The sequence below is a fragment of the Papaver somniferum genome, chromosome 1 (genome assembly GCF_003573695.1).
Source record: "Papaver somniferum cultivar HN1 chromosome 1, ASM357369v1, whole genome shotgun sequence".
NCBI lineage: Eukaryota > Viridiplantae > Streptophyta > Magnoliopsida > Ranunculales > Papaveraceae > Papaver > Papaver somniferum.
Genome location: NC_039358.1, coordinates 148,568,595 through 148,640,506, shown reverse-complemented (window position 1 = coordinate 148,640,506; position 71,912 = coordinate 148,568,595). Strand labels below are relative to the sequence as shown.

The 71,912-nt window shown below is 37.8% G+C and overlaps 4 protein-coding genes, 1 long non-coding RNA gene, 1 other non-coding gene and 1 pseudogene across 11 annotated transcripts; 4 read left to right on the top strand and 3 right to left on the bottom strand.

The window, feature by feature from the left end:
• The first annotated feature begins 7,968 nt into the window (after positions 1 to 7,968).
• LOC113352020 (basic 7S globulin 2-like) lies at positions 7,969 to 9,228 on the top strand. The gene has a single exon (XM_026595905.1). The coding sequence runs from the start codon at positions 7,969 to 7,971 to the stop codon at positions 9,226 to 9,228; it is 1,260 nt and encodes a 419-aa protein (XP_026451690.1).
• A 25,805-nt stretch (positions 9,229 to 35,033) lies between these two features.
• Positions 35,034 to 37,929, bottom strand: LOC113333327 (putative zinc finger protein CONSTANS-LIKE 11). 2 transcript variants are annotated; one of them, XM_026579842.1, is made up of 5 exons: positions 37,305 to 37,929; positions 36,914 to 37,126; positions 36,007 to 36,344; positions 35,707 to 35,763; positions 35,496 to 35,623 (listed from the first exon to the last, which is right to left on the bottom strand). In XM_026579842.1, exons 1-4 carry the CDS (start codon positions 37,896 to 37,898, stop codon positions 35,745 to 35,747), a joined length of 1,164 nt encoding a protein of 387 aa, XP_026435627.1. In that variant the 5' UTR covers positions 37,899 to 37,929; the 3' UTR covers positions 35,496 to 35,623; positions 35,707 to 35,744. The 2 variants fall into 2 exon arrangements, with proteins under 2 accessions (XP_026435622.1, XP_026435627.1); XM_026579837.1 differs by lacking the exon at positions 35,707 to 35,763 and having other exon boundaries at positions 35,034 to 35,623.
• Positions 37,930 to 40,091: 2,162 nt separating this feature from the next.
• On the bottom strand, positions 40,092 to 43,704 carry LOC113304067 (probable galacturonosyltransferase 12). The gene is made up of 6 exons (XM_026553165.1): positions 43,313 to 43,704; positions 42,414 to 42,469; positions 42,141 to 42,305; positions 41,183 to 41,776; positions 40,796 to 41,098; positions 40,092 to 40,703 (listed from the first exon to the last, which is right to left on the bottom strand). Exons 1-6 carry the CDS (start codon positions 43,521 to 43,523, stop codon positions 40,419 to 40,421), a joined length of 1,614 nt encoding a protein of 537 aa, XP_026408950.1. The 5' UTR covers positions 43,524 to 43,704; the 3' UTR covers positions 40,092 to 40,418.
• Positions 43,705 to 44,937: 1,233 nt separating this feature from the next.
• On the top strand, positions 44,938 to 50,308 carry LOC113304056 (annotated as a pseudogene).
• Positions 50,309 to 50,353: 45 nt separating this feature from the next.
• Positions 50,354 to 53,771, bottom strand: LOC113304045 (peroxisome biogenesis protein 22-like). Its single transcript, XM_026553156.1, has 9 exons — positions 53,383 to 53,771; positions 52,833 to 53,054; positions 52,689 to 52,736; positions 51,903 to 51,959; positions 51,713 to 51,814; positions 51,404 to 51,469; positions 51,071 to 51,172; positions 50,805 to 50,922; positions 50,354 to 50,720 (listed from the first exon to the last, which is right to left on the bottom strand). The coding sequence occupies exons 1-8, from the start codon at positions 53,494 to 53,496 to the stop codon at positions 50,809 to 50,811; spliced, it is 825 nt and encodes a 274-aa protein (XP_026408941.1). The 5' UTR covers positions 53,497 to 53,771; the 3' UTR covers positions 50,354 to 50,720; positions 50,805 to 50,808.
• A 3,256-nt stretch (positions 53,772 to 57,027) lies between these two features.
• Positions 57,028 to 67,290, top strand: LOC113304033. Of its 5 annotated transcripts, XR_003337999.1 has the most exons (14): positions 57,028 to 57,156; positions 57,444 to 58,378; positions 58,625 to 58,749; positions 59,868 to 60,093; positions 60,328 to 60,433; positions 61,344 to 61,398; positions 61,705 to 61,778; positions 61,884 to 62,048; positions 62,907 to 63,020; positions 63,182 to 63,349; positions 64,038 to 64,105; positions 64,310 to 64,368; positions 65,415 to 65,711; positions 65,942 to 67,290. It is a non-coding gene; the product is annotated as an uncharacterized LOC113304033 (long non-coding RNA). The 5 variants fall into 5 exon arrangements; XR_003338002.1 differs by having other exon boundaries at positions 64,038 to 64,100; positions 65,415 to 67,290; XR_003337990.1 differs by having other exon boundaries at positions 65,415 to 67,290.
• On the top strand, positions 66,413 to 66,484 carry TRNAW-CCA. The gene has a single exon. It is a non-coding gene; the product is annotated as a tRNA-Trp (tRNA).
• Positions 67,291 to 71,912: the final 4,622 nt, after the last annotated feature.

Sequence of the window (71,912 nt, the reverse complement as noted above, 5' to 3'; positions counted from 1 at the left end):
CACTCAAGCATACTAAAATTCATATAAAGTGACAGAGCTCTACTAAGATAGTTGCACTATGGACATCATATTCGGAGTCAAACTAATCATATGGATAGAAAAAGGATATGGAAATAGAAAAATGTAGATGGTTTTGATGTTAACCAAATGATCGATGTTTCACATATCTGTCTGAAGGCCACTGCCAGAATGAACATATCCTAATGGACTAAGATACCGGTCTGACTAATATCAACACAACTGGCATATACAAGGGAACCGGTGGTCAATAACTTAAATCTAGATCAACAAACTGGCAAATACAAGGGAACCAGCAGTTGACTACACAGAACAATAACCTTTTTTTTTTTTTTTTTAACTTAACGTCATGAATAGATCTTTTTGATCCAAGCGCATGCTTCTTGTCAGCAGTTTACACGATAGTTCCCACGGGTCCAGCATTCCACGCTTGCTTAGGCGACGGAAACAGGGAGAACACACGCATATTGCTATCCAAATGTTAATACTTATTCCGATTGGTCTAACTGGTCCGGTCTCTTTTTTTTTTTTTTTTCGTGGGGGTTGTATAATGAGGTAAAACTCTCGGACTTGTGAAGATTAAATTTAAAGATTTGATAAAATTATATACAAAAATATTAACAAAGTGGGCGAGAGGTAACCAAGACACTAGATTCCACTATTATGCAAAATTGAATGATAAATATTTCAAAACTCTATTCAATTCTTAAGTCCTCTTTTATCTTTAATTCACTATCAATCATACAGATTCTCAAACATTATTTGTAAACCTTAAGCATAGATTATCAAGAGATTAAACCAAGCATAACCTATCAAACTGAATAGCAAATAATTAAGACAATCATTCAAATAATTTAAAACTCTGCAAAAGCAGCGATTAGGTGAATTATATAATTAAATGAAATAGTTACCCATTTATGTTGCGTGAATAGCTTCCTCCATTGCCTTGGTTACGAGGGATTTAGCTCATCATAGTAAAAATGCTCTCAAAATAATTTATTATGGCTCAAAAATGGTTTACAAATGATGAGAATATGAGAAATACAATAAAACCAGAGAACTACGACCCTCAGTGACAAAATAAGATTGTTGAAGCCCTGTCGCAAACGCTGTGGAAAATAAGACTGCCTGATTACGACCCACAGGTGTTAGTCGTTACTACTGTAGAAAAACGACTGTTGTTGCAGGTCCGTTCTTCGCGTTCTTCATGTTCATCAGCAGCAGCAGAAACCGAGTTTGGGAAAACTCGAATTTCTTCTTCTCTGGCTCTCCTCAGCCCCCCAGACTCTCGACCACCTTTCTCTGACCTCCAAGGACTCTATTTAAACTCGAAGCATGCATTGAATCTCCTCCATAACTCCACAAATCCTCGGCAGTGAAAGAAAATATTTTCGGATATTTTCTTTCCTGTTTTAGCTTTTCACGCGTTTTCTCTGGTCCAGCACGCTCCAATTCGACTTATTCACGCCTCAACACTCTTCCAACGCCAGCAGAACTCCCCCATGCACACAAGAAATTCAATTTTGCTCGTGTTACAGTCCACGTGCTCTGTTTTGGGTGTGTGAATCATACCGAAAATTCCAGCCAAATTTGATCGATCATGTCACCCATACTATGTTCCTTAACCTATATCACATCTCTATACCAAATTTCAGCCATTGAATCGACCCATAACCCCTTCATTTTGACGATCGAAATTCTGCCAGAACTGTTTAGAAATTTCCCGCCAAAATCGTTTCAAATGGGGAAGAAACTGGTATCCCCCTATCCAGAGTAGGGGTGCGAATAGCAGCTGCCTTGGGGGTGACCTGGGGGTCCCCTTAGTAATTAGGTTACCCCTTATTCAAAAGCGAGAGTCCGAATAACACTTGTCCTTCGGGTGCCAAAATCAACTTTTCGAGCCGAATTTTCCAAAAATGTTTATTTCCTAAAAATACATAAAAACACAATATTAGTACAAAAATAGAGTTCCAACAATACGAACATTGAGGACAAATTAGACACAAAAATGTGTCTATCAGCGGTCCAACACCAATTTATGCTCATCAAACGATGCTCCAATAATGACATTGAAGCCTTCATCAAGTCGTGGTTTGATCGTGCTCTCTAAATCCGGTAACGTATCAACTTATGACTAAGTTCAATTACTGGTATTATTATTTATGGCCGGAAAATCACCATTTAATGCTGACTGAGGAACACAGCTTTCCTCAATAAGCAGGGGACTTAATGTAGATGGTGGATTTTCGACAAAGGCTAAATTCGTAAACTCATAATTATACGAAACTCCGATTCAGCAATCGGACGTGAGTATCGAGACACGAGTCTCTCATCGAATTCTCAACAGAAAGTACTTTCTCTCAGAGTACATGTAGATATGCTGTCTCACGACCGGACAACGACATATCTCATGAATACTTAATACTTTCAGTGATTATTTCTATATAGCATCACGTGATGGACGGCTCCTAGACAGCTTGCTCTGCTAGTATAGAGCGATAACGTCTTCAGGAACAAACAACGAGTTTACCCTGACTATATAAAAGATATGACTTACCGACAAGCTCATATCGGGATAATTAATGCTCTTAGAAAGCTTGCTCTGCAGTATGGAGCCACAAAGTTAATTATTCCTAATTGCTCCTATTCCATGGTTGAATCCACGACTGGTCCCATGGAATGGCGATAACAATTGTTCTGATTCTATGATCGAATCCACGGCTTGATCTCATAGAATAGCAATAACTATATTATCTCATTACTCTGGTTTCATGATCGAATCCACAACTGGTCTCATAAATGGTAATAGATAAATCTTAATTACTCCGATTCTATGGTCGAATCTACAATCCCATGGAATGGTAATGCTCACTTTATTATTCTGAATTCGTAGTCGAATCCTCAGCTGATCCTATGAATTAATAATAAACACCTTATTGCTCAGTTTTGTGAATTATTCTCCATCGAATTCCACATTTGGTAATAAATAATGAACAACCGGGCGTCTGAGCTACCTCTAAGTAAGCCCCGATTCAAATGGTAAAAAGTGTATTCAACGATGATACACTAACAGTCACCGCACGAACGAGTATTTCAAAAATACAACGAAACGATGAACCTATGCAAAATAGAGAAGAAAATAACAAATAATTAAAATATTGACCAGGGTGCTGGGAGCACACGACCAACCGACCGTGTCGTGGTCAATCCCACGCCAGTTTTTATATTTTAATGCATTTTTATTATTTTTCATGATTTGATGATTTATCAAATTTCCTTCGTCTCGAGGAAACTCCTCGGTTTCATGGTACTTCCATAAAAAATAATATAAAATTAAGGAAAGGAGTGTGGGGCGTGACCATTGGCCAACCGGCCATGCCTTGGTCCCAACCGGCCCCACACCCACGGTTCCTTATTATTTTATTATTATTATTTCTCTAATTTCATGAAAAAATTCCTTGATTTCATGGTATTTTTGCACAAATCATCAAACAATTATAAAATAATATAAATTATGAAAACTTGTGGGACCGGGCCTTGGCCGGCCGGCTATGCCCTAGCCGGTCCCACACGCCCCTTTGTTTTATTATTTTATTAGTTTTCCTTGAATTCATTAAATTCCTTGATTTCATGGTATTTCTCTCAAATTAGGAAAAATTCCCTCAAATCATCAAAATACCTAAAAAATATATTAAAAAATTATGAAAACTCGTGGGACCGGGCCGAAGCCGGCCGGCCATGCCTCCATGGTCCCACACGCCCTTGCTTTTATTATTTTAATATTTTTTTCTTCCTTGAACTCATGAAAACTCCTTCAGTTCATGGAAACTCCCTAAATTCATCAAACTTCTCAAAATTCATGAATTTTCATAAAATCATTATAAAATTAGGGAAACTCGTGGGACCGGGCCCTAGCCGGCCGGCCATGCCTTCCACGGTCCCACACGCCCTTGTTTTATTATTTTAATATCTTTTGCTTCCTTGAACTCATGAAAACTCCTAAAATTCATCAAATTTTCTCAAAATTCATGAATTTTTCATAAAATCATCAAAATATTATAAAATTAAGAAAAAGGCACCACGGGACCGTGGTCACGACCGGCCGAGTTGACCACGGCGGTCCCACGCCTCCTCATTCCTTATTTTATAATTATTTTTCATCATCTCATGGTGTTTTCCGCAGTTTCGTCGAAACCCTAATTTTGGCATATTTTCTCGAATGGATGCTCAATTGCACGCCAGAAAATATCAAAATTCTCAGGACTGAGACGCGGACGCCTTGGGGACACGAGCACGCTATCTTGACCGACCAAGATTGGCTCTTTGACTCACGGAAACCGGTCCCATCAATTTTCACAGTTTTGACCTAATTTGCACAATTGCTCGTATTAGGTCCAAAACTCTCCCAAACACTTTGGATTTTCATGAAGTGATCATCAGGCGGTCACGGGTCAACCCAGGGCCGGTTTCATGACTCCATGGTCGGTCCCTCGCCTCGTCATAATTAATTAGGTTTTCTCACCTAAGGCTCAGACGAGCATTTTCGAATAAATGATTAAACCATCATTTAATCATTCTTTCATCAACAAATCGTCAACTCTTCAGGAGTTCTTTGTATTTGCTCACATGAGCATATAGACACTACATGGTTGATCCACGGTCCCATGTAGCCTCTCCCTCCTTCGTCCCATGGTTAAACTTCTAACGAACCATGAATTGATCATCAATTGATCAAATTAGGGTTTCTGAATCCAAGGATCATCATTCCAGATTCCAACCTTAATAATTTTACGACGACCTCATGGTCATTAATCTTATTAATTATGCTCGGTTCAATAACCAGTACTTTAATTAATATTCTTGGTACGTTGCCAAATAATCCATCAGATGAACAACACATGCCGATCAAATATTCAACAATTCATCACATGAGCAGCATTTGCTCAGATGAGGAATATTTGCTCCAACCAAGGAATATTGGTTCAAGAATCGATATTCAACGATCCATCGAATGAGCGATACTTGCTCACTTCATCGTAAGAACTATACCTCTGTCTCATGACATGTTCAATTCATGAGTTTCAGAACATCATGCTCAACTCAACGACTACATGGACTCATCGTCCCATCAAACCACGAAGTCATCAATTTACTAACAAACCACGAGACGTCAATCGTGTCACTTGGGGGGATATCACTTAGGGTTTCGGTTTGGCGGTCTATGACACGTGTGTTCAAACACACGATGGAATGTGAGCAAGTCGTGCAATCAGTTGAAGGAATTCACGAGGTAGTGGGTGGATAATCGACCAAGTCTCCACACGTTGAGCAACTGGTTTCAAACATGATCTCCACTTCCCCACTCCTTGATTCCATCAACTGTCATACTTCATGGAATCATGGTGTCTACAATTCCAGCAATATAAATAAGTCTCTGAATCATGATTGAATCATCATCAGTATCACCAATCTCACGTCTCATCGACAACACGAGATCATCAACTCATCAATTGAGCAACTACTCTCAATTGAGCAATTTAAATCATTCAGAGCTTATCATATTCAGAATTCACACACCCACAATCTTTGATTAACATTGATTCCACACATTTCTCAGCTTCCCTCCTACAGATCAACCCATCCTCTCTTGTTACCAAATTTACTCTGGAACGGTCATTGTCTTGATTTAGGCCGGAGTACTACAGATTGATCTCTTGAATCTAAAGCACCCCCTTTGCAGCGGTGCATCTGTGTGAGGTTTAACATTTCGCTCGGTTCAAGGAGTCTCCTCCGTACGGTCGTCTCCTCAATTCCTTAAAAACCAGCAAATCGTTTTTCCCCATCTACAGTGATATAACGACCCTTACATTTTTTTGGTCAGAGAAGTAGTTTTTGGTCGTATAGAGTCGTTAGTGTATAAAAAGGGATCGTCATCGTAAGATCGTCAATTAGTTCTATAACATATTGACGACTCTATTCTGGGGAAAAGAAATCTTAAACCCAGAAAAATGGTCGTTCTCTCTTACACCTTTGACATCAACGATTTTTCATACAAATAACATGTCGATGAAAAATCGTTAGGGTATATAACTATCGAGATTGACGACCCTTATTCTGTAACTGCTATTTTTCAGTTAAAAACCGAATTTTGCAAACAAAACATCAAATAAAACGCAAATAGGAAGTAGATTCGTAAGTTTTAGTTCACTTACTTTTTAATTGGGGCTATATCTTCTTCCGATTCGACCTAAGTCGTTAATGGAGTTGTGACGGAGAGTCGAGAGAGAGGGGAGGAGAGGACTGATGATTTTTTTGGGTTTAAAAATGAAAATGAGTTTAAAGTTAAGGTTGATAGAATTTTAAGTTTTAGGTTTAGTGAAGGGTAAAACAGAATTTTCACTAGATTCTAAGGTGGGAATAAATTATTTGGAGTGGGAATAAAATGGTTGAGGTCCCTAATTATTTTTTTGGGGCCCAATTAAACGGTGAAAAACATGACTCCGTGAACTTTAATAATAATTTGTGTTTAATTTCTTATTATAGTACATGCGATTTAACCAAAGTAGACAACAAATCACTTAATAAATTACAATAAAACTTCAGATACCACCACGGGACCAGATTTTCATCAGAGACATGCTCATTTCTTGAGTCACTTTCTTAACTTTTGTTAAGAGTCTACGGGCTACGGTTACTAGGCAACACCAACAAATAACTAGCTAAATCTGTGTTCTCTCGAGTAAACCTTACTTTTATTTTAGGATTGATATTAGTATTATTTGTTTATTGATAAATTAGAACATTCATACCGCAAATAAATAGTTCAACAAATGCGAAAGATGTTGATGCAATCGAGGAGGCCTAAAATAGTATACAATTATCTGGAGTGAACTAAATCCACAATTCTAAATGGGCTAAATACAAAATATAGGATAAATACAAGGATATTTCGATGGTTTTCACTTGTCATGATTCTACGGAGGCTACAACCAGAATTAGTGAACCTTTCGCTTCGTTACTGAGCAAGCTATAACCTATTTGGAGACAAAACACCGACTGTTGAAAACATTCCAACTGAAATCAATGTAGTTGATCTCAGCCGAGATGGTCGAAATACCGCCGATAATATCGGTTTCGGTGTTTCACCGAGATGCCGGTATTTCGCCGATATTGGTCGGTATTCACCGAAATATCGTGTCTCGGTACTTGACCGATATTCACCGAAATCCGATATTGATTACATTGACTGAGATCTATTTTGGTGGGACACGATTATCGGTTGTCGTCGTGGTACATCTTTGTGGTTGTAGGGATCTAATACTCTTATGATATTAGCATAAAGTATCATACTCTTTGAGGACATTATTTCAATTTGTCATCCTTAATCTACCAACCTTTAATACTATTGTACACTTTAAGATCGCACAGCTGTGTTCCCTATCAAGGAGGGCAGAATTAATCCAAAAATCCAAATTTTGTCTACTTATAATGCGTTTGGATATATATCCAGAAGTGAGAAGTTAAAAACAAATAAATAGTAATAGTTTGGGTGTAAAATTTCAGAATGATTTCTAGAAACGAAATAGTCGACTTTTTATGAAACAAAATATCTTTGTTTCTGGCTTCTGCTTCTGGTATCCAAACGCGCTATTAGTGAGAATCATGTACATTGCAGGCTAAAATATTCACGAAGTCAATGACGCTAATATTGCGGCACACTCGTGGAGCCAAGCAAATCTATTGTGCAGTTGCCTTGATGAATGCAGCTATACTATTCCTCGAAATTTCTCAACATACAAATATTATAAGGCCAATTCATGATCCTGATCTAGTCTAGCAAAGGAAAAATCAAACCAATCGACTAAAAAAAGTCAAAATCTTTCCCTTTATAAGTGAACCCCCACTTCCCTAAGTAATTCATATCAATCTTTCAAAAACCTACAGGGAGAAATGTCTCATAAGCAAAATATTCATCTCGTTCTTTTTACAATATTATCGTCAATCGTATTCATATTTTCATCTTCAAATTGTGTATCAGGTTTAGCTCAACCATACCATGCCTTGGTAGCACCAATCACTAAAGATCTCAAAACTTCTCTCTTCTCAATCACTCTAAACATCCATGAAAAGTATGTTATAGATCTTGGTGGTCCATTTTTATGGTATCGTTGCCCTAAGAAATACCCAACTGTTCCTTGTGCTTCTCCTGCATGTTCAAGTGTGAAATCTTATTTCTCCCCTTTATGTCCTTCCTTGAAGGGTGAAAGTAGAGCTCATTGTAAATGTGTTGTCACCCCAGTTAACCCTGTCACTAACAAATGTTCTTTAGCTCATTTAACCAATAAGGATTTGAGTATTTCTTGGACTAATGGTTCAACCCCAGCGACATCTGTTGCCAAATTCAAAAAGCAGTATGTTTCTTGTGCACCACAAAGCCTTCTGAACTCCCTTCCTGTTGGTGTTTCTGGAATGGCAGGTCTTTCTCGATCTTTAATATCAGTTTCTTCTCAGTTTATGTCACCAAAGTTGAAAATCAAAAAACAGTTTTCGGTTTGTCTCCCTAGTACGGATTCAGCTCCGGGAGTGATGTTCTTTGGCGATGGGCCATTCCGTATGGTTCCACCAACTCCAGCTGATATACTGAGCTTTTTAGCATACACCCCTTTAGTAAAAAAACCGAAAAGCGCGGATTATTACATTAATCTAAAGGGTATAAACGTTAACAATAACAAGGTCGTTAGTTTGGGTGTTGAAGGTAATGGAGGAGTGAAACTTAGTACCGTAGTTCCTTACACTACACTAAGTTCTCCCATTTACAAACCAGTTTTTAAAGCTTTTGTTAAAGCTACTAATGGAATTCCTAGAGCTCCGAGAGTGAAACCATTCAAGTACTGTCTGAATACTACTAATCTTGGTTCCACAAGGGTTGGGTATCCTGTTGCCCCTATTGATCTGGTTCTTGCAAATGGAGGGAATTGGACTATATTCGGAGCGAATTCGATGAAACAAGTTAGTGATGATGTGGCGTGCCTTGCATTCGTTGATGGGGGGCCAAAAGCTAAACAACCCGTAGTGCTCGGTTCATTTCAAATTGAAAATAACTTTTTGTCGTTTGATCTTGAGAAATCAAGATTAGGCTTTAGTTCATCATTGTTCTTCATAAGAACTACGTGTGGTAACTTCAACTTCAAAGGAGAAATGTGGGGTTGATTTGAGTTGTAGTTGACTTGCTATCTAATGTACACCTATGCTATGTGATGTTATTATCTTCAAAATATGATTTTGATTAAGTTTGTTAATTTGGTTTGACTCAGTTCATTCAAACTTCTTCTCTGTAATCTTTATTACTTTATGTGGAAATAAGAATCCCTTTTCATTAACTCGGTAGGATATACTTAATTTATCAATTAATTGATGACTTAATCAATGACGTTATCTGTTAATGATCTTGTCAAGAAGATATGTAGCTATGATGAGGTGCGATTCCAATGTACGGATCTCAGTAAGAGTAAAGTCCAAGTTATGAATTCAACAGATTTATAAAGAGTTAAAAATCAAGTTAGAGAAAACTCTCCGGCGTTTATTAATAATCAACTCAACCAAGAAAGATTTGGATTTCATTACAAGGCGGGACTGATTCATATTGAAAAAATGAAAAAAAGAAAAGAAAATGCATACAAGATACATGCATTGAATCACCTTCCAGACATTTGTGAATTTCAATACCTTGTTTCTTTGGATCAGATCATTTTTTTTTCTTTTTTCTTTTCAATGTTCGATTCGAGGTCCGACTCAGAAGATATATGAGTCAGGTACACAATCTATAAAAGAAAATAGATTCAGGTAAGAAAATAAATAAATAACCCGCAGTCTAACTTGATTGGAACTTAGCTAAAGTTATGAAACTTAAGGAAAGCTGACTTCTTATGCTTATTTCGTTATCTTATCTGATGGGATGATGTTGATTTTCATAAACAAATCTATAAAAGTACGAAAATGATGTTGATAGTCATAAAGACGCTCAATGTTTACCAATTAAAAAAAGAAAATTGGTAAACACTGTGCATTGTAAAGTTTTGGCAGAAACGATCAACAAGGTAAACACTAAAACTCCATAAACATCGGAAAACATTATGCAGGAAGCCACCACGATATTGGGGAAATTACTCCAACTCAAGTTAAGTACGTAAGTAGAAAACATTACTCAGATGCGGACATCGCAAAGAAAGTAAGGATAAAAAGTTCATGTCATTTATTTTGCATCAAAGAGTTCTAAAATCAAGTGTCCTTTCCGATGTTTTTGATAAAAAATGAAATTATAAACTTATTGTACTACATTATTCAGTTAACGAAGTTTAACCTTTCCATACTGTTGACGGTGGTTTTAGTTCAGGGCTAAAATTGTAAAACTCTGTATTTAATGTGCCGTCGTTCTGTTAAGAAATAGAGTCATTTAAAAGTGATGAGTGTCTATGCCTCTTTACTTACATATGTATTGAGCAAAAGAGTATACTTATATGTGAAGTTTATTCAGAATAGTGTTGGTCGCAAAAAATGAACGCGCGATTGGGGATACTTGAACTAATTGGGGGATATAAATTACTTCCCCCAACCAATAGTGTCTGCTAAGGGGTGTTTTTGGGGGCAAAAATACTAAAATAACCTTCCCTCAAAATAAAAATCAAAAAACTTAAAATCAAAAAACAAAAACATATCCCCATTTCCATCTTCACCTCTTATTAATCTCTTTTAGGGTTACGGCTTTGAAACCTAAATATTCCCCACTCCCTTTCAAATTCTAAATTTTTCCCACTCCCTTTCAAATTTTCTTCTCCTTCTCTGCCGGCTCCTCACTTTGAAAACAATTTTATTTTTTTTTACATTCGGAAGTGATGAAGACCATGCCGGAAGTGATGAAGACATGCCGGAAGTGATGAAGACCATGCCGGTAGTGATGAAGACTATGCCGGAAGTGATAAAGACCATGCCGGTAGTGATGAAGACCATGTCGGAAATATTTTTTTTACATCGCCGGAATTGATGAAGACCATGCCGAAAAATGGTACCGGCATGCTTGGTAACTAACATTCAATGCCGTAATTAAATGTCGGCATGCTCGATGGAAATCTATCAATGTCGGTAGTCAAGTGAAAAAAATCAATTTTCTGGATACTTTACATCATGTGCCGACAAAAAAATTTAAGAAACATACTATGTCGTTAGCAGTACCGGCATGCTCGAGAATTAACTAACTGTGCCGGAAGGTCGAACACGGCCGGGAGGCGCTACGCCCCCCCAGATAGTGGCAAACATTTATGAAAATTCTCAACAAATGCCGGCATGATTTTTTCGGTTGAATACAATGCCGGCTTGCCTTTCAAAATGGGGGATATTGTTGGCATGCATGGACGTAGTATGAATACAATGTCGGGAATGCTGCTGCCGGCATTGTATTCATACTACGTCCATGCCGGCACCGAGCTATTTCAGCTGTAACAATGGTGGATTCAAAAAAAAAATCAAATTTTCAACACATTTGCACCTTTACCTGAGTATTGGGAGTGCTTGTACAATCATCCTCAATTTTTACCAAAAAAAGTTCCCTCTCAATTTTTTCCCTCCTTACTCTCACCTCACTCACCCAAATACAAATAAAAATACACACAAATCATTTATCATATAATCTTATGAATTTACTAATTATAATTAAGCACTAAGCATGATTAGTGAGGGGTAGATTAGGTATTAGGTAAAATACTTAGATAAGGGGTGACCCTGATTTGATATTTAAATCCGGTTTTTGTCCTTTTCCTCTATCCCCCAATCGCGCATTCCAAAAAAATCCCATATATTCTGTAAATTTTATTCGAACTCCCACCTGCATTATTCACTAATGTATGGCTTGCTGAGTATTTATTCTATGCTATGTTCCCAAGCTGAATTCTTGATATTGACATGACATTATAATTAATGTTTGCTCGCAGCTGAGTAGCATGAATTTCCCGAACTGTCAGGATTAAGATTGGCATGGAAGTACTCAATCGGAGGCACGCAAGTTACGCTGCCCTCTGAAATAAAATTAGTGATTTTTTGTGCCAACGCATAAAATTCACCAAATTTGATTAATTTTGTGTCAGCTCGCAAATTTCAACTTTTTAACCTAATTTTACCAATTTACAAAAATTATGTTTTTGCGGGCTGCGCAATATCTCGATCCCTATTGGTCGAGACTAAACCTAGGTGTTTATGGGTGAATCGTTTCTGTCGATTTTGGTAATTTCGGTAGGTGAGTGAGAAACAAATCTAAACCCTAAACAAATGTACTGCACGGGAGTACTTTAGATTCGAGAGATCAATCTATACAAATCTTGCCTAAACCAAGAAATGGTCGTTCCAGACTAGCTTCGGTCACAAAGAGGAGGAGAAGGGCTGGTTTAGGGAGGGAAGCGAAGAGAGTGTTGAGACCAGAACAGTTCTGGAAGAGTAGCACTTGACTTGTATCAGAAGGTGAAAGCTTTTAGAAAGCTAGCAAAGTTTCCTTTCTGAGTGTTGTATTTCTCCATGACCAAAAACTTGTGTCTTGGTGGAAATAGGTAAGACCTATTTATACAAGTCTAAGTGAAACGTACTCTGGCCTCGTAAGAAAAAGAAACGGATGAGTTAAATGGGAAGAGGTGGTAACGCCTGGTATTGATGGAATTGATGTTCCATAGTGAAAGAGCGTTTCACCATTACTTCCTGCATTTACTAACTGTTTTATTCTTAATACACTGTCTTGAAATGGGCATCTGTGTATGCCACACGCTCTAAACCTCCAAACCAAAACCCTAAAGAGCATCCCCCAGTTTGTGACATGTATTGATGTCTCGAGTGTTTTCGTGAAAAACGTGTAGCATGTCGCCGGTGTTTGATAAGTTGATCTTGAGAGACGTGCCGTCTCAGTGGCGACCTTCGACGGTCGAGATTCTGCATCTTAAGAGGAATCGTGGCCTTCGATGTAGGCGCGGCATACCAAAGTGCAAGGGTTTCACGACATGTGCCAATGGCTTGTGTGGAATTCCTTGGTTGTAGGTTGCACATCGGGTGCAAGTGGTAATGCCAAAATGCAAGTGTTGCATGGCATGTGCCGATGGCGCGCGTAGTGGCTTTTGGCCCTAGATTTGCACGGCTTGGCATGCTAGGTTGCAAGGGTCGCTTGGCATGTGCTAATGGCGCGTGTGGCGGCTTGGCCCTAGGTTTGCACGGCTTAACATGCTAGGTTGCAAGCGTTGCTTGGCATGTGCCAATGGCGCGTGTGGCGGCTTGGCCCTAGGTTTGCACGGCTTGGCATGCTAGGTTGCAAGCGTTGCTTGGCATGTGCCAACGGCGTGTGTGGCGGCTTGGCCCCTAGGTTTGCACGGCTTGGCATGCTAGGTTGCAAGCGTTGCTTGGCGTATGCCAATGGCGCGTGTGGCGGCTTGGCCCCTAGGTTTGCACGACTTGGCATGCTAGGTTGCAAGCGTTGCTTGGCATGTGCTAATGGCGCGTGTGGCGGCTTGGAAGGGAAGCGCTTTGGAAGAGAAACGCTTGCAAGGGAAGCGCTTGCGGTTTAGGGTTTGACACGCCGAAACCCTAATTAGCGCCCTTTACTAGAATCGCTGTAGAATCCGCGTACGGACTCGGATTTTTCCGGTCCGCCCCTTTATCGGACACGAAACAAAATTCTCCATCTCCGGACGCTAAAATATTAAGGTTTTGAGCTTGTTTAGAGGGCTAAAACGGCCCGACAGTAAAACCAGGAAGAATTCGGAAGGGGTGGCAGTATGGCCAAGGTTAGATTTTGGTTGTACGGCTTGCATGGTTTGCATTTGGCGTGCAAAGAGTGCGTGGTATGTGAGTTTGACACATGCGGCATGGTTGGCATGCCTTGGCGCGCGAAGATTGCGCGGTATGTGCGTTTGGCACATGTGGCATGGTTGGCATGCCTTGGTGTGGAGACGTGGATGGCATGTCTGGCATGCTGCTGGCACGGTGGTGCGGCTGGCATGTCTGGGATGCTGCTGGCACAGTGGTAAGGGAATTAGGGTTTAGTGTATCGAAACCCTAATTTAGCATTAAAAAAGGTACCCCGGTAATTTTTGTGTAAGCGCGTTAAATGCTCTAATAAAAGTGTTAGTGTCACCGGTGACGTCATGCTATACATGAGGTTTTACGGTTTTACCCCTGGTCCTAAAAGCACCATCAACATTAAGTCCCCTGCTTAGCTTGTAACATGGGCCTTGTTGCGAGGTAAGCATAAGATGGTGACAGACAAAGATAGAACTGAGACAGTAAGTTATGAAAGAGGGTCGAGGATATTTGTCTGACCTTTTTCGAGATGTGAGTAGAATCCGCAATCCTTGCATTTGGTAGCTTTGCACGAATCCCAGTATGACTAGGTGTTTTTGAGGACAGGCTTTGGGACGCGAGGCGGAGCTGCTAGCATAGACTTGGCATGAAAGGGATTTGTCAGCACCAATGGGCTAAGAATGGGCGTGGGCCGCTTGGCAAAGCATGGCGTCGGCGAGGGCAGCGCGGCAAGGGGAAACGGAGGTTGCCAGCAAGGCTCTGACATGGTCCGCTGGTAAGGCGTTGGCATGGAAAGTACGGATTGTCCTGGCTGGCGCGGAGCGTTAGTATTGGATGGGATTAGCATGAAAGGCGCGGGGTGTTGCAAAAGCTGACGTGGATCGTTGGCAAGACTGGCACTGGAAAGGAAAGCGCGGATGTCTTGAGAGTGGCAAGGCTTGCTCTTGTGGCCCGATCGCCTTTCTTCATGCGCGGCTTTAACATGGAATTCTTTCCTTATTCAAAAATATTTTTTGACAGGTAGGTAGCATCCGCAATCCTTTCATCTGGTAGCTTTGCGCAAATCCCGGTATGATTGGGTGTCTTCAGGGCTAGGCTTTGGAACGCGAGATGGAGCTGCTAGCATGGACTTGGCATGAAGAGGACCCATTAGCACTGACGGGCATGGAACGGGTGTGGGACTCTCTGTAAAGCGCTTGGCAAGGCATGGCGCTGGTAAGGGAAGCGCTTTGGAAGGAAACACTTGCAAGGGAAGCGCTTGGGGTTTAGGGTTTGACACGCCGCAACCCTGGTTGCTCCCTTTGCTAGAATCGTTGTAGAATCCGCGTACGGACTCGTATTTTGACGGTCCGCCCCTTTATCGGGCACGAAACAGAATTCTCTATCTTCCCGCTCGGGAATATTTAGGTTTTGAGCTCTATTAGGAGGTGAAAACGGCCCGACAGTGAAAATCAGGAAGAAGTCAAGAGGGATGTTGCGGGCCCGGGGTGGCATAGTCGCGCACCAGTCACCTATTCCCGTTCATGGAGCAGGAAGGAATCTTCATTCTGTTCAATCTCTAAAAAATCTGTTTAAATGGAAAGAGGTATCGACCCTCTTCTGTTTTTTGTTGCTCGTCCGAGTCCGTGCTTTGTTCGCAGTGTCTCTCCAGTGGATTCCAAAATTTAGCAAACTCCATTGCATTCTTGGGATGGATGGATGAAACATACGCTCGGCAGCGATCATGTCAGGGCTAACCTTGGAGGTTGTGGTTGCGTTGTCGGTTCATCCTTGACTTTAGGTTGTTCAGTGTCTGGACCTTCCGATCAGGACGATGATATGCCGTGGATGATTGTATGGTAGAAATCTCTCGAAGCCACAATATGAAATAGATGAGTTGGGAGACATTCTGTTGCCGATGTGCTGCTATCAAGTCTTCAAGTACTTTGTACCAAGAGACATCCTTTGAACCAGCTTCTGAATCTTGTATTGTCATATGGAATAGGATGCGGTGAGCAGTCCCCAGTTATCTTCTTGTTAAATCCGATGACATGGCCGAATATGTGAATGTATCCTTGTGGTGTGCTTTTGGAGTCTTCAATGCACATGTACGGCTTCATGTTGAGAAATTCTTGCGGATCGTAAAACTTCGGCAGCGATGATGTTGAAATCAGACATAACCAGGTTGAGGGGAGTGAAAGCGTCCCATGCTGGTAGTCCCCATGTGTAGCTTACTTTCATTGCATCGACTTGAATCCACGTCCACGGGATTTGATGCAAGCTTATTGTACTCTTCTAGATGTGATGCCGGGATGCTCTGAATATCACATGGATGAAATATTCTTTGATGGTCATCGGGATGGACTGCGATGATCAGTACCTAGTCGCGCTATTCTTTAGTTTCTGAAGTTGTTTCCTCTGGGCAGGCTTGGGATCCGTCGCGACCTCGTAGAGTGTCGAAGGCGTCTTCTATACAGAGAGGTGATGATATTCTTGCGCTGCACCCTTGAAGAGTAGATGACCTTGTTGTGGATATGGCCTTTTTGGTTGACTGTGTCTTCCGATCTTTGACAGTGAAGGGATTCCCTATATATTCTCAGTCCCCAAGTATGGTTTACATGTTTCCATCTTTGTAGTGATTGCTGCTGTGGTGAAGCTCTGGATGATATCAACAAATGAGCGGCAACAGTTCTTGGTAGCAGATGTAGTCAGAGGAGACTGCATTATCGTGGTAACAAGGTAGGTTGGATGGAATTGTACGGGCATCCATGGAAGTAAAAGGATTGGATGGATGTGTTAACGAGCAAACTGTCCATGATCACGAGTTTTGGCGGGATGGATTAAAAGGCGGCCATGACTACGAATAATGGCTGGATGTGATCATAATCCTTGACATGGGGATAGCGGTGGTACGATCCTTTGCAGGAAGAAACGACGTTGAAGCAACTTTGGTTCTTGGAGAGGATGTTGAAACTTAGGAAGCCGAACGCTGAAGTTTCGGCTTCGGATCCTAGAGCAGTTTATGGAAAGAACGCTGAAGCGGAGCGGCTGTTGGAGCGAATGTTAAAGCGGAGCGGCTGCTGAAGCGAACATTGAAACGGAGCCGCTGGAGAGGCTGCGTCAATCAGTGTGTTGTAAGGCTACACGTACTTCAAGCGGACAGTGGTTAGGAGTCCCCAGTTCCATCTATCAATCGTGCTCTCCAAGGGAGGTTGGGATTTGGGGACGATTTCTCTGGTTGAAAAAGGTTGCTTCCCTGATGCGGTACGGTCGAGGGCTGCAAATATGTCTTGACGTAGTTCCTTGGGTAAACATAGAATATCATATAAATGTTTCATCACGGACTGTACAGTTTTGTGGTCGAAGTCCCCAGAAATCATGCGTCTCTTGACAAGAAGAGAGTCTTCGTGAACTCAGGGGGTTTGATGATTTTCTTTGCTTCGATTTTTGAGAAGTCGTTCCTGATCTTTACGTGTAATGAAATCAGATTTCTGATTCCCTACGGGGAGTTCAAGTGCAACGCTAGAAGGATGTAAGCTGCTAGCGCTGGGAAGATGTAAGCTGCTAGCGCTGGGAAGATGTAAGCTACTGTACAGATCCAAGCTGCTGTAAAGATGCAAGCTGGAAGTGCAAGTGTGACGCTGGAAGGACGCAATCTGTCAGCGCGCTGGAAAAGATGAAGCTGTCGGCGCTGGAAAGTTGTAAATTACCGGTGTCGGAAGGACGCAAGCTGTCAGCGCTGGAAGACGCAAGTTGTCGGTGCCGAAAGGACGCACGTTGTGCGTCAGTTTCCAGTACCGGAAGGACGCAAGCTGTCAGCGCGCTGGAAAAGATGCAAGTTGCTGGCCCTGGAAAGATGCAAGTTGTTAGCGCTGCATCTTGTTGGAACGAACGATGGATTGACATAGACGTTGGCTTGGCATGGCGCTGGCTTGGCGTGGGCGCTGGTTCGGCGTGGGCACTGTCTTGGCATGGCGCGGTAGAAATAAAGCGGGCGATCATATTCCAGGCATGTACTCCAGCGTTTCTTGTGTTAGTGCAAATCCTAGCCATAGGTACGCCTGCCGTAAACCTGTAGAAATATTGTTCTTCTCTTTGAATATTACCGTGGTAACGTCAGCTACCTCATGAATAGTTACTGGTAATCGTTATGATACAAAGTAGGTACACATGGGCATGCAACTGATTCCATGAAAACTGGGCGTTAGGGTTTCTCTGAGATCCAAGGTTGCAGGCCAGGCGACCGAAGGTACTTCTGCGGACGTGGTCAAACAACAAGAGGCGGAGGTTGGAAGGTTGTCCAAAGAGTTGGAGCTGAAACAGGCGGTCCTCCAAATGACGAAGGACGTCTTCTTCGAGAAGAGAAAACCACTGTTGAATGGATTCCTTTGGATGCACTTATGTCTTCTGAAATTCTTTTTTTTTTTGAAGGAAAATGAAACACCTGGTTTGATTTTCTGGATTTCTGGGTTGATAGACAAGTGTTACCTATGAGGGTTTTGGGTTATTATTCGGGATGAACCGTTTTAGGATGATGCCGTTTTATGGTTATGATTGTAAGTGATACGAACATCCCAGGGAAGATATGGAATCGTGAACATTGCGTGTTGGTAGATGACATGGGATGAAACATAACATGGCTATTGGTTTTGTCATTCTCGTGAAAACTTGAAATTGTAAACCATATATTCTGTCTAGGCAAGACTTACTCGGTTTCTCGGATCTCCTGATGAAAAGGGGATCCTCCGTGTGTAAGATCGAGTTTTGTGGGAAACACCGCTACGATTGTGGGAATTCCCCAGTCATTTTCAGTCACTTGATGACTGGATCGTTTGCTTTCGGTTTCTGTGAAGTCCCCAGCCGTCTCTTGCGGTCTGAGACTGATAACCAGGTTGTCTGGTAGTCGAGTTGTGGATCCCTGAACAGATCGCTTGCTTCTGCCGTCCTGATGTCTAGATCGAAGTATGAGATCGAGGATTGAAAACTGACATTGTAACCGAAAGATTAATCTCCCACTGTGGTCGCCAATTGTTTATGGGTGAAAATCGTTTCTTCCGTTTTTGGTAATTTCAGTAGGTGAGTGAGAAACAAATCTAAACCTAAACAAATGTAATGCACAGAAGTACTTTAGATTCGAGAGATCAATCTATACAAATTTGGCCTAAACCAAGAAATGGTCGTTCCAGATTTGCTTCGATCATAAAAAGGAGGAGAAAGGCTGGTTTAGGGAGGGAAGCGAAGAGAGTGTTGAGACAAGAGAAGTTCTGGAAGAGTAGCACTTTACTTGTATAAGAAGGTGAAAGCTTTGAGAAAGCTAGCAAAGTTTCCTTTCTGAGTGTTGTATTTCTCCGTGACCAAAAACTTGTGTCTTGGTGGAAATAGTTAAGACCTATTTATACAAGTCTAAGTGAAACGTACTCTGGCCTCGTAAGAAAAAGAAACGGATGAGTTAAATGGGAAGAGGTGGTAACGCCTGGTATTGATGGAATTTGATGGAATTGATGTTCCATAGTGAAAGAGCGTTTCACCATTACTTCTTGCATTTACTAACCGTTTTATTCTTAATACACTGTCTTGAAACGGGCATCTGTGTATGCCGCACGCTGTAAACCGCCAAACCAAAACCCTAAAGAGCATCCCCCAGTTTGTGACATGTATTGATGTGTCGAGTGTTTTCGTGGAAAACGTGTAGCATGTCGCTGGTGTTTGATAAGTTGAGCTTGAGAGACGTGTCGGCTCAATGGCGACCTTCGACGGTCGAGATTTTGCATCTTAAGAGGAATCGTGGCCTTTGATGTAGGCGTGGCATGCCAAAGTGCAAGGGTTGCACGACATGCGCCAATGGCTTGTGTGGAATGCCTTAGTTGTAGGTTGCATATCGGGTGCAAGTGGTAATGCCAAAATGCAAGTGTTGCATGGCATGCGCCGATGACGTGCGTAGCGGCTTTTGGCCCTAGGTTTGCACGGATTGGCATGCTAGGTTGCAAGGGTCGCTTGGCATGTGCCAATGGCGCGTGTGGCGGCTTGGCCCTAGGTTTGCACGGCTTGGCATGCTAGGTTGCAAGCGTTGCTTGGCATGTGCCAATGGCGCGTGTGGCGGCTTGGCCCTAGGTTTACACGGCTTGGCATGATAGGTTGCAAGCGTTGCTTGGCATGTGCCAACGACGCGTGTGGCGGCTTAGCCCCTAGGTTTGCACGGCTTGGCATGCTAGGTTGAAAGCGTTGCTTGGCATGTGCCAATGGGGCGTGTGGCAGCTTGGCCCCTAGGTTTGCACGGCTTGGCATGCTAGGTTGCAAGCGTTGCTTGGCATGTGCCAATGGCACGTGTGGCGTCTTGGAAGGGAAACGCTTGCAAGGAAAGCGCTTGCGGTTTAGGGTTTGACACACCGAAACCCAAAGTAGCGCCCTTTACTAGAATCGCTGTAGAATCCGCGTACGGACTCGGATTTTGATGGTCCGCCCCTTTATCGTACACAAAACAGAATTCTCCATCTCCTCACGCTGGAATATTTAGGTTTTGAGCTTGTTTAGGGTGCTAAAACGGCCCGACAGTAAAACCAGGAAGAATTCGGAAGGGGTGGCAGTATGGCCAAGGTTAGATTTTGGTTGTACGGCTGGCATGGTTTGCATTTGGCGTGCAAAGAGTGCGTGGTATGTGCGTTTGACACATGCGGCATGGTTGGCATGCCTTGGCGCGCGAAGATTGCGCGGTATGTGCGTTTGGCACATGTGGCATGGTTGGCATGCCTTGGTGTGGAGACGTGGCTGACATGTCTGGCTTGCTGCTGGCACGGTGGTGCGGCTGACATGTGTGGCATGCTGCTGGCACGGTGGTGCGGCTGGCATGTCTGGCCTGCTGCTGGCACGGTGGTGCGGCTGGGATGTCTGGCATGCTGCTGGCACAATAGTACGGGAATTAAGGTTTGGTGTATCGAAACCCTAATTTAGCGTTAAAAATGTTACCCCGGTAATTTTTGTGTAAGCACGTTAAATGCTCTAATAAATGTGTTAGTGTCATCGATGACGTCATGCTATACGTGAGGTTTTGCGGTTTTACCCCTGGTCCTAAAACCACCATCAACACTAGGAAAACTAGGAAATTGATCCACCATGGACTAGTAGAAGCAAAATCCTACCAAAAGTTGAAAAACAATAAATAAAAAAGAATTGCGGCAAATAAAGGCATCAGCAAAAGGGGGGCGGTCGCGCACTTAGCCGGCTGGTTCGCCCTAGCTTGCGTCGCCGTACCATCGGCCGACCATGCCAATATTGCTGCATGTCGGCCGCTCTTTTCTACCGACCAATCAAATCGCTCTAAATGTGTAACCTACACTTTTAATTAAAGGTGGATGTTGGCTGGTCGATACACTTAATTCCTTACGAAATCGAATCTAGGCTGTCCATGTCAGTCTTAAAACGATCACGAACGCACGATTTGGCCGGCCGATTTAACGAGCTTGACCTTCTCCCAGCGCAACCAAACAAGCTCCATGGTATTCACTGGCGGGCTCACTTTTATTCCAACCAATCGAAATTCTCATATCCTGCCAGCAACAACTATAACCGCTAGCCAAAATAGGCCAGCCGCGCCGCACATGGCAGTCTTAAATCAATCGTAGCCGTCCAACTTTGCCATCCGAATTGACCGCCCTAGATTTGATTTTAAGCGACCGTTAAGGTATGGATATGCTCACCGACGGCTTAGCTATAGCCCCGACCAATCGCATTGCTTCAAACCTGCCAACAATGTAGCAAACCGATCGTCCAAAGAGTGTCGGCGACACGTCTTTAAAAGCCTCGAGTTCGACCAACGGCAGCGCATAACTTCCCCCAAAGCGATCTCGGTCATCCAACTTCGCCATCCGAATCAACCGGCGTAGATCTGATTTCGAGGAACCAATGAGATGTCCTCGTAATTGCCGGCAGCCCCTCTTCCATGAGAACCGATCGTCCAATCCTCAACCTACACATACGGATCCTGGCGGCTTCCTGAAGTTAGTTGGCCACGCTACTCATAAGAGTCTTAAATAAATTAGCGGCAACCAATAACTGCCGCAAATCATCTCAGCCATCCAACTTGGATAGCCAATTTAACCAGTTTGGATTTAATTTGGGCCAACCAATAGAATGTCAAAATGACTACCAACCATCATTCTCCTATAGGGACCGACCACCTCATCTTTAATATACATGGATAGCTCCTGGTGCTTCCTGAAGATGGCCGGTCATGCTCTTTTTAAGACATTAAGTTCCGCGACCAACCAAGACGGGCTATACAACGATGCTTCATATGCATCGATTATTTTGAACTGCTTGCTTAAAAGCGACACTTTATATGCATCGATTACAAACGATATTTTATAAATATCGATTTCACAAATAACTTAATTATTTAACCTAAGAGCATTACATGTTATTTCATGCGGCAAGTCTCACAACTTGACTTGTAACATATGAATCCCCCCTGCCTAGCTTGCGCGTGATTGGTCAAAATAATTAGGTCTTGCAAGAAATACCCTCTCAGCAACTTGTATTTTCTGCAACTCGAGACATCAATCACGTCACAAACTGGGGGATGTTCATCAGGGTATTGGTCTGGCGGTTTAAGGCGTGCGGCGTGCAACACGCCCATTAAGAGAAAGTGTCAGGAAAGGCGGACAGTTAGTGATGGTAGAGAAGTGGTGGGAATAAAACCAACCAGTCTTCCCCTCATAGTAAGGACGTGGTTTTCACCATTCTACACGATCCCCACTTCTCCATCACTCAACTACTTCCACTTCCTATGAGATCAGAGTGTGTTCGACTATGACCTGTATAAATAGATTTTCAATCTATTTCAACCAACAACAGTTATTCACACAAGTATCCAGAAAACACCAAGAATTTATAGCTTACATTCCTCAAGCAAGTTCCACATTCTGATACAAGTCATAAAACAACCGCACCTTCATAGTTCATAATTCTGGTCTCAACACCTTCTTCGCTTCCCTCCCTAAGATCAACCCTTCTCCTTCATTTTGTGACCGAAGCAAGACTGGAACGACCATTTCCTGGTTTAGGCCAGAATTGTACAGATTGATCTCTCAAATCTAAACTACTCATGTGTAGTATATTTGTTTAGGGTTTAGATTCATTTCTCGGCGGCATTTACCATTTTCAGCAGAATCAGTTTTTACCCTACTACACATCCAAAAAAAGGAAAAAAATTAAAATAGTACTCGGTCAAATCCCAACAAAGTTTCTCAATTAACAAGGGATCAAGGTTTATACTTCATTGTTGGTCATAATTTCAATATGATGTTGCTCTAATCTATTTGTTCCTGTTACATAATCAACTATTGAGTCCATAGATTGAAAGATTACTATACATATTACCAAATAACCAACTATTGAGTCTATATATGTGAAAGATTGCTATAAAGATTACCAAATTCCATGGTGTACCCAATCCAAACAAACAAACTGTCTCTTAGAGTAATTTTTTGTTTTATTTTTGACAACCTTTGTGAGTAATACTAGTGGTTACTTGCTTACAACAGATTACCTACTAGAGACCTTCTCAGAAGAAGAAGAATAGAAGTGCCAGAAAATTGTTTGTTCTGCAATGAAGCAGAAACTAGTTCTCATCTTTTGCTGCATTGTTCCTTTGCAAGACAATTCTGGGAAGAGTTTATGAATAAAATGAACTGGTATTTCACCATGCCAAATGATATTACTTCTCTGCTGCATGCTTGTGGATTACTGCAGCATGATAAAGTTAGTACCAGTATTTGGAATTTAGTTCTTGCTGCCATTTTGTGGAACATATGGAAAGAAAGGAATGGAAGAATTTTTACAGATATAAGAAGCACAGTGAGGGTTGTTATTAGCAAAGCAATCTACTGCCTCTTCACTTGGGCTTTAGCTTTTTCTGAGTTTGAAAATGTGGATTCTTATGTTGTTATGAGGAATTGGTGGTCTATTTATTTTGATCCACACTAAGTTGATAGTTTGTTATCAATTTCTTTTTTGTTTTTTTTTTCTTGTTTCTCTTGTTAGGGTGGTATAATTCTTTTATACCCTATATTTTTTTGATTAATAAATCCCTTCTTTGCCGATCAAAAAAACAAATACTAGTGGTACTAACATAACCATAGTATTATTTATTTCTATTGTTTACTTCCTCCTTTTCAAATAAAAAAAAATGATTTGTTTGGTATCGTACAAGAATTTGAAGAAAAAAAATCATGTTTTTTCCGGGTGCAGATCCTCTATACCGGAAATTTTTCTGTTCATCTATCTGTGCCTATCATGGGATGCCACATGTGTATATTATTTTGATTGTTAACGGAGTTTATTCGCTTATAACTTATTACATTTATTTATTAAAAGAAACATAAAAATTAAAAAATCAGGATATGTGTTCGTCTTCTCTCTATTTTTAAGACCATTAATTCACAGTTAGTTTACATATGGTTATGAAAGGAATTAGTTATATATACAAATTTCCAAACCATGAATTTATGCAATTTAATAAAATCAAAATAAAAATTGATAAACGTTAATAGAAACAAAAACTCTGAGATAAACTCAAAAATAAAACTAATAAAACTAATAGTCTAATAGTTAATTTTTGAAGTGATCCAATTGATGAATCATGGTTCTTCCATATATTTAGGTTATGATTTTAATTGAACTTATTTGATCGTCTGATCGGTCAAACTGCACTTACTCGAATCTTTTCCATAACTTAATGGGAAGTTTCACACAAATATATATAAAGTAGGAATTTGATCATTTCTTCAGTCATCACTCATTAACCGAGCAAAAAAATATTCTTCATTCATCGCCCATAACGAAATACAGAGAAGCGTTTTTGGCGTTGGTTTGAATGATTTCTGAAACAAAAACTTGTTTGGATTGTTTATATATTTTCTTTGGCAGTGGCTAAATGTAACCCTTCTGTTAGAGCATTGCTCGGTCAAACTCACAAGTATTTCTAATCAATCTTGTTGTCAAATTTAGTTGTCAAAATTATATCTTGATTTCTAGTCTACAATTAGTTAAGTCTCGGATTAGGATAAAAGATGTAGTTGAGAAACGGACATCACGGCAGTCATCATTGCGTTATACCATTTGAAGGTGAAGATCAACCGAAGCTTTTGGAGAACTACTTCAACAAAAGGTAAGTGAAGACTGAACCACTTATATATCAAGTTATGTTCATCTTTCTGTCTATGAGACGATGTCGCATAACTAATTAGACTATGGTAAGCATATAAAGAATTTCGAGTCAAGTTTATCTTGGTAATTAATTCTCGAAATATATGACTAAGCTTAATGAACATTTGTTCATACTTGATGAATTTCGGTTAAGGACAATCTACTGTTCGTAATCTAAATTATGATTCAAGATCATCACTCGAAAATAGCCTGGAAGAGCGATATGTGTCATTGATGTTATTTGAGAATGTTTCAAATTCATTTAGAAATAAATATATAACTACTATTATTCTCGGATACAAGACAGTATGCATACCAGTCTTACAAACTGGGAGAACTATTATAAGTCCGGAACCGTAGTACATGTACCTAGTACACGTACCGGAGTAGCTATATGTCGACAACAACTTTTTGTTACGCATACCAGTATGCATACCTTGAAAAGTCTGTGAACTCGTGAACCCGGAACAGTACGCGAACCAATACGTGTACTGAAAAAGATTTGTCGGTTTTGGAACCGGTATGGTATCCATACCCGGTACACATACTCGAAAAGTCCTGTATGTTCTGAAACTTTAAATTGTCTTAATGGTACACATACCTGTTATACGTAACATGACAAATAAGTTCACGAACAAGGTTTAAGTATATGTACTTGCCCTGTCGAGTAATTTAAGATGATTAACATTTGAAAAATCTCTAAAAACACCATATACATATTTGATCACATGACTTTGACTCAAGATTAAAGTCTTAAGTGGTCTATAAAAATGATCAAGCTTATAGTTCAGTTGTCTAGGCTCGGCTAACCATTCATGAACATTGTCTTTGTACACGGTTCGGTTACGGTTCATCCTAACCAGAGTGTATATCTTGATATGTTAATCACATTTTAAAGATTCATCTAACGATAGATATTGATTGTTTGGTCCAAAGTTATCTTAGCTTAAACCTAAAGCAACCTATGCTTTGAAAGCCTATAAAAAGGGAACCTCAAGCAACTAGGATCTTTGAATCCCGTTACTAATTTTTTGTGTGTCATAGTCGTAAATTAGAGTCGTCTTCTTCCTAGAACCCTTTTAGGGTTTAGCGATTACAAATACTTTATAGGGATTCGTGAAGCCAGGTCCATCTATTATTTATCTTGATAGCTCGAGTATCCTGATCTTGATCTTGATCAATTGTTGAGCTTTCTCCATCAATCAAGATAGATAAAATCATCAAAGTTCTCTTCGTCTCAGACTTTGTTGATTCCACAAGTTTAATACTTGTGAGGTGAATAATAATCTAGACTACTTTCCGGGAAGCATAAGTCTGGATTTTGAGGTTAGCTAGACTTTGTCTATTGATATCGATTTCCAGTCTCACGTTGATCTACGATCAAAAAGGAAATCATACATATAGGCTTATGAAAAAGCGGGGGTACAACAACCACACCCAATATTTCTCTTAGCAATCTGTATGGACAAACTCCAATATACTTTCAAGAGAATCAATAAGACTTAATCTTAATAAAGTATATCAAAGAGTTATATCTCTCTTTCTCGATTCAATTCTTACTCAAGAAAATAGAAATCTGCGAGTCTAATTGAATACAAGAGAAATCACTTGAACGGTACCAAAGACCAATGTTCAAGGATCAATCAATTTCAATCAACAACCAAAGGTCGGATTTCCAATTGATTGATTCAAACGCACAACCTGTGATATTTCAATTATATAACAAAATATAATGCGGAATAGAAATAACACAGACACCAGAATTTTGTTAACGAGGAAACCGCAAATGCAGAGAAACCCCGGGATCTAGTCCAGATTGAACACCACACTGTATTAAGCCGCTACATACACTAGCCTACTACAAACTAACTTCGGTCTGGACTGTACTTGAACCCCAATCAATCTCACACTGATTCAAGGTACAGTTGCGCTCCTTACGTCTCTGATCCCAGCAGGATATTACGCACTTGATTCCCTTAGCTGATCTCACCCACAACTAAGAGTTGCTACGACCCAAAGTCGAAGACTTTAATAAACAAATCTGTATCACACAGAAAAGTCTACAGAATAGATAAATCTGTCTCCTACAGATAAACCTACAAGTTTTTGTTCCGTCTTTTGATAAATCAAGGTGAACAGGAACTAATTGATAACTAGACTTATATTCCCGAAGAACGGCCTAGTATTATCAATCACCTCACAATAATCTTAATCGACGCGGCGAAAGAAGATATTGTGGAATCACAAACGATGAGACGAAGATGTTTGTGATTACTTTTCTATCTTGCCTATCGGAGATCAAGATCTCAATCCAATCGTTACGATTGTACTCAACACGATAGAATCAACAATATCGGATAACACAACTACGAGAAAGTAGTATCGGTCTGGCTTCACAATCCCAATGAATCCTTTAAGTCGTTAACCTGGTTTTTAAGAAGAAACCAAAGTTTAAAGGAGAATCGACTCTAGCTAATACAACTAGTATCACACAGGAGGTGTGGGGATTAGGTTTCCCAGTTGCTAGAGTTCTCCCTTATATAGTCTTTCAAATAAGGGGTTGCAATCAATGTTATCTTGGTAACAAAGCATTCAATATTCACCGTTAGATGAAAACCTGATTAGATTCAAGCTAATATCTTTCAACCGTTAGATCGAAAACTTAACTTATTACACACAAATAAAATGTACTATTTTAGGTTTATGTAACCGTACCCAAACATGAACATTTGTTGGTTCAACAATAGTTAACCAATGGTTAGCAATATGAGCACTTTCATATAAACCATGTTCTTCTTCACCATAACTAGTTCAAATGACTCAAATGAACTAGTTAGAGAGTTGTTCAATTGCAAGGAAATCTTATGTAACCACACAAGACACAATTGAAGCAAAAACGATTTGATTCACTCGAATCGGTTCATGAACTATATAGCCACGGTTTGCATTTAGCATTCCTTAGTTAATATGAATAAGTTCACAAACAATCGTTTTTAGATATAACCAACTCAAGTTCGCAAACTTAGTTCGCGGACTTAAGTTCCCGGAAGGAGTTCACAAACTCCGGCAGATATTCTCGGGTCGAGAACTTCCGCGGACTGGGTTCGCGGACTTAGCTCACGCCACTATTCCGGATCTCTTGATCAACAAAGTTCGAAAACTTCGGTTCAAGGAAAAAGGACTTATACATATATGTGTTTACCACACAATGCTTATATGCATCATTGGTTATATAATCTAAACTCTCATTTCAATCATTGAAACATTCTTAGAGGACGTTATATAGTTGTTATTCACAAACCATTTTTCGTCAGAGCAATTTTCAAAGTGATTGAAACATATCATGACTTTCGTCACTAGGTAAAGATGAACTTGGCCAAAGCAAAAGCTTACCAACACATATTTCGAGAAATAGATAGGCGAGATAAACTCGGTTCGAAATAGCAAATGTGTATAATCAAAGTCTATATAGCAAAACGACTTTTGTCTCAAGATAGGAGATAGAGTAGATAGACTTTTAAGTGATAGATAAGTTCAAGTCTCCACATACATTTTAGTCGATGAAGATCCACCAGTTCCTTGAGTAGTCCTTCGTCTTGTATGATGATTACATGGAGTTCTTGAGATCAACTACACTCTTTATCCTAGTCCGAGACTTGGCTATAATAGACTAGAAATCAAGACTTATAGTTTTGATCACTAACATTGACAAACATGCTTGAGATAGCAACGCATGCGAGTTCGACCGAGCAATGCTCTAACAACTTATATGTGGGAGGCAGATTGGTTTAAAGTCTTCAGTTGAGTTGAAGAAACTTTTAGGCTGTAAAGGACGTTAGCTAAGGGAATCATTTACGAGGAGTCTTATTGGGATTCAAGAGGCGTAAGGAATGCGACTATAACTGAATTGTTGTGATGGTTTAGTTAAGTCTCAACTACATTCTATTCTGAAGTCAATTTATAGTAGGATAGTGTTTGTAGCGGCTTAAAACAGTTTGGTGTTCAATCCGGACTAGGTCCCGGGGTTTTTCTGCATTTGTTGTTTCCTCGATAAAAAAATTTCAGGTGTTTGTGTTATTTCTTTTCCGCGTTATATTGTTTACCTTTATAATTGAAATATCACAAGTTATACGTAAATTCAATCAAGTATATACATCCATCTTTGTTTGTTGGATACGACTTGATTTATTACTTGGAAATTGATCTTTGGAATTACCCAAGTACTCTCACACGTAAATCAGGTTCACGGACTAGTCTCTGTAAATTTTCTGATTGTGAGAGAAAGAGATATAACTCTATATATTATTCCTTGATTGAGATTCATTAAGTTGAACTATCAGAATTGTATTTGAGTTTGTCCATACAGATTGCCTAAGAAAAATTTGGTGGTGTATTTTGGTACCCCTAATGTTTTTAATTGGTACCTTTGCAGGAAAACACGTAAAACCTAATAAGTCAGTGCTTGAAGCAATCTGATTATATGGATATGAGTAAAATATCGATAAACGTATCATGAATACAGAATCATTCAGACGACTTTCAAGGTTTCAGTTCACGTGAGAAAACGGTAACATCTAAGGCATCATCTAAAACTGTGAATAACTGGGAGACTCGCCTAGAGGAACAATTGGATGAACTTTTTGACGAAAGTGATGTTGATATTGATAAAGATGTTGATAAGGAAGTCTTACAATATACCAAATTATTGATCATCTTATAAAGAAAAAAAGTCAATATCATGTCTGATTGGTTTTCTAACTCCTCTCTACCGAGAAAACAAGAAATTGAGAAAGACCTTTAAAGGTTATGATTGTGATTATAAACTAATACAATCCCTTCTTAAAGATCGTGAAGATGATGTGCGTTCAAAAAGTTCTGAATGTGAAAATCTTCGAAGAAATCTCATTGTGTTAAAACAAAAACTTGCAAAGAACAAAGCAAGGATTAACTCTCAACAAATTTGTTTTGAAGACATATAAAATGTTTTTGTTACTAGAGAAATACAACTAGAGGGTGATTTAACTGTTGCTCTTGATAAGATCAAGAAGTTAGAAGAGGACTTGAAAAAGTTCAATATCAGTTCATAAAAATTAACCACTGTGCTATGCGCAAGAAAAAATCATCGTACACGAGGATTGTGCTATACGGGAATAGATGCTCCAAGTATTAGCAAAGAGGTAAAAAATTTCAAGGCTAGTACTTCTTCTCAACCAAAGGTTTTTCACATATACATTTAATGTTCAAAAGGGAAAATTATATCAACCTCCAAAATCAGCACACACAAATCCAGGTAATAACGTTCCTTATGTTTGCTATTATTGCGGAAATAAAGGTCACCTACAAAAGGGATGTCACTTTCGTATAAGGAATGAAAAAGTTCACGATGTTCTTATATGGGCATCACAAGAAGTGATCAAACCCGGATAATATGTTAAGTCTAATACTCTTGACATTATGGGTTGTCAACGTCCAACCTTTAGGCAAAGGAAACAGTTCTGTGATAAACCTAGATTTTCCGATAAATATCATGCAAAGCCTTTTCACAATTGTAGTGATTATCAAAAGGATAACTTTGTAGACAAGATCCGATGCTCCCAATTGGATAAAGACTGACTTGGAAAAGAATGGTCAATCCGATTATCTTTCAAGAAATCCAGAAGAGAATAACGAGAAGAAGGTTCCGTTTATTCCTAAACGCACTCAGAAGAGGATATCGAATCGTACAATTTCGAACCTTCGGACAAGGGTTGATCATAACATTTCCTATCTCAGAAAACAAATTAACCAATTACAAGGCATTGGAAGGACAAGGAAAAGGCTAAATACATGTAATATTTTTAATTGTGCTAAAGACACAACAAGTACTAAACAAAAGAGTATATCAAAGAATATTGTTGTTCATGATGGGCATTTGACAGATGCCTACCATAAAATAACTTGATTCTGGTAAATTGTGCCTCCTCCTGTAGCATGAAAAGGAGGACGCACAACATGCTCAAGAAAGGTAACCCATTCCTCCTTGACGCATATTGTATCTTGTTTTGTGCATTTTTTCTCTTAAAATTATGTTTTTCTCCATAAGGAAAATCTATAAAACGGTTATGTCAAGCTTCTTGAAATCAACTATCTCTTGTGCTCTAAATTTATTTATTGAGATAATAACAAGGTTGATTTACAGTTGTTCACATAACCTAGCTTGGAAATTTGATTGGTCACAAAGTTTATGTGCTCACGAACCCGTAACCGTGTGGGTTCCAAAGCCGGTCCAAAACTTTGGAAGTAATGAGTCAAACATCTTAAGAAGATTCTAGAAAGGATCCATCTTCCTTCAGTTTTCTTGACCTAGAAACTGTATATATATATATATATGTGTATTTTGTATTCAAGGTACGCCTACCTTATATTATATACAAGTGCTAGAATAACTCATGAACATTCACAAACCATGGACGTTTCTAAGATTTCAAACAGCACAAAGGAAGATAAAAACAAGATGGAGGATGATGGTTCCACATGAATTGTTGAGTTTTACGATAATCCTATCACCATATCATGTTACTTTGCTCAAGAACATACAGAGTCAAGACCGGTTCAGATATCCCGCGACTTGGTTGAAAACATTATGAGTAACATCAAAGTGGTGTTCGAATAATTGTCTGCTGCCAAAAAGATATCTCAAGCTTCTTAATTCAGAATTGGAAAAAGCATCTGATGAACTTGGTTCTCTCAAAACACAAATTGCAAATTACATATGAATCACAATTCTCCTTATTTTGTTTTCTAGGTTATTATTTTTCTAGGAAACTTCTTGTGAGAATTTATTCTTGCTTTTGAGAAGGATAATTAGGGTTTAGTATAACAAATATTGTGACTACACAAGCTATTTCCAACGTTTTTCATCTTGCATGTTTTAATATTTATTTATTTAAATTCTAGAGTTTTTGGTTGATGAACTTGCAGTATGTAATCATTATTGGTTTAATATATTGCAAAATCTTATGAGATATATGTGTCCTTTACTTTTTGTAAATTGAACTAATATCTCATATATGCTCAGAAGTTAAATGTATATATTATGTTTTTTATAAACTAAAAATAGAACAAACTCTTTGAGAATTTTATCGCAATATCGATCTACTTGTGATCACACTTTTGTGTTATTACTGCAGGACACACTCCGTAAGATTTTCTTATGATGAGTGATACCAATTAAGATTATCTCTTTGTTCGTAACTGGCGCTGAGATTAATTTAAGTCGATGTTCAGGATACAAATCTATGTGATTTGTTAATATCCGACAAAATCCTTGTTTTTCAAAGTAAGGTCACTCATGTTGTTTTCTAGGGAATGACATCAAATGGGGGAAAGTTCTTCAATGAACTGGTGCTTAATTTCTATATATTTGTAGGATGTATGGCTGTAGAATTTACAGGGGATGCTTGTATTCTAAATCTTCTAGATGAGGTCTAATTATTTTCTTACTATGTGATATCATCTAAATAAAGTTGATATGATGAGTTACATATTAACGATGTTATTATGTATTATCTCTAGCTTCCTTAAATCTTGAAATATATTTTGGTTGAATTCATTACAATCCCATGATTTTCGTACCTTTTCCAATTTTTATTGACAAAAAGGGGGAGAATTAATTAGTAGTTTCGCACTACATACATATGGTTTATGGATCATTATGTAATCTATAGGTTTCACCAATTATGCAAAAGATATAAGTATTGATTAAGGGGGAGAAACATATCACCGTAGTATTACTTCAAAGTTGTGATACAAATGAACTTTGGAGAAGATAATAATACTATGTTTTTGTATAACGACGATTGAGAATATTGGTTTTCAAAAGTTGTTATCGTTATGGATACGGATCTTCAACAACAACGAGGCTAAGTTGAACACGTTCAGAATCATTGCAACTTGAAGTAACGAAGAATTCAAGGAGTTGAAGAAACCAAGGAAATCAGGCATGATGGATTCGAGGAGTTATTAAAGCTTTATTTTTATCCATATGTATTGATAGTTTTGTCACTAAAATTGACAAAGGGAGAGATTGTTAGAGCATTGCTCGGTCGAACTCACAAGTGTTGAGCTTGTTGTCAAATTTAGTTTTCAACACTATATCTTGATTTATAGTCTACAGTTAGTTAAGTATCGGATTAGGATAGAAGATGTAGTTGAGAAACGGATATCACAGCAGTCATCATTGCGTTCTACCGTTTGAAGGTGAAGCTCAACCGAAGCTTTTGGAGGACTTCTTCAACAAAAGGTAAGTGAAGACTGAACCACCTATATCTCAAGTTATATTCATCTTTGTATCTATGAGACGATGTCGCGCAACTAATTATATTATCGTAAGCATATCAAGAATTTCGAGTCAAGTTTATGTTAGTAATTAGTTCTCGAAATATATGGCTAAGATTAATGAACATTTTTTCATACTTGATGAATTTCGGTTAAGGACAATCTATTGTTCATATTATAAATTATGATTCAAGATCATCAGTTGAAAATATCCTTGAACAGTGATATGTGTCATTGATGTTATTTGGAAATGTTTCGAATTGATTTAGAGAGAAATATAGAACTACTATTATTCTCGGATACACAATAGTATGCATACCAGCCTTAGAAACTGGGAGAACTGTTATAAATCCAGAATCATAGTACATGTACCTAGTACACGTACCTGGAACAGTACGCAAACCAGTATTCTTACATAAAAAGATCTGTCGGTTTTGGAACCGGTGTGGTATCCATACCCGGTACACATACTGGAAAAGTTCTGTATGTTCCGGAACTTTAAATTGTCTTAAGGGTACACATACCCGGTATACGTACCAAGAAAAATAAGTTCACGAACAAGGTTTAAGTATATGTACTTGCCCCGTCGAATAATTTCAAATGCACATAAAATTATTTCTGTAAGATAATTAGCATTTGAACAAGGATATCCTTTGAACAATCTCTAAAAACACCATAGACATATTTGATCACATTATTGTAACTCAAGATTAAAGTCTTAAGTGGTATATGAAAATGATCAAGCTTATAGTACAGTTGGTTAGTCTCGGCTAACCATTCATGAACGTTGTCTTTGTACACGGTTCGGTTACGGGTCATCCATACCAGAGGGTATATCTTGATACGTCAATCACATTTCAAAGTTTCATCCAATGGTGGATATTGATTGCTTGGTTCCAAAGCTATCTTAGCTTAAACCTAAACCAACCTATGCTTTGAAGGTCTATAAAAGGGGAACCTAAAGCAACTAGGATCTTTGAATCCCGACACTACTTTTTTGTGTGTCATAATTGTAAACTAGAGTCGTCATCTTCCTAAAACTCTTTTAGGGTTTAGCGACTACAAAGACTTCATAGGGATTTGGGAAGCCAGGTCCAGCTATTGTTTATCTTGATAGCCCGAGTAACCTGATCTTGATCGATTGTTGAGTTTGCTTCATCAATCAAGATAGATAGAAATCATCAAACTTCTCTTCGTCTCAAACTTTTTTGATTCCACAAGTTTAATACTTGTTAGGTGAATAATAATCTAGGCTTCTCTTCGGGAAGCATAAGTCCGGATTTTGAGCGATCGATTTCCAGTCTCACATTGATCTATAATCAAAGAGGAAATCACATATATATGCTTATCCGTGGAAGGACGATTGGTTTAATTTCTTCAATTGAGTTGAAGCAACTCTTAGGTTGTAAAGGACGTCAGCTAAGGGAATATATGCTTATTTGTAGACCCTTTTATTGAAGAAATATTTTCAAAAAACAATCTTTTTTTTTCTTTTTCTGAAACGAAGGGAGTACATTTTCGGAATGCTAATCTGAGTGGCATTAACAATAAATTCCAGAATTCCACTTCTAGTTTTATTAGAATCAAAGGCAGTTATGTACAAATCCAAAACAACAAAAAGACTTAGACAGCAGAACTGTCTAAGCGGGGTAAACAATATTGTGGGCTGAATATTAAACTTTTAGGGGCTACAAAAAAAAAATCAAAAAATACAGATGAATGAACATAAATAAATTGGGTGGCTTTTAGAGATTTGGATGAGGGTGGCTGGAGCACCCTCCAATTCCGTCAATGTTTGACAGCAGCTTAACATCAGGGGGGAGCGGCAAAAAGAGATGTATATGCTAACATGAGCTCATATGAACATCCATCAGGAGATGGATAGCGATTTGCATTCTTCGGCATGCTTATTGTGTAAAATCCATGTGCCTATACTTATATAAACAGTAAGGAAAAATCAAATTGTTTTGATCTTCTTTTTCCTTCTTTTCCTAACGTTCCATAATGTTTATATTTGTTTATGTATCTGGTTACAGAAGTACTTTTTCCAGTAAGTTCTTGCAGGTTTTCGTATGAAATCATTTGTAGTGTTCTCAAATTGGTGTGGAGACCAATTTCATATACCACATCATATCATATCGAACAAAAGTGTTTTCAATAGTCTCTTGATGGTAGAGGATCGTAGTCGTAAGCTTCACCAGCCTTCACAAATCTGCCTTTCACCCGTTTTCTTGTGTCTGCTCTAGCTTTACGAGAAGCATATCTTATTTGTTTCCCAAATCTACAAGCATGTAAAAGAACATTTTAGAATATAATTAAGAGGATGTAATCGTCACATAAATCATTGATTCTAAAAAAACAGACATTCTCCTTAATACATTCTCCTTTTGCTGATTCAATCCTTAATACATTCTCCTTTTGCTGGTTCAAGAAAAATAAAATAAAAATCTTTCAGTAAAATTCTTACACAAAAAGAAGTAAAAAACATGATTCTGGAAATGTCTATATTTTCAGCTTTAGTGTTGCATCCTATCCTATATGTATGAAACTAGCTCGCCTTTCCGGGGAAAAAATGTGAGTTTCATTAATCCATTTTACAATGAGCTACCACCCAGACAAAGTAGAATGCAGAATCTATTGCTGAAACAAGATTGACAAACTTACGTTCGGGTTTTCTTCTTTTCCTTGTATCTCATCTTTGCTTTTTCGCGTGCCTGCGGAGACCCAGTTTCCAGACTTGGGTCCCATGAAGATTCACCGGTTAGGAACATTGATGATACGCCACAATCTTGATAATCACAAACTCTTCTTTCTCCAGTGATGTTGGAGAGAGATAGTGTTTGAGGTTCATTTGAAAAACTTAAATTTATGCTTCTGTTGCCACCAGTGGCATTTAAAAGTACTTCATCCATACTACTGTTTACACACTGTGAAACGCTTACTGACCCGGTGACACAAGGTGATTGAAGACCTACACAATCAGGTTGCATAGAGGAAGACACCTGAAGGAGAAAGAAAGAATGCATTATCAGTCATGGGACTCGAGCCGAATTACCTATTGGTTAGTGGTGAATACATATAGTTGTTAACATGAGAAAGGACTCCATCAGTTCATAAGACTTAGCCACTGAGAAATCAGATAATGCAATTGTAGAGGCAATCAGAGATAGATTAAACGTGCAATTCAGAAAGGTTATGTATCATCAATGTTAGCATGAGAAGTGAACTTGAGCGAACCTGATGTACATTCAACTCTACACTTGTAAGGAAAGCATGAACTAGCCCTGTTATTTTGCCAAAGCGATCTACTTATCCCTAAGTGAAGACGTGCATTGCTAGAAATGAAATACTATCAGCATTTGCAGACGCTAAACTGAAAATGAAAACATTAAAACAAGTTATATTGCAAAGTGACAAAGCATAACATCATGATTGATGGGTGAAGTTATGGCAAGATAGAAGCGCATTATTTTAAGCATTATGCTTTGCAGGAAACCAGGTAACTTCAGATGCTTATAATGTTTATTTGCAAGGAAAGATGAATATAAAGTTCGATAGTGTTGGCGCCAACCTCTATGTCGTTCTCATGAAGATGCAATGAATCAACAACTTGGATATCTTTGTCCAAGTTAAAGCAATCCATCCCTGGAATGAACTTGGGATTACTTTGTGCACAGCCAAATAGATTATCCCCATCAAAACTTAAATCAACATCCGCAATGTTGAAGCCTTCACAAATGTCATCGTCCTCGCACAATTCAATATCTTTGAATTGTGAAAGACCCTGTCAGACATTGTATTGAAAAACAAAAAAAGAAAGGCACAATCAGTTTCAGATACCCAAAATTTCAACCTTGGAGATGGGCTCAATGGCATCCAGCTGAACAGGTAAATCGAGTAGCAAAAAGCGACTTCTTAAACCAAAAATAAGACTAGCTAAGTAGATTAAAATGAGAAATTACCTCAGGTGAGAAATCTGTCTCCTTTTGGAACAAATCTGGTTGATTTTTATTGTAAGACATAGAACTCGGAGTATTTTCAAATGCAATAGGTGGATTAATTGAAGGTTCAAACTTTGTGCAAGGTCCCATGTCATTCAACACATTCACAACGGAATTCCCATTCTCGCCGGAATCCCAACCATTACTAAGACAGTGTTCTATGGTAGACAAGATCCCTCCTGATACTGATAGTAGTGGCCCGGAATCCGCCCCATTTAGAAATGAAGCATCAAAAGCAAAAGGAAATAACTTCAAGAACTCGGGCCCAGATGGACACAGTGGATAGCATGGCAATTCCAAGTGAGGATGACTAGGTACTAAACAACCCTTCTGATTCGATCTACAATTTTCACAAAATGAGAAAGAATTTTCTGTGCATCGTATTGATGCTGGTCGCGAATAACATCTGTCGCACATTATTCCTCTTAAATGACGTAGTGAAAGACGATTGGCAGAATGAACCACAGTATCACATTGTAAACAAAGACGAGCATCATCTGGTGTACAATAAACTAGTGCTTTCTCTATTCCACAGAGTTGACATAACGGATTCATCACAATCTTGCTTCACTCCTTTCAGATTATTGTTAACCTACAGTAATAATTTAAGAATATGATTTTCTAAAATCCGTCATAATGAATGAAAAACATCAAGTGACTTACAAAGATCAGTCATAGAAGAGTGCCAGAAGCTTGCCAAGGTTGTTATTAGTGAGAGAAACCAAGAACTAATAAATCAGAGTAATTGAATCCACCCCAGCAAATGGAAAAAAAAAATGAAGAAAAAGTGAAGAGGTTTTTAATGAAACAGATGACGCATTTAAAGGTTTTGAATCGGAAAAAACTGAAACGCAACAGCAAAATAATTTCAGATGCAGTGCACAATGTAAAAGTAGTTCAGATATTACTAAGATTAGTTTTTACTTATTTTTATAATTATCCATTTTTCTTGCTCAAATGCAGTTAGACTGGTTTGAGTACCATATTAAGACGATGACGCGGACTCTTTAATTAGAAAGATCGTGCATGAAGGCTATAGTCAGCTTCTTCTGTTAATTCATGGACCCTAGTTTATAGGTAGGTGCACCATACGTACATTATATTTAGGAAAGTTGATTCTAGACTAAACGGTGCGGCTACGATGTGGTTGGGCCACATATTTCAAGTATGTGATCCCTCTTAGTTTTGTAACACCTATTATAAAGAAGAAAAAAAAGTTTTAAAACAGTTAAATATAGGGCTGCACATAACCGACTCGACCCGCCGACCCGACCCACACCTGTCGAAAAATATCCGTACCCGAACCGACACATCTACGTATGGGTCGACTACGGGTGAGGCACGTGAAAACCCACCGTATGTTGGGTCGGTTGCGGGTATGAACTTCCTTCACCCGAACCGACCCACCAACCCGCTCAATATTCCCTAGCATGCTAGCCCTTAGATTTTCTATCCTAGAATGAATCTCAGCCATTGGATTGAAAAAATAAAATACCTAACCCTAACTAAGCATCGCACTCGCAGCCCACACCTATCACTTCGGCCTCTTCTTCTCTCCTTCTCAGAAACAGAGTCACGGAGACTCTTCTTCCCTAAATTGATTAATGGCTGCTTCATCAGCTGATCAGCATGCCTCGTCGGAAATGATTTATCCACCCCTAGTAGTAAATTAGGTGTTAACAAAGAAATTTATGGAAAATATTTGTCTCCTTCATTTTTAAGTAACTTTAATTTTCTACACTTGAATTCTGTAATTCTTCATGAATCATGATACAAGTAATTTGCAAGTTATGACGGGTAACCCACCACCCGACCCGACCCAACCCGCCTTATTGTGGATCGGGTGAAAAGCGACCCATTATTATGGTGGGTCGGTTGCGGATGAAAAGTTCAATTACCCACCAGCAGTGGGTCGGGTGGTGGGTGAGGCCAAACCCGACCCAACCCGACCCATGTGCAGCCCTAGTTAAATACGAGAAAGTGTAACTAATTCTTTTTCTTAACTCCCTATTTTTTCTCAAAAAGTGAAATGTTGACGGGAATTTGGAGGGACGGGTTTTTAGTTGTAACAGGTGTCATAAAACTAAGAGGGGACCACATCATATCCTTGGCCTAGACTAAAAACCCTTTTTCCAATGTAAGAGTAACAAAGGTAGTGTTAACCCACTTCTAAATTTATCGTTTACATAGTAGAATCAGGTGTCTTCCCTTTTACTCGCTCTATTTCCCTTTCCCGTACGAAAACATTTTAGGACAGATTAGGAAGGAATGTGCTCGAAAAGGACAAGTATGTAATGAGCTTATAAATGCGAATTAATAGGACACATGTAACTTGATATGAACGGCCGCAACCAATACTGATATATAGGCTTATAGCGACTTCGTGTAGATTTAGATTATCATTGTTGATCTGAGATCATATGTATGACACGTAAACAACGAGCGCCTCTGGTTTTCTTATGCTTACAGTGTGCTATGATACCGGAGCAACTGTGATGCACGAGACTTTTCTGTTTTGGACAAGTGAATATATGATTTTTAAATTCTAAATGTAGGAAAGATGCCGAGTAGACTGGGTTTTTTCATGGATACATCATTATATGATTTTATGTTTGACTGGTGACTAGACAATCAGTTGTCCATGGAGTTTACAATAATTTTCACATTTCTAAAACATTTGAAAATGTCCAATATTAAAGGGCCCATATTTTGAGTCATTCTAGAGCCTCCAATACTATGAGACGGCCCTTCAGATAGTATTATAAAATTTTCCATTAAACTCTACCTTTTAAATTTATAAATACAAGGAGCTGGCTCAAAAGAATAAAATTCAAAAAATAAAAAAATTCCCAACTTCGATGAGGTAAAAGGAAAAACGAAAGAACGAAAAGTAACAAGAATAGCAGTTCCATCTAGAGAAGTTGAAACCAGAGTCAGTGCTATGTTCTTCCAATGTTCAAGCCTCTCAAAACCTAATCAACCACCAATTCTTTCCAAGTCTTCTCAAATTCTTGAAATTTGTTCACTATACTATGCACATATCATCTGAACTTTCTTTCTTCATTAAGTTTAAAACTAAGAGGCTCTGATGTGGCAGCTCTTAATAAACTTGTCAGAAAAATCAACATACTTGGCCCATAATACTCGAAGTTGGGGAAAAGCTATGTCGAGCCAAGGCTTCGCTCGACCATTAAAGTGGATTACACCAGCCTTTTCGGCTTCAGCTGTAGTTGTGTTTTCTTGATAACCAAGTCCTAACATGTGCCAGAAAGGATCAATGGTGTAAACATGACCATGAAAAGCTATAAGACTAGGGGGCAATGTCCCTAACTGCCATAGACTCAACTCGGACTTCAGATTCTGTAAGCATATCAAGAAATTATGAGATTTGATATAAGTGCGGCTAACTAAGGCATCAAAAGTAAAGTGATGGAATTAAAATTTGGAGTTACCTGTTGAAGCCAGTAATGGTAGGTCTCGCTAATGTTAGTTTTCCTCCATGCTTCCAAGTCCAAAATGTTCATCCCATAAGCCCAAGCGCATTCATTTGGGTCGAAGTTTTGTTTTACTATCGGATGCGAGAAGTTCAAGTAGCTCTTGAATCTTTTAGACATTACAAACTTATCATCTCCTCTACATGTTTTTACTGCTCCATTCACTTTTCCTTCCATATTTATATCCCAGAGAGGTGAAAGATCAGTTTGAATGACGATGTCGTCATCCAAAAATACTATTTTGTTTAAGCTAGGAAACAACTGAAACAACGAAATCTTTAGTCAGAAGTTGATCATTCCAAACACTTGAACGATGTAGAGTCGACTAATTCAAGTAATAATTACCTCAGGTAAGTAGATACGAATGTGATTCATTGCTGAATTGTACTTGGGACTAAGAGCTTGAAGCTTGGACGCAATGACATAAGGCTTCTCAGTGGTATTTGCATTGACAATTGCGGAAGATCCACCTCTAAACTGTGACCTAACCTTCTGGTCCTTTTCCATGGCTTCCAGTACTGGAACTTTTCCTTTTGTGAACCAATCAAAGTGGTGCATCCCTTTAACTTCAATGATAGCCGGATCTAAAGGGTGCAAAGAGAACCAGGCGTGCATGGTTGAATATGTCTTCCGATCAGTTATCATGTGAAGGACAACCTTTTCAGGACGCAATGCATTGCGCACAAGAGATGCAGCAACGACCGAGGCAGCCAGAACATTATCAGAGGCGAGGACGACGTGAAAGAAAGAATTGTCGACGAGATTTGGCACAAACTCTGCTGCAGGGAGCTGAAGTCGTGCACCTGCATTGTTTTTGTGCTCATTGGCTAATTTCAAGGAAAGACAGTGAAGTGGTTTTGGTATACTACTGGATGCAACATGACGGTATATGTATTCTTGGATCTTGGCACTTCGTGTCCTTTGTTCAAGTAAGGTGACCTTGACAAAAAAACAGATCAAAAATGTTAGTTTGTCTCATAGTTGAATCAGACTCGCGCATCACAAAAGAAAATGTGTTACGTAAATCTGAGTTGAATTGCGACTCAACCAAAATAGTCGGCTAACTAACTGGATACGCGACAAGTCATAAAGTAAGAGGAGTTTAGACATCCAAATCATCAGGAAGTATACAAAAAGAGAACCCCATTTGTCAACAAAATTTCAGTTGAGAAGCTATGATCATTATGTCAGAAGATATTGACTAGCTTACAAAAAATGTTTTGATTAGAAGTAAAGGGGAAACAAACAAGACATGCAAACAAGAAACAGAGTTTTCAAAATGAATTTATGCGTCCTCACTCACCATAGCTTTAAGTCGCATACTAAATGTCTTCAAATCAGACTTGGTTGTTCTCATTTCTGCAACAAAGTCCTCTAACGTCTGTGGAACTAGTTGGTCTTTTCCTAGTCCTTGTATACTTTCTTGATTAACGTTTTCTTCTAGTATCCTATAAACCTCTTCTGGTACCTTAATTTTTGTTAAAAAACACATTATTAGTCTGTATTATCATATCTATTACAAAATGATCAAAAGACTTTTAATAAAGTAAAAAATTTAAGTGAAGTTTTAGATTACCGCTGAATCCATCCGTCTTCCGAAAAATCTTGGTCCTAATCTTTTCCCCACGCATCCTGTCCAACGAACAAAATACACTATTATTTAAAAACAAGTAATCAATCAAGCACAAAAATCATACCATCTTCTTTTCGTGAAACATGTGTTTTTCTCTTTGTGTGTGTCTAATTCTATGGTTGATGCATCACTTTTCATGTACTAATATGTTTTAGGTAAATTAGGTTGGCAAAGAATGGAATTTCAAAGCTTCTCAAATGATTATAATTGGGACAGATGGGTAGATTGGAGCTCACTTTCAAATGGGTCCCTAATTTAATGTATCATATTAATCCAACGATTAGCATCAGCAAAATCTTATTATGCAATATTATATACCAGTACAGTACCATCTTATTTTGTAAATTTTAAATACGAAAAACAAAAATTAGTATCTAATTATCTATATCTTTGATAACTTTGATGGATTAAATCAGAGTATTTAATTAAAGGGTATATATATGTACTAAGACGGTTTATCGCGTTCTATCGATAAATGAAAAGAAGAAAAAACAAAGATATGGATTAGAGGAAAGGAAACATATTCTTATGCACTTAAGTTAATTAGGTACTTTAATGAATAATAAACACTTGCAAATTAAAGTATACTAAACTGTGTTTTGAGGCAATGATTTAAAAAAGAAAGAGCATTTTTGGGTTTGAACTTTGAACAAAGTAATAAGTACAGATTAATCCTAGCTGTAATCAGCCCTGTAATGAGATAGATAGTACTTATATCCTGTAGATTTTATCTTCTCAAAATGAGATTGTTGGAAACACAATACTAGAACATATTCTTTTTGGATTTGATGTTATGCAATAATATATATGTGATCAGAGAGGGAAGATATATATGCACGTACCCATAGTTGAACACTTGGTCTCCCCATCAATGGTATCCATAGCTGTTAAGACGAATATAAACCGAAGTAAAAATGTTAAGAGCAATAACGAGTAAAAAACCATCCGATACGAAACCCGTCTTGATCCAACCTTTACTTTCATGAAATCTCTTACTCCCTTCCCTGTAAATACAGTTACATGTCTCAAACTCGGGGATATATGAAGCTGCATTTTGACTAAACTTGGATGGAAAAACGGAGCCAAATTATATCAACTTGTTCTGTATATCTGTAAGAATCCACTCCTTTCTGTCTCTCTGCTCTCAGAGAAAACTACAAAAAGACGAATGTTAGAGAGATACTGTAAATGGAAGAGAAGTGAGGTGGTCGTAGTTATTGTTGTGTTGTCTCTTACCTAACCTTGCTTAGCAAACAGGCTAAATTACAAGTAATATATGAATATTGAGAGAATTCTGAAACGGTTGTTGTAAATGAAAATGACTCTGGACTGAAAAGAAAGTTGGTTGTTTTGTTTAGGTTTCAAAGATTCGTCAATTTTATAGTATTGGCTTGATTTTGAAGATGAAGAATAAATATAGAGAAAAGGCTCAGGGTTGTGTTGTTGTTGGTGTTGTTGTGGTTGGGGGATATATTGCTTCATATTGCCTCCATCAGTTGGAGAAAGGGAAAGAGAAATGAGAGATCGGAGTGAGATGTTTGGGTTTTTGATGTAAACAGAGTTGCTAGAATTGAAAAAGACACCCCCTTCTCTCCTATACTATATCCCTCAACTACAAAAGAAAAGGGAACTCTCTCCTATTTAAAAGACTTCTTAAATAACAATCTAACAAGGCTTATTGGTCGAGCTGTAAGAGAGCCAGGAAGGAACCCATCACATATATATTCTCCAATTCAACTCTTACTTCGTTTTATTTTGTTTTTGAGCACATAAATAGATATCTTCTTCAATTGAATTGACTCCCATTGAATTGAGTCATTTTTTTCTAAATAATGACTTCCATAAGAAAATCCATGCCGATGATAGTTTTTAATGAGCTGTTTCAATACAAACTAGACTGCAAATTAATATTGTATAATGACTTAATTATATAAATTGAACAAGTAGTTATGGCAATGTATAATGCATCCATGTCAATATGCTACCCGTATTAATCTGAAAATGGGGTTTGGTTGGTGGGAAGGAAACGGGATGTGCATATTAGCAAACTAATTAAATTATTAATGGGTTCGACTTAATATAAACGTTTGCCAGTCGTATACGTTTGAAAAACACTGTTTCCATGCCTAAAAATTTCAACGTCCAGCTTACAAAAATTCAAGTCTGTGGTCATCCCGCCAAAGCCCCTCTATCACGGCGTCATAAACCGTGCATTCTACTCCTACAGTCCTACTTTGGACGTAAAGATTTTGATGGCCAGTTTGATGACCTTAAGGTATGACGAGGTCAGCAGACCGAATCTTAATCCGGGTCAAGAAAGAGACCATTTCTGCTCCATTAACTTAATTCGGGTACCTAACGATAATGAGCTTATAATCCAAACTGGACTCGGCCCTGGCCCATCTACGCCCTAAAAAGGAACCAAACCAGGGTGCTGAACGAGCCATAGAGATTTGCAGTGCGCCGCTCCCTCTCTCTCGTCACTTGACAGTTCTTAAAGCTCCCTCTCTCTCGTCACTTCCGTAACAAGGAAGCTTGTTGTTCATCCTCAATGGATGTCATATGCCCTCTTGATTTGGAATTCTCAGACAAAATATCACTTCTTCTTAAACCTCCATCCCCTAACGATGTTCAGGTAATTTTCTTAATTTTTTGTTTTTCAAGTTTAATAAAATTCATCAACTAATACTAGATGAGAACTGAATTAATTTGTATTCTGATATTCTACTTTTCATTCTTGAAACAGAATTATTTTGACAAGATTGTAGAAGAAAGACAATGCCTTGGTCTCAGAATCAAACAAGACGGAGAATTTGGAAAATGTGTTTTTGCCGAATCAGAATTCAAAGAGGGGGACCTTGTTTTGAAGGACCAAATGCTTGTTGGAGCTCAACATAGTTCAAATAAGGTTTTATACTCTTTTATTATTACTTTGGGTGTATTTCTTGTCGGTTTGATATGAGTTTGTAAATATTGTTTGCTCTCTTTCAAATTGCAGGTTGATTGTTTAGTATGTAGTTACTGTTTCCGCTTTATCGGTTCAATAGAACTTCAAATTGGTAGGAAACTCTATTTGCAACAGTTAGGATTATCTGTTAGAAAAGAATGTGATACTGAGACACACTCACACATTTCAAAAAAGTGTCGTTTAGATGATTCATCCGATGAGGAAGATGATTCCTATAGAACGAGCCACAATGAGGGTTCATGCTCGTATAGTCAACAAAAGGAGGCTATACCTCTCTCTCAGGAAGTTCTAGAATCATTGCTTAAGGGTGATATAAAATTGCCTTACTCGAGTCAATTCAACTTGCCTTCATCCGTTCCATGTCCTGGTGGGTGTGATGAAGCACAATACTGCAGGTTTGGAGAACATTTTTTCTTTTTCTGTATGCAGTTTTTTCTTCGCTACAAGTAAATGAGTAGAGTACGTGAAGATGTGTGTTATTCCATTTTTTTCTGTAATGCTGATAATATATTTGTGGTTCCTTAGAGTGATGTTGGGCTTCCACTCTTTTGTAGCAAATCCTGTGCTGACGCTGATTGGGAATTGTTTCATTCTTTACTATGTACTGGGAAGAACTCAGTATCCGCCAGCCGGGAGTCAATCTTAAACTTCATAGAACATGCTAATGGTAGGATTTCAACAGCATTATACGTTTGTACTAATAGACACATTAGCAGCATTTTCATCAAGTCCGAGTTATCATTCTCATCATGTACCTTCTTTCTTATCCGTCTCCTTTTCTTATTGTAGAGACAAACGATATTTTCATACTTGCTGCCAAGGTATGATTGGTTATATTGCATTATTGTGGTTTATTATTGATCTAGGTGTGCCATAGTTTGTGTGCAATGTACTCTCAAAAGTATGGAAATCATGTCTCCTGTTTGTTAATATGAATGCTCCAGCTCCTGAGTCAACACTGTATTGTAATCTCAATTAGTGAAGCTACGCCCTTAATAGCTACCAAAGGAGGCAGTTTCAAGCTGTTTAACCTCACCTTTGAACTCTTTTATGGGGTAACTGTAAATAGCTTTAGATGTCTATCAAACATGTATGCTAGTCATCATAGATATGTCTAATTAATAAGTAAAATATTATTCTTGTATGAACTTATCTTTTTGTTTCTACTTTCAGACAATTTCATCAGACCATTTCAAGGTATAAGAAATTGAAAGCAGCTCAAACTGAACGCCGAGAGCGACTTACTGGAAAAAATGGAATTGACAGTTCTGAATTCTCTTTGCTTTTGGAGGCTTTGGAAACCCGTATCGATGGGATACAAGAGAAGGTAATTCTTAGTGTTTGTATGAGTACTCTCTCTTTATTATGTACCTCATTATTACAACAGTTTTGATCATCTTATGTGAAGCCTTTATATACACTAATTTAAAAGCGCCGGTAGGATGAGGGATCCTTGTGAAGGATCTTTTCTGAGTATGAAATATTAACAGTTATGGGGCATAGCAAGAGACATTTGGTCTTTTCGGGGTTGGAAGATTCCTTGTAATCCAAATAATTAGATGAAGGAATAATTAGTTGTATTTATGTTCCATTTTCACATTTCTCGATAACATGTATAAAGTACTATAAGCAATATACATGTGCATAATAAATCAGTACTTCACACACGTGTCTGTTCAGGGTGTCTGATTCATTTCTTTATTGTTCTTAGTCCTTTTCTGAAACCATTGTAATGCCCCAATTGAAGCTGTTGTGTTTTGGTGTTGCTTTAGGTGGTGGGAGTGTGTTGCTTTGCCAGATGATGTTGATAGTTGCGATGAAACTTCCTTTAGAATGGAAATTAAGGAGCTAGCATTCAAGGTATATGCCTTCAAATCATTTGCGTAAGTGTTACTGATTGTATGTGAAGCATGTTAGGATTTGAAAAGATACCAGCAACTGGTATACTGATCCGCCCAATTTTTGGTTGATCTTCATGATTCTATATCTGTCTACCTTTCTCATATATAATGATCTTGATATTTTCACCAAAAATTAAATATTTGTATTGCCTTCCTCCTGTAAAATGTTATTGGTGTTTGTTTGACTTTCCCAGTCGCTGGATCTCCTAAAGAAGGCAATCTTCGACAAAGAGTGTGCACCATGTATCCTTTTAAGGTTTAAGTGCTGATATAATATGTAACATTGGAGTTTTCTAGGTTATCCGAGGTATTTAATGGACAACCTTGACTTTGCCTAGTATTCTCGCTTGAAATCTATGGTCAGATCATCGGCATGTTTGAGCTAAATAATCTGTAAGTTCCTACCCCTATAAAATTATGCTTTCCTCGGAAGCCAAGTAACAGATCGAAATTGCGCGTAGCGAAATACTCTACTTAAGAATCAGGAATTCCTGATCTTTGGATAAAAATAGTAATGTGGAGGGTCTATCTTTCATTCGTTAATCTGACATGGATTCATAAATGCAGCGATTTGGTTGTAGCATCACCGGTGGAAGATTATTTCTTATATGTTGATGATCTTCCAGATAAGGAAAAGGTCAGCATTTAAATCCTCCTTGTCATCATTAGTCTGCATCTACTGAATTAACATCTATATATTTCAGTATTTCACTTCCGTTCTCGTGATAACTTAGAGATTATGTTTCAGGAAGAAGCTGAAAGAACTACCCGGCCACTTCTAGATGCTCTTGGTGATGACTATTCAGCTTGTTGTGAAGGTATTTATTCTTCTCAATTTAAACATAGGTTTGTATGAGGTGGTTTAGAGACTTGGAGAGTTAGGTGAGGGAAACCAGAGGAAAGATAGAGAAAACGTTGTGGACTTCCTGGTAGGATTTCTGTAAAACACCCCTAGGTGTTTTGTAAGTGCCTGGAAGCTAGGGCATGTTGACATGCTGGTTAATTCAGGATCAACTTCGACTGATATTGAACGTTACTAGTAGGAGCTGACGGAACTAGGGGAGGCTGGCGTGCTCCAGCCACCCCAAAATTTCTAAACCTACCCAATTTTCTTTTTTTTCATGAGTATATTTTGAAGAAAAATAAATAGCCCCCCTAAAAGTTCAGTTCTTAGCCCATTCTACTGTTTAGCCCACCTAGACCATCGCTGGGCGCGGCGCTGGTTCTACAATACAAGGTATAATGATACCAGTAAATATTAGCAAAATATCATAAACAGGTAAACTAGAAGTCTAGAATTTTTAATGGTTGCAAATAAGTCTTTCTCTGCCATATATGATTTCACCTGAGCATGTTTAAAATGAAATCCTTATAGGTTAAAAATATGTAATGTGAATTCTAGGACCCACAAACAAGTTCCACCTTGACCTCTTTTCAGAAAATATCTAGCATTTAAAGAAAGACTGAGCATCAAAATGATCTCCTTAGACGACTCCTCAGTCAGGCAGTTGATTGCCATGAAGACGTCACTGAGCCAAACCTTGTGGAGATTTGTACTGACGGGATGGTTCCTGTGTGGAGAGACTTGTTGGAAAACCTTGGTCTTCAGACCTTTTTGGATTTACATGAAGCCACCAATGGATCTGCTACTTCTGCACCTGTTGTATCTTGAACAGTCTGTTGAGGATCGTGAATATGAATCTTATTAGCCTGTACAAACGACCTGCCTATTTTTGAAATCTCAATCAAACAGGGAATTGGCCTACTTTCTTAGATTAATTTTACTTAACTACTTTTAGCATCTGGTCATTTGAAGTTCACACTAACTCCACATCATGTTTCTGTGGTTTATCTCAAAAATGTAATATCGTGATTGAAAGCCATCCATGTTCGTTATTAGCTGCACGTTAATGTAACAATATACAACCGTGTTAACCCTAGTGCATTCAACTACAAGTGTGTTGTTGTTTTCTAGACTTGAGAACAGGACATGTCGACTATTTATGTGGGATTTCCTTGAGCATGACTCTCTCCTCGCTCTTCTTTTCTCCCTTTCAAACAAGGCCCTCACTTTCGAAACTACTAAAAAACAAGGATCAACCTACCTTTTACTTTGGCCTGACTGTTTTTTGCATTCGTAGAAACTGCATCTGTTCTTTGCTTCATCAGTGCTATAATTAAATATATCCGTGAAACGTATCTAACCTTTGATTTGCGGATTCCTCACAGGTTCAGCATTTTTTCCCTTTCAGAGTTGTATGAACCATTCCTGCTGTCCTAATGCTAAAGCATTCAAAAGAGAAGAGGTAATATACATACAATTGAAATTGCGGGTTACAAAACCATTTTTTTTTCCTTTAAATTTGAACTTAATGACAAAATTCAAATTCTGTTCTGAACCAAATGCAGGATAAAGATGGCCAAGCAACAATAATCGCGCTTCAACCCATATCCAAGGGAGAAGAAGTAATTTTCTTGGCCTATTTTTCAGTCTGGCAGTATTCAGAAAAGAAAATAAGCACTACATTCAAAATTCGTTTGTCTGACCAGTTTTTGTTGTGGATATTTAGGTTACAATTTCATACATCGATGAAGACCTTCCTTTTGAAGAGAGACAAGCACTGCTGGCAGACTATGGATTCAGATGCAAGTGCAAGAAGTGCCGTGAAGACGATCCCTAGAGTTTTTGTTGTGAACATTTCTGTATGCATGTTTGGAACTTTATATTAGGTTTTCTTTTGGCCAACGGTTTGCATTTCCCTGCTAAGAGTGAGTCGAAATGCTTTGGAGCATACTTCCGATACACAGGAATTTTGTCACTGAGTTCCATAGATCAATTGTCATTAGCAAGATAAATGGGACCTTTCCTAATGTTCATTTGTTAGCACATTGTTGTCATTGTTATTGAATAACAAAGAGCTGACGTTTGGATTTGCTTTTCTTTTTATTGAGATACATATCTTTCTGTATTCTCTATCAAGTTTTCTTTGGTCATGTAACCCAGCCATGATACATCCATTTACACCTTTGCAATAGAACTGCAGTTAATGATCATCTGAGTAAATCTTAGTGGGTAATCAAGGAGTGCTGACATTAAGCCAGTCAAACTACAACACTCTCAAAACTAACAATGGAGGAAAATTAAGAGTCGACCTAATTCATTTAACTGTTGCATATATAGAGATGGCATCTTCCCTTACAAATAGAGGACAGTATCTCAGTGGGTCTTTCATCTGAACAACGAGCTAAACAACAGGTTTGAGTACACCAGTATGCATAAAGAATGTTTTCATTCATTTTTATCGCAATGACAAGTGGATCAAACGGGGATAAAACCCACTCAGAACATGCAGAACTTAAGGTATGAGCTTCTTGATATATCTGTAAAAAATGAGAAGAAAAAACTTGCTCGTTAGAAGCTAAGCAAAAAATGAGAAAGATAATAATCTATCATGGGATGCTCACCAATTCAACTTCTGTCTTGGAATCCAAAGAACTGTTCCAAGTTTCGAGAGCTGTACACATTAGAAGCAGTACACTCGGATCTGCTTGAAGAAATGTGAAGCTGATGTTTGATGAATCTCTGAAACGATAGTGTGCAAGTATTAGACGGAACTAGTGCCAAATTACAATGCAGATATGGTACTGTGATAATTCACTTGACCATTAAAAGAAAGGATTGTGATATGAAATAGATGATAAGATGGATGTATAAGGATCTGAGAATATACAGATAATTGTGTTATGATCTCAGGATTTGAGTCGATATGCCAATCTGGTTCTAGTTGCCGGACGAAAGATGTACGCCCAATCTCTGTGCTGCAAAAGAGAACCTGAACGGTACAAATTCAAGAGATCTTGTTAACTGAGACGAAGTAAACAAATACAATAGTGTTGGAAGGAGATGGAGAGAACAGAGCAGTTTTTATTTTCATTATTTGTATTTTAAGAAAGTAAAAATGGAAACAATATATGCATTATATCCAATGAGTGAAGAGAACAGCAGGGAAACACCAAACTAATTGCTGTAGACTACATTCTTCTCCAAGTAAATGAAAAATCACCTTATCTTTTACCAAGCCAGCAGATGTAAAAATCCCAGCCTCTTCTAAAGCCAAAAGTACCCTTTCCTGAAACATTACTCACTTCCATTAATTATATATACATCAGTGGTGCAAAGATTGCTGTGAAGCATGAAATCCTATCAAGGTAGACGTTCTACTGAACTCTAATTCCTGGACATACAATTAGATGCTTCTCATGGATGGCATCACACTCGCTATGGATAGGAAACCATACTTTTCTTGATAGCATTGAATGAGGTCAAAGTTTATCTTATGAGAACAGAAAAATAAGATCTGAATGCTGCATACCCCACTTTCGTCATCAACAATTCTTTCCATCAGATAAAGATCACAAAACTTTGTAATTTCCAAAAGCACTTCCAGGACTGATGACCTCACTGTAGCATGTTTCTACAATGAACATGAAACAGACACCAGATCAATCATTTCATTTCTCTATTACATGTGTATGTTGCTCCAAACAAAATCGCATACCCACCTGAAGCTCCTCGGGGGTGGTTTCTTCGAGAACTACACCAACCAACCGGCATGTCACCTACACCAACATGAACAGATACAAAATTTATTAAGAGATAATAAATTTCTCACACCAGTCCTTCTACAGATGCCATAAATAGAGTAAATACAATGCGAGAAAAAAGTGGAGCCTGTCAGTGTAATATGGATAGTACAAACCCAAATGTACAGGGCTCAACCATTCGAATTCCACACAGATATAGACATTAAAAAAATAGTGCACAGCCACTAACTTCTCTACACAAATAACAGACCGAGCGAGCAAACAAGCACATAAAGGTGCATGCCACTTGGAAAAAGCAATATATCCTCCAAGAGCCATGATAAAATCAATTAGCTTATCAAGACAAAACAGTTCTAAAAAACCTTAAATAAATGGTTGTGACTGTTGAATTCTAAAATCTATCAGCTACTGGAAGAAAAGATTCTCTGAAACTTCCTTCACTAGGCAAGAAAAGAAAAATAAAAGTTACCACCCAATAAAAACTAAGGAACTCCACAATCAGTGCTAATAAGCGGAAGGGTGTCAACTGTTCGGCATGACCCTTGTCACGCAGTCAAATACTCGAACAGACAAACCATTCCAACCTAAATAATGACAACTAGCTAACTGCAAGTAAGGACCTACAATCCAGTTCCCTAACAATAGCCTTAAGTTCCAAACTAACCCCAAACTCCAAAACAAGTGGAAATAAATGTCTTAAAACAATACAATGTGCTCTTGCAAGAATTTCATGTTAATAGTTACCTTTCTCCCATCACTCAGTTTCTGCCTCACAATTTGAGCTAAAGTTGGCTGCAAATAAAAACATGTTACTGCATTACGTCAAACAGCAACTGATATTGAGCATAACAAAATGAACGGGAAAATGAGAGATGCTCTATACAATACCTTAACTGGTTGGAAAAACTCATCAATGACATACTGCGCTCTTGAATCATCAGCAGACGAAATAACTGCTGTGCTAGAATGAGTATTAACACCAGAACTACTAGTCGATGGACCTTGCCGTTTCGGCTGTCTCCTTTGGGGAACGGCGGGTGTTCTTAATAATCTCCAGGTCAATACTAGAGCAATTGCAACCCCAGCAACAGTCCCAAGTGACCGAGAACTCTGATCACCAAAAATACAATATCCTTCACATTACAAATATTGCAATCTTAAAAAAAATCATTCAATGCAGATTATAACATTTATAATCAGTACTTAAGTCTATCAATCCGAACTTCTAACCAGATCACCCTATTGTAGAAATACCAAACCCTCACAAAGGTTCCACCTTTACACATTAGACAACCAAACAAACACCCTCTTGAAATCAAAATTGAAGAATAATCTAAAAAAGATAATGAATTTATCAATATAAAGCTTCTCAGATCCAATATAAGATACAAAAAAAAAGACAGAAATAAATAAACAGATATGTGGGTAGGTGACAAACCAGATTATCAATGGAGATCGAGAAGAGATTAGACATCTTGAGTGTAAGATAAGCTCCAAATTTCTTAATCAACTGAACTGATTCTTCTTTTGAAGAAGAAGGAGAATCCGCCATTTATGAAAATCCTTTGCCAATTAGGTCTAAAAGAAAAATTTGCTTGCTTGGTTCTAGTATTTTCAATAAAATCCTAACTTAAACAAATCACTGAAATTTTACTGGTTAATTCTATCTCGTTGTTAAGGATTGAGGAAACCCTTGATAGAATAAGAGCTTCTTCGTTCTATGTGAAAAAAAAGGAAAGAATTTTAACATAAAGTTCTCTATGTGGGGTGTGAAATTTCATGTATATTGGGAACATTTCAGAAATTAGGATATAGTATGTCTTGTAATATAATTTTAAGTTGTTTCAAGGACTTCATCGCCAATGGAAAGAATTGAATTAAAAAAGATGAAGGTATTAGTTTGAATCTTATTATAAGCGTTAGGCCTATTCCTATGCACATGCCACAAAAAAACTGTTTGGCATATCAGCCGGCATGGCAAACCAATTGTGCCATTATGGGAAAACCACGAAGCGATCGAGTTTCTAGCGAGCTTTATTGACAATATCGCCAGCGATAAAGACTTAAACTCCAGCGTTGGCGGTACAATCTATACCGCCAACGTTCAATTTTCTAACGCCTATAAATATCGCACCTTGTTCATCTATTCTTTATACTTATCTTCTCAACTTTTCTCTGCTCTTATGTTCTCTTCGTTAAAAAAATTATCTTTCGTTTTACTTCTTAAACAAATATGTAGAAAAGAAAAAGAAACAGAATAGTCAAAGGATCTACTAGTACCCCAGCCAGTGGATTAAGTTTTGTTGTGGATAAAAATTATGAGTTTGACAATGTTAGACAAGTAGTCGGTGAAGGTATGTTCTCTAATCACCTATCTGACCATCCGGAGCGAATTAATTCGGTAAATCTAAGAGGTGGATGGTTTGAGTTTCGTACGATTTTTCAGTTACTTCCCCTTGTTGTTCAAGAGAGAGTTAGAAGATATCCTTGACGACATTTATATCGTATACAACCTAGAAACCACAGGACTCAAGGAGTTCAAGTTATATTAGAACGATGGTGGAAGACTGCAAACACGTTCTTTTTCAAGGACTTTAAATGTGGTAAGTCAGTTTTTTCTAGTAATTTAATTTTTAGATTATGTATTCTGTTTTATAAAAATCAACAAACTCTAATTATGAATAATTGTTGTTAATAGGAGTTACACCGATAGATTTGTACATGTTAACGGGAATCCCATGTGCTGGAAACTTACTTCCATTTAACAAACTAAATTGGTTATCAGAAGATAAATAGAAACAAAGACTTCCTTTATACTCAAATGAATTAGAAGGAAATAATTCATATAGACAAATAAAAGCGCATGGTTAAAAGTGGTTGGGTTGAAAAGTTTTTACAACGTTATGGTAAGAAAATGAATGAGAACAGGTTAGCAAATAATCAATATTTGTTCCCTGACCATTATGAGGAGCTCGAACGTCTGTTTGTATTGTGAACATTAGGTCAATGTTTATTTCCAAATGCTAACTCAGTGGTGTTAATTGGTTTTCTCGAAGCATTAGAAGATTTAGAGCAAGCACCAACATAGGACTGGGGGTCTCCGATTTTATCAGAGATTTACATATCCCTCGGTGATTGCTCGGTGTGTGTCAAAGATAGTTTTAATGCTTTTGGGGGAGTTCTAGAGGTAAGAACCAATATTTTTCACACTGTTTGTTTGTCATATTCACATGAAAATTTTAGTAACCCATAATGTTATTATTTTCAGTATTGGTGGTATACGTGGTTCTGTGTTTCAGAACCTTCTCTTAAGAATCATACCAATGTTTTCCCGGTCATACTGAAGTACGATTCTGATAATTGGCAACGAGAACAGATTGAAGATGGCCAACATACTGTTATTGTTCATAAGATTCAACAGTTGTGTAGAACAAGCCTTAACCTTGTCTCTCAGCCGTATGAAGCAAATCATGAGTTCGAAGAAGAACAAGCTCAGATAATGGTATAGCTAATCCTTACAACGATGGTGTTATACATCCCTATTTTTGAAAAGGGTGTTTGGTATTATGGTGAAAGACAACTTCTTCAGTTGCAAAGAAGATCAGTGATAACCGTCAACCCATATCCAAGTTCAGAGGTTTCCGAATACGAATACTTGAAATTGATAAGGGAAGGTCATCATTGGAAAGAAGCTGATGAATTGATCAAGGATCCAATGGACAAAAATGACTACCTATTTTAGTTTAACACTATTTTCAAGCCCAATATTGCTATGCAACCGCAAAGTTTGGAAAGGATGGATTTCCCAGCTTTAGGTAGGATGCCACTTGCGATGAATTTCTTCTTTCCCAACCTCCACCAGAGACGGGTGATGCATTTGCACATCCTTCTCAAAGTTCATCGTCAACTATGCCACCATTTTTTTGGGATGTATAGACTATATCCACTACATCTGGATATATTGTTACTTATCCAATTGCTTCAAGTGCACTTGATCGGACTTATCCATACTGGGGGCCAATGCTACACCAGAGCAGTATCAAACCCAGTTGAATGATTATCATGCACTATTACATGGATTTCAGAAATTCTACTTGGAAGAGTTGAAAAAAGTGAGGGAAAGCATGATGTTTGACACGAGTCAAGAATTTGACGGTAATGATGGTTCATGTAGTAGTAGAGGCATGAGTCCCAGTGTTAGAGGAATGAGTCCCAGTGGTAGAGGAATGACTCATTCGAGTCTCAACGGTAGGGGAATGACTCATTTGAGTCTCAGTGGTAGGGGAATGACTCATTTGAGTCCCAGTGGTGGAGGAGGCATGAGTCCGACTCGAAGTCAGCGAAGTCGTGGAAGCGAAAGAAATTTGAGACGTCGTTTTATGCAGGAGGCACCAGAAAGTTCTACTCCAAACCAAGTGTTAGATACTCAAGTAGTACGTGGTAGTGATGACATTGGCTTGGATACAACTCATGTACGTATGTTTAGTCATTTTCCAACTGACATAATGACTTCAGGTGGCGGTGTGAACATGGAAGTAATTAGGCAATCGACTTTGTATACCCCCCCCCCCCCCCCCCCCCCCCCAATTGCCTCAAGCTCATCAGCATTTCAACCATTTCAGCAACCATTGCAGCAAACTCCTCAAGAATATCAACAACACGTATTTCAAGATTTTTATCATGTTTCCATGTGTCCGAAACCCATTACTTATCAAGGTTATGGTGATTCTGATGAGACTTAAGCACCAAGTGAGTCTCAAACCGGCTCACAAACTGATATGTTGAACAACGCTCTTGATCCAGAAAACTCAGACAATTGGATCTTTGGTCAGGGAGGAAATGGACAAGGTAATGAGTAGTTTAAATGTAAGCAATTTCGTTTAAATATAATCTTTTTTTTAAAAAATTAATGGAAACTATCTTTTAAATTAATTAATCATTGTTATAAAAAGACATGCACTTTGACTCCTTGATCAAAGAGTCAATCGGTGGACATGATTTATCAGAGAGGGTCATCCAGCGGCCCACAGCGTCCGGATCGAGCTTTGACTTGGACGGTTGAGAATGATAGGTTGTGTTGTGGGATCTATACCTTCTCCCACAGCCGTGTGGTAGAGCTGCAAAGAGAGGTTCTTCTTTCACATTCACATTATACTCTTCTTTGGTTCTTCACATCTTCTCATACAGCTACACCAGCTTGAAGGGTTGCTAGGTAAGAAAGATTTTGGTAATGGCAATTGATTTTCGTCCTGATTCAAGAAATTAAAACCTAGGGTTTCATATATTTGGGGGGTAAATTTCGGGTTTTTTCAATGTAGTGTTTAATTCAAACAATTGAGGTAGTTTGATCGATGGTTGCTGTGTTATCTTGATAAGAAATACAGTATTATATTTGATGCATTCTTTTATGCAATCCAACGTAAGTTTAGATTTGATGCAGAGAGCCTAAATCGTTGATTTTTTTTAATGTATTTGATTTGTTTGGGGTTTCAATCCCAGGACATAGAGAAGTGATGCATCAAATCTTGGGTTTTCCCTTCATGCCCTCTGTTCTGTGCCTAAAGTATTGCTGAATCACGAATATGATGAATGAGTAAGAAGTGATAAATTCAAAAATTCTATTCGATTTTGGATCCTGCCGCGTAGTAATCTCCTATTAATCGGTGGCTTCTGATAACTGCAAAATAAGGTGGGCATTGAATTGTTTAACACATATGCATAGATGCATAACATAATGCGTGTGAGATTCAAGTTATGCAAAAATCCAGGTTGAATGCGGAAATTACTTGAACACAGCTGATTATTTGCATTAGTAGAGAACAATTTGTACTAATCATGACAGAAGTTTTAGTTCACCGTGGTCGTGGGGGAAGCTTGCATCTAAGATGCAGAAGCGGGATGAGGCTCTCGAAGAGCTGAATCGGTTGAGAAATATTATTGAATCAAAGCTTTGTGTTTCATGCTTCTAAGTTGTTTGTATTTGTATATACCAACATGCTGACATATATTCTGCTATTTTGATACTATTTTTTGTTATAGCTTACTGTAGCGTCTTGGCAATCCTGAACTCACTGAATTACTGAGGCAGTTGGCACTTATTTGCGAGTCACTTAGGATTTGCTATTGTTTTAATGTGGGAAGGTTTTATATAGATTGTTAGTTTGCACTGTGTATTATATGTTGGACCTTTATTACAGTTTACCATTTTCCCGTCAAAGCGAAAGGACTGAGCTTGCACCACTAATTTTGTTCACGACATTACTGACGCCTGATGCCGCATTTCTATGAGTACTACTTATTATGTTTATATTATATCATGTTCCAGCTCCTTCGTTGTGAGACAGAACCATGACAAGAAATTATTAGAGGTCGTCAATAAATAGACAATCCAGCTACACTAATGAATGTCCAGCCAGATAGACACACTAGGCAGGGTAACTAAGTTGACATCTCTTTTCTCAATTGATTTGGATAGTGTAGACTTTGAAATTCAATGACTTGATAGTGTAAACTCGGAAATTCCATCAGTGTGTTCATATACAGCGAAATCCAACCTAATTAATATGATTTGAATCATATGTTTTTATAGGTGCTGGCTGTTTAGTCGAGAGCAGCGTACGGGTTCAGGCTGCATTAGCAAAAGCTTACCATGTTCATGTATCTATTTTGTGTTATTGCAGGATGAAACACATTCTTTTATGTGCTGCTCGGGATCAATACTTTTCTGTTTCTGGTGATCGTGCTAGACAATTTGATAGTTTGGTGATCATGCTAGACTATTTGATAGTGAGAGCACTCAGATCAGGTATTTGTCCGCTTCTATTTTTCTTTGTTTTCACATTGCCAAACTAAACTGTTTGAAGAATTAATTGATTAGTATCTAGCTATCAATAAAATTTACGGAGTTGGAAATTTTATACTTGGAATACTCTTCTTTTTACTGAGATGATTTTGAATATGCCGAGACTTGCCATTAGCAAAACTGTGGTTACAGTAGCTAAGTACGAATGGTGAAGGGCATGTTTTCGGATGAAGGCTATTATTGGGGGGTCACACTCCAATAGAGGGGCTTCACTTGGATTCTTAATGTCCAAAAAAATGGTTATGGGATATCCTAACACATATACAAAATGTCTAGATTACCATTTAACTAAAATAAAAACTTAAAAACCGTAGAAGTGATTTTACGTCCAGGTTTGGATTAATTCCAACCGTAGAATTTTATTCGCATGTAGTTTTACATCCAGATTTGGATTAGTTCCAACCGTAGAAGCTCATTTTACGTCCAGTTTTCTTTTAATTCCAACCGTAGAATCCGATTTTACGTCCAGTTTTCTTTTAATTCCAACCGTAGAAGTGATTTTACGTCCAGGTTTGAATTATTTCCAACCGTAGAAGTGATTTTACGTCCAGGTTTGGATTAATTCCAACCGTAGAATTTTAATTGCATGTAGTTTTACGTCCAGGTTTGAATTAGTTCCAACCGTAGAAGCTCATTTTACGTCCAGGTTCTTTTTAATTCCAACCGTAGAATCTGATTTTATGTCTAGTTTTCTTTAATTTCCAACCGTAGAAGTGATTTTACGTCCAGGATTGGATTATTTCCAACCGTAGAAGTTTATTTTACGGCCAATTTTTCTTCCCATAAAAACTTTGTCTCAGAATACATCAAGTATACAACAAAATTCATTAATTTAATTTTTATCTAATTAAATTAAATTAAAATTAACTAAATAAGGGTTGTTTAGTCATTACAAAATTATTTTAGATAAGGGATTTTTGATATTACTTATAAGTGACCCGTTTTTGTCCTATTAGGTGACGCCCCTCTAATGGAATGTGACGCCCCAATAAGAGCCTTCTTTCGGATAGGTTAGCTCATATATATTAATTTATTCTCAATATCACCGGTTTTTGAGATAGGGAAAGTATGACGCAAAGCACAGGTGTCTCCATCTCCATCTTTAGAATGTCCGTGTATCTGCACAAGCAACATATGCTAGAATATAGCGGCCCACTTAATCCGGATTGAGTTTTGACTTTAATGGCCAGAAAGGTTTGGTTATGTCAACAAATAAGGGGTGAGGTGGTCGTTTTCGATTGTTTGATCTGAATACGAAGTCAATTTTCTTTTTCCACCTTCTTTTCGGTAGGTTTCTCTTTCCACAGTCACTGGGTCTTTTATTTGGGTTTAATTTTACTGAGTGTAATTTGGACAATTTCATCAGATTTCATCCATTATTCGTGGCAATCTCTTCTCTCTTTAATATTTGTATCGTCTATACTCATTGCAATCCTGTTTCCTCAAACCCTAGGCCTTTACTTTTCGTTTCGGGTTGTGTTTGATTTCTGGATCGTTTGGTTTTTGTTTTGATTTTTGTAGGTGCATAGAGTCTAATCTGAACGATAGGTGTTTTAGTTCGTATTTGAAATTCTAATTCGCACATTGCGTTTCGATGTTATGATGAACAACGCAGATAAAGTCACCGGTAAATTCATTGTCTCCAAAATTCATCGTCTCCAAAATTCATCGTCTCCTATATGTTTATATGAACTCATCGTCTCCTATTGACTTTAAATGGGTTTTTTGTATTTTAGAATTCCAACTCTTTCAAAGAAGTCTTAGATTGCAATAGGTTCAAAGAGGATGAGATACAATCTCACAGTTAATAGAGGAAGTCAGTGTTGTTAACCAGATGCGGATGGTGTGTGTACCTTTAATCTGCATTGCTTTGGGAAGCATTGATATTAGATGCATAAAAATCCTAGCCCAATGTCAGTTTTTCAGTGACCATTATCTCTTTATCGGATCAGTTTGTGCTGTGATACTAATATAAATTATGTGTTTCATTAAAATTAGTGTTGTGTAATCTATATTTATGTTTAAAACATGGGTATAATCTCTTAGGTGCACATGCCATCTGTTTCTAAGCTCAGGCTACATGTATCTAGCCTATGCTGTTTATGGGTATTCCGTGGTTCGTTGATAAGAGCTATAGGCGGATTTGTTACCACATATGCGTAGGTCTGATATAGGTGGTCTGGTGACTACTCTATTTGCTCTATCAATATGGTAGCATGGACGATCACCTTTATAAATGGATATGTTGTGCAGCAGTCTTACCATGAAGTGACTTCTTTTATGCCCACATTACCTGCAAGTTTGTAAAGGCGTTTAGGTGGTCTGATTATATTTAATGATTAAAACACGTGATTTTTATTGTTGATGCGGACTTGGATTTTCATCTTTTACTATCCAGGATTGCTTGATAGTTTGTCCACCAGAAATTCTCAGTTCGATCTCTGATAACTTGATGGAATCTGAATTTAGTATATTAATATTTTCATATATTAATGAGTCTGTTAGTTATTTATTTGGTTAATCACTTTGTTCTACAGGTACTGGGTCGAGGATAAAGATATTTCATGGCTACTACAAAGATATAAAAGATAGGTACTAAAACATTCTACCTTAATAGTATTGAATCCATAATTTGATGCTTGCACTCAAATTCTGATATCATTTTTTATTATTTTGGAGATTAAACAATCAAAAAATTAAATAAATTCTTCGTTATTCAACCACTATCACTTCTGAATTCCCAGAATCATCAGAAGATAAAAACCTTAGAATCATCGATGATTTTTAAAGTCATGTATATCACATATTTTCATGAATCTTCATTCTTGATTGGTTGCTCTGATGATTTTGATTGTTCATGATCTTTTCCTCTTTATGATATTTGCACACGGAAAAAAGTTGCAACATCTTCCAGCAATTTTTTTGAGCTGAAGAGAAATTACAAGCAAAGAGAAGATAACGAATTGTAAAAAGTAAGTCATCCCATCTTATTTTGTTGTTGTTTCTTTCACTATTATTAGAGTTTTATCATGAATTATGGGTGTGCTTATTGTACTGAAATTTTTGAAATTTGATAGGACGAGAAAAACTATCGACACCGAGCTAACAGAACTTGAATATGATCAAAATCCTGATTATGAACTGAATTACGTCATTCTTTTAAGTTACTCATACTGGTGTTGTTGATCTGAGGCCAGAAAATGCAATGAAGATATCGACTGAGAACAACAAGTATTTTGCAGGTATGTTGTTCTTGAGTCACTGAATTAATGGGGAAATTGTATTAGATTTTTTGGTATTCCAGTCATAGTCGTTGAAGAGATGCTGAATTGTACAAGCATTTTTCGCTAAGTTACAAAGTGTGTGTGCTCTCAATACCCGACAGCTCACAGTTCAAGTTGGAGCACAATACCCGCATGTGTGGCGTTTGCTAATCTGGGTAGTGATAAAACTGTACTTATCAAGTGCGAAATACAAAACCCTGTATTCAAGACAATCAAATTTACTCTGGATGATCAAGCTCCACCTACATTCCTTCCACATTCAATTTCTGAAACAAAAGACGATTTTCTGAACCATTGTCACTGAAAGTACATTAATTTTCAAATGAGATATGAATTAGTATGGCAGACAATGAAGATATTCAGAAACTGCTAAAAAAAGATATGTTTGAATCCAGAAATCCCCAAATTCCCACTTTTTTTTGATTGCATCACCTACAGAGTTAACGGACAAAAAACTTACCAATCAGAGAAAATAACGTTCTGAATTGGGTCTTTTTTTGTTTGTTTCTGTTGAACCGTAAAGAGGAACTGATCGTAAGGGATTTAACCCACTTCAAGAGTATAATAAGCTTAATTAGCTAACTCCTTGTTTTCATAATTAGTCATGGCTAACTCTAAAATCCGGCTAACTCCAAAGCCACCATCCGGATCCCTGTTTTTCTGCTGTTCATGTTGATTTCCAATTGATATTGATCAATTTCAAGAGTATTTTCCCTCTGATTAGTTTTCTGTTGTTATTGCTTATATTGTTGTTGTTACTCTTAATGATCTTTCTGATGACGAATTGCTTATCATTGTGTTCCTTGCCGAATTTAGAATTATGGAAGCTCGATGCAAAGGGGTTCCATGGAGAACACAATCTTTGGCTGGCAAACCTGCTGGAATGTTCTACAGTACTGGGTCTCAAGGTGGTGGTCAGGAAAGAACTTAGTAAGTCTCTTATGCTCTCTACCTAAGCTGTAACAAACTATCCGCTTCAAACTACACCTTTTTTTCTTTTACTGCTACTACGGATCTTCTCCCCTGTTGCGCAGAAGCCTTGAATTCTTTATTTTTGAAATTTGTATCCTTTATGCGCTTTATCTTTGCAGGAAATGTAGGAGGAAAAGTTGATCATCATAGAGCAATGCATTAGCTGATATATAATTTAACAGTGTTTGTATGAAAGATTCTACGAGTTTGTATGAAAGGTCCATAAAAAAACACGAGTTCGTTCAGGATTTGAAAGAGAATTAAGGTGTCAATGACAACGAATTCAGGTATAAGAACTCTTAGATGTCAGATTGCTCTAGGAGAGACATCTAAGCTTTTGTTAGCAAAATCCTTAGTTGTAGACCTTATTCAGGTACAAATGATCATTCTTTAGAGTCATAACTCTGCAACTCCAGGCTCCATTGTTTTGGTCATTTGCTTATCTCTTTTCATACAGTTGTTTTGATTGTTTTCTGTTCCAAATGCTTTTGATGCACCACCATTAGTCAGTGATGCAAATCGGACCAACTATAAGATTCATTTTGATCAGATTCATATTACGTAGGGCTTTCTTTAATATTTTCTGCCTAGGTGAGTGCCCCAGCATGTCTCTGTTGAACCAGCAATCAGATCCTTGCATGCAAGTTATCTTTCTGATTTGTTTTACGCAAAAATCAGTAATTTAAGAGTGACTTGAACATGAACAGGGAGTAGTTGCCGAGATGTGATTATGAAATTATAATTGATCCCTTTATATGTTTTTAGCCAGCACCTGATAATCATACCTTATGTTATCCATGTATAAGTTCTTTTGTACATCTGAAGCATTTCAAAATAGCTATAACGTTCAACTGGAGCTATATCATTGTATTCTTCAACGTGTTTAATTTAAAGGGGATTGTGGCTTGATTTTTTCATATGAAAGAGATGTTGCGAGGAGACTTCTGTGACCCATGCTTTATTTATGTTGTTTAGGTAATGTTGCTGCTTGCTTTTACGCCGATTAGTAAATCCTTGCAAGACTACCGCAGTGAGCATGTCAGGTATCAATCCTTCTTTTTTGATTTTTTTTTTAGTATTTGCGGTGTCATTTTGAATGTGTGTTGTCAGGGCAAGTGATAAATTCCTGAAAGAGAAGGAAGATAATTGATGGGGTTGATTTTCAACACGTTCCCCTTAATGAATATAAGCAGAACGTTTTACTTTAGCTACCTAATTAAACTCAGTTGTTGTCTAATTTATTTTAGAATTACTCGAGGAACTACATGCATCCACATGAGTTTGAAGCTCACAGCTGCTAATTAAGGTCAGTTGGGGTTGATTTTCAACACGTTCCCCTTAATGAATACAAGTACATCGTGCAATTAACATTCCCCTTCATGAGGTCCTATTTCTCTCCCTTTCCATCTATAATTATTTCACTGTCACAGTCAGTCATTAGGTGTTTTAGTATTCTTCTTGATGCCTCCATCTCTTCTCTGACTACAATTTTGGTTGATTATCTAGAATTCGTCCATGGTTCATCGTTCTGCCTCACGTGGAAGAAATAATAAAACTCTGGCAGTCTAGATTTTTTTTTTTCAGTTGGATTACACATTCAGACAATGTTCATTGATATAGTATGATCAGTTGAAGCTTTGCTTGAAAAGAGAAAGTTGCTCAGACATCTTGCAGTTGGGTTTGTTGCTTTTAAAACTATCTATCAGCACCATTAACTGCTTGGAAGGGATACAGCTTTCTACAGCTATCTCTTCCTGACTGCTATTTAGTTGATTATCTAGAATTCGTTCATGGTTAATGGTTCTGCCTCACGTGGAAGAACTAATAAAATTCAGGCTTTTTTTGTGTTATCTGACTTTGGTATTGGTTATTTAACTTAATTACTTTGGTTATGCTTTGGAGTTTCAATTTGAGTAAAATAGTGTCTTCTAGGTTTTAATATGTATTTAGATAATAGTGGCCTTAATAGGTGCTTAAACAGTTCACTTAAGTATGTAGGGGAACAAATGTATGTATCTTTTTCTCTTATTGTTCGTCATGGAAATTGCTATATTGTGCAGTTTTGTTTCACCAGTATCCAGGTAACTTCTCTATCTTTCTCAGATTTCAGTTGTTGCCATGGAAACAACTAGATTAGTGTTAAAATTTTCTTAATCTTAACCCATAGAGTTTTACCTATGTTTAACTGGGTTATTATTCACTTCTTAATTGATTATCATTCCATGTATTAAATCAAGAACGAAAATTTTATCATAAAGCAACCTGTTACTTGACTTTGCTTCTTTTTAATTCGGTAACTTACAATGCTTGGTATACTGAAAATTGAATCTGTTTCTTTCTCTTCATGCACAGGTATTGATGCACCGTTGATTTACTATTAACTAAGTGTAGAAAGATAATCCTACATGGTTAGAGATTCAGACGTGATTGAGTATAACCCGTACGACGAACAAATCTCTCAAAAATATTAAATCCATTCTTAGCACTCACTCGCCTTCTGTAGTTCGACTTTGGAGACCTGCAGCTGAGTGAAACCCCATATATCGATGATGGAAATCGGGGCCTCCCGAACAAAAAGTGGACGTCTACATCATCTAGCAGAATGTTTCATCCAATACAAACTTCGTCAATTCTTATTTTTTCTCAGAGGTATTTTTCGTGTTTATGTCATCCTTTCTTTGCTTTGGTGAGCCTCTTTTTTCTTGGAATTTAGATTTCAGTTTTTGGGAGATGTTGGGACCAAGTAAAATACTTGCAATTAATCTGAGTGTGCTGAAAGATATGCCCAGTTTTTGAGAGAATGCATGCCTGAAGTTCACTCAGCAGCATGTTATTTGTTTTCCTTCCACGTGGATAACTTGGTTAGATTTTTGCTCCAGGATATTAGGTGCATGAAATATTGATCAAGGATGTGAACCAGATGTTGTGAACCAGGTGTGTCCTATATGTTATATAACACTTCTTAAATCAACTAAAATACTTATTTTCACTACCCGACTTGAGCTCTTCAAAGAACAAAGTACTTCTTAAACTATTGTTAGAAGCATTTATGTTCTTTATAACTTTCTAATGAAGGGTAAGGCTATCTTCTTTTTTATTTCACCATTTTAAGGTAGAAGAGGCTGATGCACATGTGCACCATTTAAAGTCAGTAGATCAATTTGATCATTTCTATATTTTCAAAGTTGCATCATCTACATGTTCACAGAGTTTACTAAGTTCCGTACATAGTAGATGTGTATTCTATGTAAACAGAGGCCATATAAATCTAAGTTTTGTCGATCTCATGGCTCCACCTTTTGGGAATCCCTCGCTGTTTGAACTAAGCCAAGATTTATGTGCACAAGTATGAATCTGTGGCGCAGTGGTAGCGCGTCTGACTCCATGTCAGAAGGTTGCGTGTTCGAATCACGCCAGGTTGTGTTTACTGTCATACTACTTTAGTTTTATGGTATTACAGCTTTTGGTTGAACCATACAAGTTCGTGATGAATATTCTGCAGGATTATTATTTTAGGTTTCGTGAATGTATATTCTCTTTGTTTGTAGGTGTCTCACAACTTCACAGAATTATTTTCCTAAACACTCAGATTACCAATGACTCCATGGACACCATCCACGTCTAGGTTCCGACCAATTAACACACCAGTGCATATGAATAAATCCAACTTGCTGAAATTACATGATTTAGAATTTGTAGTGATAGTTGGTTTCATGACCACTATCACCAGACCTGTTATGATGGAATGTAAGTAAACCCGAATTATCTTTTTGATTCCCTTTGATGCCTCTAAACTACTAGCAGTTATCATTTCCTATAGACTTGATGGTGCTGTCACAAGGCTCTATCTTCTTATACGTTGTATAAATAACAACACGTCGTTACTCTTACCCTTCAATCTACAGAGAGGGAACAAGAATGAATGAGCTGAGAAAGCCAGGGATGGTGAGTTTTCGCATCTTTGTAAAAGCCAATTTGCACTTTAAATTGGAGGAGGAGAGCATTCTGAGACTGCAGAATTTCAATCTAATTCATTTTAATCGGGAAACCAAATTTGTCCTGTCAGGTTCCTTCTCTTCTTTCATCTTCAAATTTTACACTTCAAGAAAGTTCGCGTATTTTCAGTTTAAGAATCTTCCATCCCTATATATGATTGGTATTCTTCTTCGTCTTCATCTTCACAGGTTTGTATGGTTCCTCAGGACCCTAAAATACTTGCTGAATATAATCTTCATTAGCATCTTGAGTTCTGCATATTCTGAATGTACATTTCCAGTTATCAATGGATACTTCATTGTGTTTTAATAATCAAACTCATATCTGACCATTTTAGCACTGAGAATCTCAAATGGCATGTACAATTTCCTGATCAATCTTAATGCTTCTTAAGCAAGTTGTTATTTATTCTCATTTGGAGTATGACATTCTTTTGTTGTTCAGGTTTTTGGAAGCTTATATTGGATTTTACATATAGTTTTTTCCCCCACTGAAATACCTTTCATCCACGAGTTTCCGGTTACCTTATTAAAAAAAAAAAATTCCAGAATTCTCATGATACCAAGGTTCCTCCTATGCCAAATAGAAGGTTAATACCTCATAAAATAAAATAAGAATTTTTATGCAGGGGTGTGCAAGGGATGCGGATTAGGGGTCACCCGTGTCCAATCTGTCAAAGTTACGGATTTGAAAAATCCAACCATGTCCGGACCAATAATCCACAAATTCGACATCCGCGGATCAGCGGGTGATATGGACCGGATGCGGATTAACCGCGAATTTAGTCAAAACTACACGATAGATGAAGCTCGGTTTAGGGTAGTCCAGATTTAGAGATTCAAATTGCTTGAATACAGAAGATGATGTGTCCAGTGATCCAACAACCTACAGACCCGTGAGTAACTCTTGCATGCATTTCTCCTTGAATCAACCCAAGGTATGTATAAAATATATGTGTGTGCTATGTTATCAAAGGCCCACCCCGGGCGACTCGCGCGCAAAAATATGCACAATTTTCTCTTTTTTAGGGAATGATAGGCTATGTTATTGGGTGGGGTGTGGGTCAACATAAGACTATTCAAAAAGGTCAGTGGTGAAGCACCACTAACCTCGAATATCGATTACAAACACTCCAATAATGATAATAAATATTGGAGTATAAATGAAATTAAATTAAGTGATTGATTTTTATTTATTTATTTTTGTTAGAAATGAGTGTTTAAATACAGACCGATTCGATTAGTACTGATATTATTATTAAGTGTTTACTAATGTTATAAAATTATGAGTATACCCTGAAATGAGAAATAAATAAATTATGTAAACTGACACTAACATGGAAGGTTGAGCCGGGGCCGTAAGGTCCCAGTGATACCTAGTATTCAAATAGAAACTAGTTTTACATTTCATTAAAAATTAACCTTGATTGCATAACACAATACTTAAAATTTGAATCCCTACACATGAACATTGTAAAGTTCATAACATTCGTCGTGACTAAACCATCTTCCGTTGTCTTCGGCGAATTTGGTACGAACTCTAATTTGACAACCCAGGATTATCCCCTTTTATCAACCACATAATTTGTTGATACTTTCTAACATTATTATTGTTGAAATAATAGCGATTTTGAAGACACTCATTTATTCTTCTTGGATTTACGTGACTTAACGTCGTAAACCTTTGAAACATAGTGTCTCATAAGTTAAAAGTTTCTAAATTGAAATCTTTATCGCTTGCAACCGAAACCCAACATCGAATTAGAGAAACATTTTCCTCTGGAGTAAAATCCACTTCAGTTATGCGAGCACTAGGCATGTTGAAATAAATTTGAAGTTGGGTTGGAATGAGTTGAAATTAGGTATTTATAGAGGGAAATTGGTAGCCGTTGGATGAAGATCTGATAAGCGATGATCAGACCAGCCGGCGAGCGACAGCTTGGCTAGCACTGGCGCTTTAAAGACCAGCGAGCGTTATTATGACCATCGATTGATGGACACTCTATCGCTCACTGGAAACTTCATCGTGTATGCCTATATGTTATTTCTGACATATAGACATACAGGTTTGGAAGTTTGGCATACACATAGTGGGTGCATATATGCCAAATATCATATTTTTGCATGTGCATACGAATAGGCCTTAGGGTATGCCAAACATCTAATTTTGCCATATATGCACCCACTATGGGTATGCCAAAGTGCCAAACATATATGCCTATATGTCAAATATAACATATAGAGTTTCTATCGAGGGATAAAGACTCCATCGCTCGATGGTCTTTCCATCTCTAGGTGATCTTTATATCTCCAGGATAGTCATTTTATCTCCAGCGATAAAGACTTTATCTCCGAGTAATTATATATATATATATATATATATATATATATATATATATAATCTCTCATTCTCTTCTACGTTTTCACTTTTCTAATATATTTTTATATCTAAAGGGTTCCACTGAACATATTATAATACTAAAACTTTTATAAATACCGCACCACACAAACACAAACATATTTTTTATTCATTAGGGTCCCACCCGACACAATTAAATATATGTTTTTAATCAAATTTGCCATATCTACCATGGTGGAAAACTCATTTGCCATGCCACATGGCATGCCAAACTAATTTTTTTTGGCATGGTGCATAGGAATAGGCCTTGTAAGTGCTCCAAGGATTTGGTTGCGAGGGTATACAAGATACTAAAATTAGGTCAGCAAATCACAATCAACAAAACCCCTTATCCTACTAGTTTTACTAATGGGGTAAATTGCCCTCAATTGATTAGTATTAATAATTAAATTAACTAAAATAAATAATGTTAGTGATTAAATTAGAAAAAGTTTGATTTACAATTAGTGTTTGAAAATCAAAAATCAAAAATTTTTTATTTTTTTATTTGTACTAGAAATAGCTAGAATATTATACATATATAAGTTCTGCAAATCGGGCGGCACTGAGTTAATTTAGTGTTGATAATCTTTCTTTTCAAATATTTAGAATTTTTCATGAATCTGCACATCTAGTCTTGATTTATCTTCTTTCTCATTCTCTCATTCTATTCGTAACGTCCTTCTTTTCATATTTTGGATTTCTAAATTATTACCTCCATGTCATCTTAGATTCTTTTCATATTTTGGATTTCTAGATTATTACCTCCATGTTATCTTAGATTTGTTTTTCTTTCTAAAGTTTTTAATACTTACTATGAGTTATTAGCATAAACCTTCAGTAGTATTAATGTTATATATAGTTTTTATTTGTTTTCTCTTGGAACTTTGTTTCTAATGAATACTTAATCTTGTTTGCAGGGATTTCCTTCATCAATCATGAAATGCAGTCATTTTTTTGACCTTTTTCACCATTATTCTTATGCCAATATTATTGTTGCAATCTAGTGCAGTTTTGATGCAGCTTTTTCATCAGTATTGCAAACCATCAAATTAGTGATAGATATAAAAAGTATATTCCAGTACTATGATCTTCATTATGTGTGTGATCCCAATATTTATTTTTGTGGGTCTTTCATTCCATACCCAGTTTGTCCGATTCACGTAACTCGGTATAAACATTTGAGTTTTGAATTTTCAAACTTTCCCACCATTACTTTACGTAATTGGTGGCATTTCAATTACTTACCAAAATAGTCTCAGTTGACTACTACCCAGTTTAAAGCTAGCAAATATCTTCATTATCTGTCGAATATTTTCCTATCTAACTCCACATATTCTCTCGGGTACACTATAACTAGTTATGGTTACTTCATTAATCATCCATACCTTGATAAGAAGGAGAAATTTGTGTATCTCTTATTATTTTCTTCATCAATCAATCTGTAATCTATAAACCAATTACAAAATGCTAAGATATATAACATATGTGCTAGACATATGAGAAAAGTGGTTGGTTCTACAGAGCAATCTCCGTTGCTACGAATGAATGGAGTGGTACCTTGATAGGTAAGATATTCTCTAAAGATCCTATTGAAATTGATGTTATGAGAAAAGAAATCAATGTCCTTTGGAAGCAGTATAGAACGAAGGAGATTCAGGCTCTCGATAAGAATATTTTCCTCTTCAATTTTAGATCAAATGAGATTCTTGAAGCTGTAGTCAAAATAGGTCCTTGGTGTTAGAGCACTGCCCGGTCGAACTCGCAAGCGTTGCTATCTCAAACTTGTTTGTCAAGTTAGTTGCCAAAACTATAAGTCTTGATTTCTAGTCTACTTATAGCTAAGTATCGGACTAGGATAGTAAGTGTATTTGAGCTCTAGACTCCATGGCGTTCATATGCAAATACGAAGAACTACTCAAGGAACTGGTGGAACTTCATCGAAAAAAAGGTATGTGGAGACTTGAACTTATCTATCACTCAAAAGTCTATCTATTGTATCTCCTATCTTGAGACAAAAGTCGCATTGCTATATAGACTTCGATTATACACATTTGTTATCTCGAGCCGAGTTTATCTCGCTTATCTATTTCTCGAAATATGTGTTGGTAAGCTTTCTCTTTGGCCAAGTCATCTTTACCCGTGACAAAAGTCATGTTGAATATTTCAATAACTTGAAAATCGCTTTGATGAAAAATAGTTTGTGAATAACAACTATATAACATCCTCTAAGAAAGTTTCAATGATTGAAATGAGAGTTTAGAACATGTAACCATCTTTGGATATAACATTGTGTGTTTTCACATTTGTGTAAAAGTACAAAACCGGGAACCCAAAGTATGCGCACCCGTACGCGTACTGGCGGTTGTTGGAAATCCGGGACAATATGCGCACCCGTAAGCGTACTGGCGGAAAGTTCACGTCCGTGATTTTTTGCTGGAGTTTGGAATTGAAAAC

Bases quoted from the DNA above. Each gene is read 5' to 3' on its own strand.
- LOC113304045 (XM_026553156.1), bottom strand. From the start codon at position 53,496: ATGGCGGATTCTCCTTCTTCTTCAAAAGAAGAATCAGTTCAGTTGATT. The intron at 51,470-51,712 runs GTATGCAGCATT...GTAATGTTTCAG, and splicing joins TTGTTGATGACGAAAGTGGG to GAAAGGGTACTTTTGGCTTT. The intron at 50,923-51,070 runs GTATATTCTCAG...CTATCGTTTCAG, and splicing joins AGATCATAACACAATTATCT to AGATTCATCAAACATCAGCT.
- LOC113304067 (XM_026553165.1), bottom strand. From the start codon at position 43,523: ATGCAGCTTCATATATCCCCGAGTTTGAGACATGTAACTGTATTTACA. The intron at 42,470-43,312 runs GTACGTGCATAT...TTCGTTGGACAG, and splicing joins GACCAAGTGTTCAACTATGG to GATGCGTGGGGAAAAGATTA. The intron at 41,777-42,140 runs GTGAGTGAGGAC...TTTTTTGTCAAG, and splicing joins GTATGCGACTTAAAGCTATG to GTCACCTTACTTGAACAAAG.
- LOC113352020 (XM_026595905.1), top strand. From the start codon at position 7,969: ATGTCTCATAAGCAAAATATTCATCTCGTTCTTTTTACAATATTATCG.
- LOC113333327 (XM_026579837.1), bottom strand. From the start codon at position 37,898: ATGAATCCGTTATGTCAACTCTGTGGAATAGAGAAAGCACTAGTTTAT. The intron at 36,345-36,913 runs GTTGGCGCCAAC...TTTCTCCTTCAG, and splicing joins TTCATGAGAACGACATAGAG to GTGTCTTCCTCTATGCAACC. The intron at 35,624-36,006 runs GTAAGTTTGTCA...ACATGCTTGTAG, and splicing joins GAAAAGAAGAAAACCCGAAC to ATTTGGGAAACAAATAAGAT.